The 72,089-nt window shown below is 31.5% G+C and overlaps 1 protein-coding gene and 2 long non-coding RNA genes across 4 annotated transcripts; all 3 read left to right on the plus strand.

Annotated features, from left to right (window-relative positions):
• Positions 1-5,221: 5,221 nt before the first annotated feature.
• On the plus strand, positions 5,222-5,980 carry LOC136272493 (uncharacterized). The gene is made up of 3 exons (XR_010710500.1): positions 5,222-5,561; positions 5,704-5,765; positions 5,846-5,980. It is a non-coding gene; the product is annotated as an uncharacterized lncRNA (long non-coding RNA).
• Positions 5,981-26,155: 20,175 nt separating this feature from the next.
• LOC117683767 (uncharacterized) lies at positions 26,156-28,036 on the plus strand. Its single transcript, XR_010709992.1, has 3 exons — positions 26,156-26,287; positions 27,002-27,070; positions 27,688-28,036. It is a non-coding gene; the product is annotated as an uncharacterized lncRNA (long non-coding RNA).
• A 23,893-nt stretch (positions 28,037-51,929) lies between these two features.
• On the plus strand, positions 51,930-59,425 carry LOC105328668 (protein draper). Of its 2 annotated transcripts, XM_034453207.2 has the most exons (9): positions 51,930-52,055; positions 52,158-52,219; positions 52,305-52,467; positions 52,569-52,633; positions 52,735-52,897; positions 52,987-53,048; positions 53,194-53,331; positions 54,251-54,388; positions 58,865-59,425. In XM_034453207.2, the coding sequence occupies exons 1-9, from the start codon at positions 51,973-51,975 to the stop codon at positions 59,071-59,073; spliced, it is 1,083 nt and encodes a 360-aa protein (XP_034309098.2). In that variant the 5' UTR covers positions 51,930-51,972; the 3' UTR covers positions 59,074-59,425. The 2 variants fall into 2 exon arrangements, with proteins under 2 accessions (XP_034309098.2, XP_011427946.3); XM_011429644.3 differs by lacking the exon at positions 54,251-54,388.
• The last annotated feature ends 12,664 nt before the right edge of the window (positions 59,426-72,089 follow it).

Here is a 72,089-nt window from a genome sequence, read left to right on the forward strand (position 1 = left end):
TGGGTGGGGTGACTATATGAGTAAGAGAGTGATGAGAGAATTTGGTGAGTGAAAGGGACGAGAAAATGAGGTGAGTGGGTGGGAGAGGGAATGGAGAGAGAATGTGTTGAGTAATAGGATCGAGAGAAAGTGGTGAATGAGAAGGGGTGAGATAGTGAAGTAAGTGATGCAGTCAACTCAAGCATATTTTTTTTTACAACATACACCATCGCAAAGCATATCATTGGAATCTCATACGATTGCATTTGAATCTCATATCATAGCATACAATCTTATAAATTATCATTTGTCAAATCATACCATAGCATACTATTCAACATGATTTTAACTCGGTTTTAAATGCTTTTTTTTCTAAAAGATAAATGTTCACCTTGCAAATTAGATATAAGCTTTGGCTTCTTATCATTTTACTCCGAAATGTTAGGAACTCTTTTGTGTATTGAGGCGTTTTTGCTCCAGTCTTATAGCATACCAAAGCATAGCATACTATTCCATATCATTAAGTCCTTCATTTCAATTTCTCATTGCATAACTTACAAATCTCAAAGCATTGTTATGAAATATCATTGCATATCATTAAAATTGCACACCAAAGCATAACTACACATGAAATGACTGTAGGAGGTGAGTTGGATGAGTGAAATGGGGAGGGAGTTTGGAGAGAATAGGGTAAGGGCCGGGATCCAAAGTTGAGTGAGAGGAACGAGGAAGTGGGCTGAGTAATGGAAGGAAGAGAGTGGTAAGAGAATGTGTTGTGAAGGGGCGAGAAAGTTGATTTAGTGAATGGGAGAGGGAGATGGCCGGGAGACAGAGGTGAGCTAAATTGGGCAAGAGAATATTGTTGCAGAGAGGGGGTGAGTGGTGTGAGTGAGATCAGGATGGAGTGGACAGAAAATTGCGTTAGTAAGTCGGGAGACTAGGATATGAGAGAGGGGCGAGATTATTAATTGATAGATGGGGCGAGAGAGTGACGTAAGTAAGAGGTGATGAAAAGGTGTCAATTACGAGAGGCAAGAGAGTAGGAAGGATAAATGAAAGGTTTAGAATCAAAATAAATATTGTGAGTGAAATTGGCGAGAGAAAGCGGTGTGTGATTGGTGCGAAAGAGTAGGAGAGTGAGAGGGGCGAATGGGATGTATAAGAAAAGGAAGTAGTGGAAACGAGAGGCGTAAGTGAAGAAGAATGAGTTGAGTAATAAAGAGAGAGGGAAGTTGAGGAAAGAATGGAGTGAATGAGAGGTGCGAGAGTGAAGTGGGTGAAAGAAGCGAAAAGGTTGGTGAACGAAAAGGGATAGAATGGGGGAGGGAGAGTGAGGGGAAGCAGGTAAGGTGTGTTAAAGAGGCAGAAATGTGAAGTGGGAATTAAAAGAGAGTGCTCTGAGAGAGTGAGGTAAGAAATTTGAGTAAGAATTAAAGTAAAAGAGTAAAAGGATGGGTTGTGAAGATAGAATGAGTGGTAAAAAGAGAGGGAAGTCTTTTTTTTAGTTTTAGACTTACATATATGAAAGTGGTGGGGTGTGTGAGAGGGAGAGAGTTATGGAGGGGGGGGAGTGAGAACGTTGGTTGAAAAAGTGGAGTGAAAGGGTTAGAAAGGACTATGTGCGGTATGGTCTAATATCTGCCCCCTATTTCAACCAATTTTTAAATAGTATCGTATAAAAAAAAATCTTCAAAAATTATTGTATAGAGGATGCCTATAACTATAATAATGATTTTAGTCATCGTTGCTCTTTCGCTGTGTATCTATTACGTCACCTAAATAGCCCAATTCCCGCAAATTTGCAAACAAATGAAAATATTCTCATTTTTGCTCTATATTTTGCATTTGGAAGTATAGAGCGCAGGTCTGCTCAAGTGCGATTTTAACATATTTTTTTCTTCAGATAGTTATACACATTATACTAAAATATGGTACTTGAGCAAGCCTGCGCTCGATGTTTCCCAGTCGAAAAACCATCGGAAAACACCCATATTTTGCTACAAAACATCAATTTATCAAAATAATGCAATATTCATGACGTCATTTCTACATTATGACGTCACTGTGGTGATAACCTTTTACACCTTTATTTCCAATATGATTTTAACTATCTTTCACCTTATTTTACAGCTCTTTCTAAAAATTTGATTTTGGGGGGCAAAAATTGCATAAAACCGCACTTAGTCCTTTGGTGGGATGATGATAAAGAGAGTGGAGTAAGCGGATGAAGATGTAGAGTGTGGAATCAGACTGTGGAAATAAATAAAAAAGGAGACATTTTTAATCTTTGAATGACCATTAATAAAGCCTTATATGTGCATGCCCAATGCAAAATTCCTGATCGATTTCAAATTTTAAATAGTAACTTTATATTAAAATTTACGAAGCCACAACCTTGCTAATAAGAAGCAAACCATAAATGAATTGAAGATAAAATAACTTAAGTTTGAAACATAAATTGTTTTAGGTGACTGTCTATTTATTCATCAGTGAAATCTTTCATTTATATTTCGGCAAAATTGAACCGAAAGCCTGCCCATATAATAATTATTTATCAAGTGTCTCTATCTATAAAGTTAACTGATATTTGCAGACACTATCATGTTAGTCTATCAATTTCAGTTTAATTATTCACTGACAACAAGGATACATGTTCAGAAGACATTGCTTTATACAATTTCATTTTGTATTTCAAGAAATTAACAAACTGATGAATTTTCAGGGATATTCAGTAGATACAGATGAACAACATTAGTAAATTTTAGCGCTGTTTTGGTGGCTATTCACAATTATTTGCCTTCTGTTTCTACCTTCTAATGTAATGAGTAAGTAATTACTTGAAATGAAAAAAATGATTTACTCAATTAATATGACATCCAATAATAAATCGGCCATTGTTGTATAATTGAAGAAAAATCGTGCGTTGGATATAAGATGCATCCAGTTAAAGGAATCTGTGTTCGTAAGTGATCCGTCGAAATTATATGGATAACTTATTTCTTATCTATATGTAGAATTGACCAATAGCGCATGTAGTAACAATGCAGGTAATATTTTTATTTTTTGTTTAAATTTAACCTGCGAAATAGGATACTTTCGGAATAACTGTAGCTCTAAGTGCAAGGTGAAGTGTCTACGTGTATCTATTATTCATATGGGTGGATTAACATGCCTTCACTTCCTTAGTGTTTAGGACTAAATTGTTATCAGTAAGTTTGGGAAAAGGATACAAGTATCAAGGTCACACAGTGTTCTCTTCTTGATTGCAAACGTGTTTGAAACATGCCTGCTCCCGTGTAACTGTAGAATATTGTCTTATTAAATATCAATGTTGGTTAAAGCAAAATCGATATCAGTATTGCCATACCTTTACCATTTAATCACTTTATCCAAGGTTTATGCTATGTTATGCAACCTATTTCGCTAAAACTTATGAGTTTATAAATTATGAAATTTGGTTTCTGAAAATTTTAGCTTCCTCAAGAGGCCAGAACTACACGAGCTTCGACACCACAACATAACATTTTACAGTAAGGTCATCACTTACTGAAGGTGGTTATAATTCTGGTTTAAATTTATATGCACATGTATTATGTGCATGTTTCACAATCCGTTTAAAGTTCTACCTTTACATCTCGTGAAATACTTAAAAAAACTAAAAAAGTGTCTATTTTTTTGTGGAGAAGCATCTGGAGTAAAAATTGATTTAGCGCTCGGCATATACATTTGATTTTGCTGTACATCTTGCAAACATCGTTGATTAAAGATCTATATCAACTTTTAGAGTTAATCATCATTATAAATGCATTCTATAAAATGAATGGTGCAGAAACTCGGTCTTTACTGGTTTGAATATTTTTTGTTCCGAATAATAACTAGATTTCAGCTGTTGTTTTGACGTTTGTGTAAACTTTCGTCTTGCATAAATCCTGTTTTGGACCCATATTTCTTTATGGAGGGTATAAAGAAAACACAATCTTTACGTTATTTTCATCAAATAAATTGTGACAAAATATGAAACAATTCAAATAGAATGCATTTTTGGGGTTCAAACTGTCCTTTTCAATAGATACATTTGCTTATTCATTATCATATTTGTGCACAACTACTCCTTTCAAATCTCGCAAGATGTTAATATGAACTGCATATCTGACCTCATTGCTAAATAAATATCATTTCTTAAATAAAAATTCAAAAAGAATGTTTGCGAAGATGTGTTACAATGTAACACATTTTTTTTTTCACGGCCAAAAAGATCAGCATAACTTTAAATTCATAAAATGGAGCTCAAAGTTGTACGTTGCATGATCAGTTTTATTTTCTAAAATGTGTTACATGTCTGCTTCAAATGACTTTTATTTATTAAAGATGCCATTTATACTATTTTCCTAATATTAGCCGACATATTTTAATTAATTGAAAAATAATGTTATAATTGCATCGATATTAATAAGAAATCTTGTCACAATAAACAACTACATTTTGAAACACAATATGCAATGTGCTAGCTTAAGGATAAAAACGCCACTTATTTATTGTTATACATTGTGCATGACCAATTCAGTTCAATGCAAGAAAATCTAATTACAGGTTATTGCATGTCATTTAACATGCCATTAGAATTTCACATGGGATTGTGCAAAACATGGAAACATTCTTCTCGATCTTCACCGTGATAAACTCAGACTATTTCGATAATGCAGCCATAGTACACGATATTAATCAAAGATTGCTTAATTATGTACCCTAAATGCATACAGCATGATCTGATAAAACGCAACACCTTATAATATTATCAGAGACAGCTGCAAGTTGATTTATATGTATCAAAATAGATTCCATGAGTTTTTGTGTTGTATGAAACATTTGGAAAAAAGACGTTTTTATAGTATTTGGGGATTAGAATAAAAGTTTGCAGCAGTACTACACGTATTAGGTTGCACCGTAAGCAAAATGAAATCATCTCATTTTTCTTTCTTTCTTTGTAACAGAAACGAATAGTTGCTGAGATTAATTAGAACCCAGATCATCTGATTTTTAACACAATCACTGTACCGAAAGTGTTCACATGACAACGACTACTCTTCTCTTCTCGGGATGTCATTTTTCGTACTCCATAACTTCTGTGTGCTCTTCCTAATTAAAGTTTTGTCTTCAGAATAAACGATTAATTAAAATTAAAATTTTTCCGTACATTACTATTTTACTCGGTGATTTTTTTTTCTTCAAATTAATCAAAATTTTGCTCAAAGTCTGAAAACTAATATTATTTGATTAGAAAAAAATAGACTAGACAATGTTGTTATAATTAATGGAAAAAAGACACCTGTTCTAATTATGCATAACATATCTCACTTTCTCTGTTTAGATCGTTGATTTCAGTACATATTATTCAATTTGAAAGAGAGGACGGAAATATTAATTTATCATAAAATAAAAACATCATTTTTCTAACAGCAAAAAGAGAGACTACAGCTTTTGAATAATAAAGAAGAATTACATGTCCAAATGAATATTACAGTTATTTTGATAACAGTATGTTTTATGATAGACAATACGACTGAGACGGACATTTGTGGAGGGTAAGTATTTTAACTTTATGTTTATGAATAAACTCTTTTTTAAGATTTATCAATATAAGGAAAACAGTTGATAACGAAATGAAATTAAGTTATTGATATTCTAGAACGCAATAATCACGAAAGTAACCATATCATTTTGTAGCCAAAATGGGACTACGTGTTGTGTAGGGTATCAGTGGAACGACACGCTAGGAAAATGTTTACGTAAGTATGACATAGAAGTCAAGATTTAAATTAACATTGAGATCACCAACGTTATATAATATTTGTCTGATGTTCAACAGGTTGTAAAAAGGGCTTCACTGGTTTTAACTGCAGGACCCCCTGCCAGTTCCCAACAAACGGGTTGGACTGTCAGTCGATATGTTACTGCAGCAACGACCCATGTCATTTTGCGGATGGCTGCATCGGAACAACTATGATAGGTGAACTACGAACACATCATTCCTTATATTTAATAGCATGTCCGTTTTCCTTAATCAAGTCGATTATAGATTTAAAAATAAATGACTACTTATATATACTCTCAACGTTGATTTTAGAAATGTCACGAAACAATAGATAATCATGTTATAAACATTTGTGTAGATTATCAGGAATCCGTATACCCCATTATCATGTTTTATTGTCGTTTTACTGAGAGCAAGGAACAGGTAAAAAATAAAAACTGAAGAGAAAAAATAAAGATATACAGAAAAACATTTGATCTTGCATTTACTTTTTAGAAAACGACAGTTTGTATAGATTAACGTCTATAGACAGCCTTAATGATGAAATGGTGACTAACAGCCAGCCATCAAAGATGACGATTGCAACCATTGTTCTTGCGACAGTTGCTTTCAGCATTTTACTGGTGATTCTTTTTACCTATCGAGTGGAAAAACGTATTAGATTTATGAACCACCACTCACAATATGCATGATTCAAAGAATTCCAATAATCATTCCATAAATCATTAATATTTACTGTGCTCATTTTTAGCTCACCTGAGCCAAAGGCGCAAGTGAGCTTTTCTGATCACAATTTGTCCGTTGTCTGTCGTTGTCGTCGCCGTCGTAGTCGTTGTTGCCGTTGTTGTCGTCGTCGTCGTTGTTAACTTTTCAGGTTTCATCTTCTTCTCAAGAACCACTGGGCAGATTTCAACCAAATTTGGCACAAAGCACCAATAGATGAAGGTGATTCAAGTTTGTTCAAATGAAGGGTCACGCCCTCTTTAAAGGGGAGATAATTGAGAATTATTGAAAATTTGTTGGTATTTTTCAAAAATCTTCTTCTCAAAAACTATTCAGTCTGAAAAGCTTAAACTTGTGTGGAGGCATCTCAGATGTAGATTCAAGTTTGTTCAAGTTTGTTCAAATCATGGTCCCCGGAGGTAGGGAGGGGCCACAAGAGGCGGATCAAGTTTTACATAGAAATATATAAAGGACATCTTTAAAAATCTTCTCAAAAACCATCAGGCCAGAAAAGCTCAAATTAAAATGGGAGCATCCTCAGATTGTGTAGATTTACGTTTGTTCAAATCATGGTCCCCGGGAGTACGATGGGACCACAATTGGGGGTCAAGTTTTACATAAGAATATAAAGAGAAAATCTTTAAGAATCTTCTTCTCTAAAACTATTAGAGCAGAAAAGCCCGAATTTGAGTGGAAACATCCTCAGATAGGTTAGATTCAATTTTGTTCAAATCATGGTCCCCGGGGGTAGGGTGGGGCCACAATTTGGGGATAATTTTTAATACAGGAATATATAGAGAAAATCTTTTTAAAAATTTCTTTTAAAAACTATTTGGCCAAGAAAGCTCACATTAAAATAAAAGCATCCTCAGATAGTGTAGATTCAAGTTTGTTCAAATCATGGTCCCCGGGGGTAGGGTGGGGCCACAATTGGGGGTCAAGTTTTACATAGGAATATATTGAGAAAATCTTTAAAAATCTTCTTCTCAAAAAGTACCGGTATTAGGCCAGGAAAGCTCAAATTTGAGTGGAAGCATCCTCAAATTATGTAGATTTAAGTTTGTTCAAATCATAGTCCCTGGGGGTATGGTGAACCACAATGGGGGAATGGATTTTTTACACAAGAATATAAAGAGAACATCTTTAAAAATCATCTTCTCAAAAACTATAAGGCCAGAAAAGCTCAAATTAAAAAAAATGGAAGCATCCTCAGATTGTGTAAATTCAAGTTTGTTCAAATCATGGTCCCCGGGGGTAGGGTGGGGCCACAATTGGGGGATCAAATTTTACATAGAAATATATTGAGAAGATCTTTAAAAATCTTCTCAAAAACTGCCGGTATTAGGCCAGGAAAGCTCAAATTTGAGTGGAAGCATCCTCAGATAGTGTAGATTCAAGTTTGTTCAAATCATGGTCCTCGGGGGTAGGGTGGGACCACAATTTGGGGATACTTTTTTTATACAGGAATATATAGAGAAACTCTTTTTAATTCTTTTTTTAAAAAACTACTTTGCCAAGAAAGCTCAAATTGGCGTGTAAAAGCATCCTCAGATAATGTAGATTCAAGTTTGTTCAAATCATGGTCCCTGTGGGTAGGGCGGGGCCACAATTGGGGATAAATTTTAATATATAGAGAAAATCTTTAAAAATCTTCTTTTCAAAATTATTAGGCCAGGAAAGCCCAACTTTTGAGTGGATGCATCCCCATATCGTATAGATTCAAGTCCAGGGGTAGGGTGAGGCCACAATTGGGGATGAATTTTTACATAGGAATATATAGAGAAAATCATTAAACATCTTATTTTTAAAGACTTTTTGGCCAGAAAAACTTAAACTTGTGTAGAGGCATCCTCGGGTAATGTAAATTCAAGTTTACAAAATCACAGTCCCTAGTGGTAGGGCGGAGCCGTGATGGCATTTTGAATTTTTACATAGGAATATATAGAGAAAATCTTTAAAAATATTATGGGAAAGTGTTCGGTCAAAAACTCAGTACTTAGTGTGAAATCACAGGTTATGCAGATTTAAGTTTGATGAAACCATAATTCCCTAGAGAAAAGTGGGGCCTCGAAGTGGAGGGGGGGGGGGGTATATAGGAATAGAGAACAATCTTCTTACAGCTACAACAACAAAAGGGGCTTGGTATTTACCAAAAAGAAAGAGGTGGATAAAAATTAGCAGATTTTCATTTGTTTTAAGCAATATCTACTGTACTTAGTTGTCAAGATATTTTGATACTGTAATGCTAATTTGATCAGAATGAATGCAATTGTTGCTCAGGTGAGCGATGTGGCACATGGGCCTCTTGTTTTATATATTTTATAACTGCCCTATATTAAATTATCAAAAAAGTTAATCCCAACGAACCATGTTAAGTAAATTAGTCCCATCAAATTCAAAGAATTATGAACTATGTTGTAGACCTTTATAATGTTGATAGATTGATTGGTTGTTTTTATGGTATGTGTGATTACAACATCATAAAATTATATTTGTTATTATGTTGTTTTGGTTTTTATCATATTAGTTGCACATTTTATCTCTTGTTTATTCCTGTTTGTAGTGTAGTGATTAAAATATATTACAATCAAATTAATCTTTAATTATTTTTTTCACAATATGTAATGTATATGTATCTTATAAAGAATGTTGATTACATTATAGTAAGACCAACGTCAAAAACGTATCAATACGCATGAGGTTACGTTTGAATTTTATACAATTTGACGTCATTTTAAAGGTCAAATAACCTTTTTATGTACAATAAGGAGTAAAGTAATGAGTAATACAATAAACTCAAGCGTATCTTTTACAACATACACCATAGCATAGCTTATCTTTAAAATCTCATACGATTCGCTTCGCTGTTTATAAAGTGTAAACTGCCCCAAACCATTTGATACCGTATAAAACAAATAAATATTGAATTCATTCCTTAAATATTTGTAGGCAGAAACCTGTTTATCTTGTTTTTGTTTTATTGTCAGCTGTGTCAGAGAAGTAAAATTGCAAATGCATTTTAAAATTAACTGTTGGGATAAGAAAAAGTATATTTTTGGACATAGAACTGAGAGAACAGTCAGAAAAAGAATTATTTCCCCTTAGCATAAATAAAATGTATAAAAAATTGGAAATTTACGAATAAATTAAGCTGCGAAAATATCTTAAATAGTAATTTTAGTTACTAGTACTTCCATGTGATTCTATTCACATAAAATATATAAAACTATCTTTGACAAATTTTAAAGAATTCAAAGTTTTACAATAAAGTATGACATCACAGAACACTTGATCTACTTTAATTGAAAAAAAGAAATCAAAGTGGTGTTTAACAATCTAATCTACAAACCGTCAATCTCGATTGTGTGAGTTATTTTTTTCCCTCGTTTGTAACTTCTTAATAAACGACAAAAAGATCAGTTGGTGCATACCAGTTTTACAATGAGGTAAATAATTTACTTATGTTCTTTGTTATAATTATTTTTCAGCAACTTTTATATCAATTTTCAAAAATACTATCTCCGAAACTAATGTGGTTTTCCTTCAGAAAAATAAACAGTCTTACAATAAAAAATGTTTTCAATTAAAATTGTTTAAAATTAAAAAAAAAGTTTCCTGATTTTGAAAAGTAACATATTAAATCTAGAATCTCATAATGCTAGTATTTGGAAGGAACAAAGAAATATGAATAGTAAACCATGGTTTAAAACATGCACATTATTATTATGAATGTTTTATATGATGATTTGATAAACTCGTTTATACTGTAAAATAGTGCCAGCTGAAATGATATCCAAAGTTGATTTAAGCATTGTTATTGTCCTGTTACTGTGTTTGTCAGCATTATGCCATCTTCATCTAAAAAGATAGCTGGAAGGTAAGTCAAATGCATTTTAAAGGTTAACGTGAAACAAAATAACCATTGACAATAAATGAATTCAACATAGCATTGTTGTAGAATTGATGAAGGAACTATATGTTGTTTTTGGTACAAGTGGGACAATAATAGTGAGGAATGCGTACGCAGGTATTATACATGATATCGTGAACAAATTGAATTTTTGTCTTTTTAAATTTGAAAGGAGAATAAAAAACTATATGCATTAATTTCATGATGTAGCTTGTGTAGTGGGATATACAGGAGATAACTGCGACAACAAGTGCACTTTTCCTTCATACGGACATGACTGTCAAATGCCATGTGCTTGTCATTAAGAAGATTGCAATTTTGTCACTGACTGTGACCGATCTCTAGATGGTATTTTGCAACAATGGTGCATTCTTTAAATATGTATACAGTAAAACTCGGTTATAGCGAAGTCATAGGGACCGATGGATTAACTTCGTTATATCCGTAATTCGCTATATCCGTATAACGAATTCGTAATAGTAACTATAGCAAATTCACTATATACATGTATTCTTATACCAGACCATAATGTTTGCTATTTGAGGCTTAGAATAAAAATACATTACTTTGATACCTTTCATAATTGGATTGTAAGTCGAAAAAATTGTATGAAAATAGATCTGTCAAACTATTATGTAAAAGGGTAGTGCAAACTTTTTTAAACTGTAAAGAAATTTGTCATGAAGTGTTAAATTTCGTTATAATTCACCTCTACGGGACTCAACATCAGTTTGCTATATCTGTAAATTCGTTATATCCGAATTCGTTATATCCGTAAAAATTTGCAAAGATTTGTGAAGAATTTTACCGGGGACTCAAAAAGACTTCGCTATATCCGAGAATTCGCTATATACGAGTTCGTACTAAACGAGTTTTACTGTATAACGTAAATTGTCTGAATTCAGCAGATTCGATGATATATACTTAGCAAAGAATCATTAGTTATGCACAATGTTTCCTTTTTTCTTTAATCTGACTGCAAGCTGTGAATGTGGACTATTTTGCAACAATGAAGCAATTCTTTAAATATGTATATAACGTAAATTGTCTGAATTCAGCAGATTATGATATATACTTAGCAAAGAATCATTAGTTATGCACAATGTTTCCTTTTTCTTTAGTCTGACCGCAAGCTGTGAATGTGGACGATTTTCTGATAAGATATCAATCTTATCATTGAGTATTTATCAGTGAGTCAAATATTTCTCGTAGCGTAGTGGACAATGCACTCGCTCTTCACCGCTGCGACCCGAGTTCGATCCCCGTGATTGACAGAGGTCGTATGTGATAGGGTATGGCGGTCGCCCGCTTGGACACGTGGGTTCTCTCCGGGTACTCCGGCTTCTTCCCACACCAATGACCCCCTCGCACTAACATCCGTGCCAACGAGAGATATTAATATAAGTTGTAGAACTTGTTTATCAATCGTTGTAAAATAAATAAAGTTCAGTTTTTAAATATTTCTCCTTTAAAAGGAAAAAAGGTTACAATATAACTTTCACCCATTTATATTCACATGCTGCTTCCATATAATTATTCAACACAACTCAATATTGGTTATGAAATGGGACATTTTATTTGCCAAATGTAAACATGTACATGTGTATCAATACATGTTTCATGTTTTAATTTTGGTGTTTTTGGTACATGTATTTAGTTTCTTCAGTTAGCTACATCTACAAAAGTGTCTACGCAACAGCAAACAGTTTCATCGGAAATATTACCAATACAGAAGGTGGGGGAGATACTGGTTAAAATTGATCAATATCTACTACTTTTATTTCGGGCTTAAGTGTTTCTGACGAAATATAAGAAAAAAAGGAGTTAAATATACTAGGCCATTGTTACTAAAATTATAATGTAGGTCATGTAAATTAATTCAATGTATAAGGCTTTTTACGTTTAAAATATTATACATAAGTTATAGAAAAAATATCTTAAACAATACATTTCGCAAAACCAAAACAACACGAGTAGGTTAAGGCAACTCCGAGTTTAATGACCGTCGATATTATGATCAATTTTAAAAAGTTTGATTTGATGAAACCAGTGCTGAATATCAATATGAAGTGAATGTTTTCGGCATGATATTATTTTTCTACATCGGAATCGGGTCGATCTTTGAAGCTGCCGTGCCATGGTATCACGTGACAGTTAAAAATAAATAATTTTTTTAATTAACAAAAGATCAAAAAGTTTAACACTACCCCGAAATTCATTTGTATGTATGACAAAATATTTCGATCGGCAATTATTTCATGTTTATTAGTATCACTGCAGCTATAATCCTATTTTTAATCGTAATAAAAAAATAGTGTCATTATTTATAGGAAACCCCCTCGAACATACTACGTATCTTTATTTACATTAACGAAGCACAGGATTTTAGCAGCAATTTTCAAGTAGTTTAGGTCATATGCTTTGGATATATGCCAAATTTAACTTTCATAATATTCGGGATAGTGTTACACTTTTGCCTTTTTGTACACACTGACAGAGGAAAGGCCGGTCAAGCCACATAAATGTTTGTCTGCTTACTTATAACACTCGCTAATAGAACAAAATATCAATGCCCGTATTATCCTGATTAAAGTACCGATCAGACCCAAAATAACACAAGAGTAAAACCCAACTAAACCCCGGGTTTTCTTTTTGGGTTTACTTTGGGCTTACTTTTTTAAAATTTTGGTCCACTCGGGGTTTACTTTGGGTTTACTCGAGAACTGCTTTTGGAGTCAACTATACGCACTAAAGTGTGAAGCAGGCCTGTATTTTCTCTTATCATTCTACTGCCTGTGATTCCTGTCTCTTGTATATTTCGAATACACATGTAGCGTTTGCTTTCAGGGTATACCTCTGATCGGGGTTTATTCTCTGTGTCCACTCTGGGTTTACTTGGGGTTTACTCTGGGTCCACTATAGTAAACCCAGAGTAAACCCAGAAAGTAAACCCAGAAAGTAAACCCAGGGTTTAGTTGGGGTTTACTTTCTGTTAGGTTGGGTCTGATCGGTACTGTATATCCAAATTGATATTCATCTAAATCTTGTGTATCAGTATTAAATAAGTCTTATTTCGGCATTGTTTACACTGTTTTCCGATGATTTGTCTCCCGATATTGATCTTCTCTACAATATATGCATGTGACGTCAACAATGATAATTATAGCGAGCGCAGCTCGCTGGCGCGCAGCGCCGGAGCGAAGCGAGCTCTACCGGCAAAGCGTGTGTGAAAAGAAAATTCGGACTAGTTGAACATTCATTCAACGGATTTTTTTGGCGTCAGTAAATCGGACCAGTAATGCATTGTTTTAATCGTCCCAGTAGTTCTCTGTAATCATGGCAATTTTTATCAATTCACACTCTCACGACAATATAAAAACAATAACGATGTATACGACATACAGTCAGGGCTACCTCTAAAGTTCACCTCAGTACACTCTCAACCAAATATAATCGAGTGACGTCACAAAGGTTTACACATTGATCCGATAGATTTTTTCAGCGTCGGTAAATTTTGACCCACAATTCATAGTAACAATGGTTTCCAAACTCACGTTCTCGCGAGAATCAAAAGAAAAACTTTTGAGAAGCATAAAAAATGTGTAATTTTAAGAATATCATGCTTTTTTAAGTAAATAAAAAAGTATACTTCGCGTACTTTTATTTCTCAGGGGAGTTTTTAAAGAGTCAGGCGACACTTAACCAACGTCAGCTCTGACGTCACAATAAGCACTGATAAGGGGAAATTACTCTAATTGAAGTAATTGTAATCTGCTGAAATGACCAAAATCCTCTCAAAATCTTGCAAAGGCTAAGCTAAAGAACAGCTGGAAAATAAGGACATTTTTTCAAATACAGGAAACAGTTGTAAATTGCACTCATTTGGATGAATGCTCATATTTATTTTATTCACTACAATTACGGTAATTTCCTGGAACGTACACGTAGCATCGCCTTTTTTAAAATATGACATCATACTGCTTGTTGTGACGTCATAGCGAGCGCAGCGAGGCGGCGCGAAGCGCCGCTCGCGTAGCGAGCTCCATAGACAACGTGTACGAACGGAGGAAATTCGAGTTGAAATCTGCACATTGTTCAAAGAAAATTTTGTGGACCCGCGTGAAAACGTTCTACTATCCCAGTGATCCTTTGCAGTGCATAGCAACATGGCGGAACAGGAAGCGTTTCTAAGGAAAATTCTTACCTGTAAATCGCATACATCATTTTCATTTAACAATAAAAAATCCGTTTAAAACCATTAAAGTAAACAACACATATGCTTACGTAAAAAACTGTACCTATGACGTCATTTCCTTCCCCGAATTTGTCCGACAGTTTACGAAAACTGTCGAGCGCAAAAAGTTAACTATGACGTCACAGTGATCTCGCGTTTTATATCCCTGCGATACATTTAGAGGTGGATCAAGCATCTGTACTGAATGTAACGTGTAGGAAGTACTCAGTATATAGGGAGTCACCGTTAATACTGATACTGCGCTCGCTATTAACGGTGACTCTTTGGCTGATTAGTTTTGTTTTGATGATTTTTTTTTTGCTTAGTAAATACACATGCAAGTTCCATGCTAAATTTATTGTCATATTGATCTAATCATTGTATACGTTAGGTAGGTGACAAAAATTATTAAAAAAGAAAAGTCTAATCGTTATTAGATCTACGTGTAGCCACGTCATTTTGTAATGAATAAATAAAAGAAAAAAATTAAACTGTAAAAATATCTACATGTATTTGTTATAGTTGCATATGTGGTCAAACCTTTCAATAATATTGGAGATCACACACTAAAAAGAGGGGGAGGGCACATATGTCTACAACGCTTATATAGCGTACAAAAATTAAAAAGATTAAAAACAAAATTGATGTCACACAGGAAAAAATTAAAACACCGGTAACAACAAGGAACAAAATGAGAAATAACACAGACACACAATTTATTGATTTTAATGATCATTATTAAAAGGTAAAGTAGAGATAAAAAATAAAAAAAAACCGGCTTTGTGTTTATCAAAATATTTTAATAGGTCTGTTTAACATTTTATTAATGCTCAGTGGTATTTTTTTGTGTAAGTGTATAAGCCTAGGAAGGGACCATTGGAATAAAAGTTTGATATCTTCCGGTTCCTTGCGGTGGTAAAAGTTTTCGAGACAAAGCCAAATTTTTTTTGGTTTGGTTAAGTCCACGGGTTGCATTTAACAATGATGACATATGTGTGGCTCCTTCTGCGCTCGCCCCAACGGTCACACCGTAAAACATATTATCGATCAGAGGGATTTTTACCCAGTCGATCGCTGAGAGTTGCATTATCATACCGGCGAAACCGCGTTATCATACACTTTGCTGATAAAATACGATACTTCCGGCTCTGATTCATTAACAATGTTCGATACTTGTATGCACATCTATCCATGATATGGATATGAGATTTTCAGGTTAGATCGTAAAAAAACGTAATATGCTAAACGTGTATAAAGGTGTATAGGGAAACATTGACAAATGCGACTGCTTATTCAGTAGCATAAATATATCACCAACAAATAACAAGGAACATTTATATACAGCTGGTTTGAACAATAGGAACTTCTTTAATGAGATATTTCTAAGATAAAAGCCTTAAAGAATAGAAGAAAGTTCAAAACAAACAATGTATTGCCAGACTGCATATAAATAAAAGAGTGTTGATTTGATATGTTTAATTTGTACTTACGCTGAAATGCCATTCACAATTATTGTGATTGCTTAAATTAATTAAATCCAATTTTGTATTCACGTAACAGATTCGTATCTGCATTTGACATTGAAAATAAAATAACGTCAAATAGGCTTATAACACAGAGATCATAATCTATACTCACTGCAAACTAAGTTTTGTTTGGTTTCCGTTCAAATGTATTTTTAATTGGCGCTTTATGATATATATTCTTTGAAATATTTAAGACCAAATTCTTTTCGAGTTGAACAGTTATGTTTTGAATTTGCCGAGATGCAGTCAAAGATCATAAATGTACAAATAATAGTAACATCTGCATTCATCTGTTAACTATGTGCCGAACTTTTATTCATCTACACAAGGACTTACATAGTTCTGACATCCATTTATTTTCTAGGATTTTCAATTGATGTTTAAACATCTAGCAGGAACAAGTTCTTCTTGTAAACATTGAATATTGTACCTAATATCAAACCAAATACAAACTTCACATCCTAATTTAATTTATTCCCGAATTTCAGGAACAAGGAAGGAATTTTTGTAATAAACAAAATATGTTTCTAAACTTTTAATCAAATAGTTAGTTTTAACGGACAACAATGAATAATACAGAGATTTTATTCTATCTATGTGTGCTAATCCTTCGGAATTTTGAAGTTATATATTCGACACTTTGTGGGAAGTAAGTGACCTTTCCACTTAACATATAATGTATAAATTTTTCAATTTTGAATGCAATAAAAATACTCTATAAATATTTCACTGTAATAGTATAAATGGAACCTCTTGCTGTTCTGGATACTATTGGGACGATATACAAAAGCGTTGTATACGTAAGTACTGCAGCTACGTACGTAAATATTATTAACAATTATTTATCTTCCACAAAGCAACACATCTTTGCATTTCATTTCATAAATTTAGCCTGTAAGGTTGGTTATTTTGGACTAAACTGTCACACCAAGTGTGTCTACCCATCATATGGTAACGACTGTCAGTCAACATGCAATTGTGAAGATACATACTGTGACCATGTTAAAGGCTGTACAAATTTAACAGGAGCAAACATCTGTAAAGGGTATGTTTTGTTTATATTTTACATTTAATAAAAATCAATGCTAATGATGATGAAACAATATATTTATTTAGACCTTAACGAAAAAATATGTATCCAAAAAGTCATTACATGTATATAACATAAAATAGTATGATTTAGAATATATATTTATTAATTATGAATAGGTACAAAAAAAATATTTGTATATTTATCAAATACAAACAATAACGGATATTTGATTTATTGTTGAAGATACTCATGCTAATAAATTTTTAGACACAATTTGCGTGTATTATTGCTTGAAATGATATTCTTATGTTCATGATTTTACTTAAGGCAAGCAGGAGCTAAAATTTGTTGCATTGGATTTAAGTGGAATAAGGAGGAGACGACATGCATACGTAAATATGTTTAAGTTAACTATTCATTTTAACATAGTATAACAACAAATGTCCATTTCTAATAAATTTCAAATAATATTCAATGTTTTCCTCTATCAAATAACTTCAGCTTGTGACAAGGGGTATACTGGACATAACTGTGATGATATGTGCCATTTCCCTGCTTATGGTGTGGATTGTCAGTCAATGTGTAACTGTACAGCGACACAATGCGATCCTGTCGATGGTTGTAAAGGACATTCATCAAAATATGGTAACATTTTAAAACGACCCATAGAACATGACTAGTAGTCAAAGCTTATTTAGCCTACATATTCAGAGACACATAATCAATTACGTGTCAAAACGTAACACCAAATGATGTGAACATATTCAAAAGATATACTTATTGAAATGCGACAATGGGGGTAAATACTCCTGTTTCATAGATAATCGGATATTATATTTGATAACTGAATGCAGGAAAATATTTGACTCGGTCTATTTTCGAAGCTTTTGCCCTCGTTGTCAAGGGTCAAATTAAAGACTTGGCGAATTCCAATGTCTCAAAATTTCTCTTTTTAATCTCATTTATGTTGGGCGAATTAACGACAGTGTTAATCCGTTCGCAAGTAAAGAATGACGAAAATAGATTGGGCGAATATACATGTAACAGTGTATACAGTATATCAACTTATCAAAATGTCACACAATTAATATGAGACACTTATACAATGTAACGTCAACTTTAGGAAAATAGTAGAAACACGTTTAATAAAAGATGACAGAAAACAAAATACACATTTTGCAAACTCGCAACAAAAAACTGTAATAATCTTTAACGAAAATATTCAATTATGATCATACTATGAAATATCGTTTAAGGTATTCAGTGTATAGCGACCATATTTTGCCTCTTGCTTATAAATGAATGCTCTGATTATTTTAATCAAAAAAGCAATTTGCAGGTGTTATCAAACTAAAATTTAAAAAAAAAACGTTAATTCGGTTTATCAAAGCTAATAATTGCCATTTTTTATGAGTCACAACTGTTGGGGATTTTTTGTTCGTGCTTTAGCCGTCGTTAACTTCCATTTTTGGGTATTACATGTAGCTTAAACTACGATGTCACGAACGTCCTGCAGATATGGAATTTTTCAGCTTACCAGTAGCTCTCACCTGAACGTTTACCTTGTTTATGTATTTACATTAAGTCTGAATGAATAAAGTTTATTTTACCCAAGTAATGCGTTACTTAGAGTCGTCTATGTTAAATTCAAAGTGCAATTAATTGTACATTATCAAAGAAAAAAAATGCCTGATACAGAAGATAGATGGTGAAGAAAATTAAATTTTAAAATTAAGAATTTAAAATTTAAATTCAGATTTTGAAATTAAAGAAACAGCTAGACTGTGAGCTTTAGACGTTAATTGGCGATAACGCTTGTAATTATGACAGGTACATAAAACAAGCCGATAAGGTCAATCGTGTCTCTTTTCTTGAAAAGAACATTTTGTTGATTTTTTTTACATTAACCCTTGGACAAGATGTTTACTTGTTTAAATTGTCAATACAAATTGAACTATTTAAAATTTGAATGAAGCATCCACATGGTTAAGAAAAAAAGACAATTCTACAAATTTGTTTATCAAATCCAGGGACGTATATACTAACGGGATAGGCAACTTCGACATTTGCCATGTTTACTTCCCAAACTATCACGCGAGCCATGACATGTTTTTAAAACTCTGTTTTATCCAAGTAAAATATGTCGTATTTTATGAGATTATTTATTTCCTCTTGTTAAAAGGAATATCCTTTTCATACATTTTTTAATCATATGTAGTTAACTAATTTAGATATTAAGGAAATAAACATTAATTTTTACGTACTCTCGGAAAAGGTGCAAAGTGGGTCTTGGGGTTTTGAAAACTCTGTCGTAATTAGGATCAGATAAGGGTTATAAAGTACAAATAACAATCATAGAATAATTTCAAGATAGTTTTCAAAGGTTTTATAACGAATTACATGTATCAGATAACATCATAGATATATGACGTTAAAAATGACCTAGGAAATCACGTCCCGCTAGTATATGTATATACGTCCCTGTCAAATCTGAAATAAGATGACTCAGAACAGGATCGCACATTTTCTTTCTTTACCTAATTACCTACCATTGTTTTTTTATTTGTATAGAAACGCAGATGCGAGATAGCCCCACAAAAGCTGTTAACACAGAAGTTTTATCGACGAATAGAAAGCAGTCAATGTTAATGATGGGAATCGGTGTTCTTGCAGCAGTTGCTTTGTTCATCGTTCTTGCTATATTCTTTACCTACCGACTGGAAAACACCAATAAAGAGAACGACTCCAATATTTACTATAGCATCAAATAATGACTATTTTCGGAAAATTATTTTGCTATGCAAATGATATGTGTCATTTAGTTTTTCGCTTCTGTCCTTCGTCGTCTTGTTGCTAATACATAAACATTCATGTTTTATTGAAATTTTTAAAGTAGATTGATATTGGTTGACTTATTAATCAAGTTTACTGTTTATTGTACCATGATTAATAAAAAACAAATGATATAATATGATATTATGCTTCTTTCATTGCATACTCAGGTAATGCCGTTCAAGCAAGTTTATGTCAAGAGAAATAACGATGCAATAAAACTTGGTGTACCATCACACATCTTTACATTTTTCAATATTCAGTTAAAACCTTTAACACATCTTTAATTAACAATGTTTTTAATAAATGTTTATAAAATTTATACTTTTTTTTGTACATGATATCAAGACACGCATTATTATCGTTTGAATTATTCATTTTGAAAGTTGATAGGTTTGCTTCTAACAAACATGTTCAATGCAACAACTCTTCCTCAGATATTCTTTATTTTTTCAGCAGTCATTAATGAGTAAAAAATGCCAGCATTGAATACACATCTAAATATGATTCATCAAATCAGACTTTACCTTTTTTATAACAAGATGAAGAAATCTGTTCAAATCATTTAGATTTGAATTCAAATCAAAATCAGTACGTCACAAAATGCTTAACTTCATCTGTGACAGAAGATTACACCAGGACTGAGAAAAAAATATAATGTTCACTCAATGAGTCAAACACCTAAATCGAGCTGCATCCCCAATTTATATCTAAAATGAAAGAGAACACAATGCAAAAGAATATACATTTGATTTTATTAGCGCTTAACAGTTGTAAACGTTGATGTGTGTCACCAGTATAATTCTATCTCCAAAGAAGAAGAGCGTGTTCGACGTTGATAAAATTAATCGATCTTGGAAAAAAAGACGAAACTACATGTAGTATTTTAAGATTTATTAAGAGTTTTGTCCAAAGGCGGATCAAAAAATGTTCTCCATTGCTAAACGCGTTTAATAAAAGCTGAGCTCGGACAATGAGAGCTTTATTGGTCTATTTTGTCAAAACTATGTGTACCATATGATGGTAACAATATAGAATTGCTTAACAACGCTAATACAGCTAATACAGGTATTGAATGCACAGACACAATTTACTCAGAGCTGATTACATACAAAACCCTAGGCTTTTAAAAAAAGTTTTATAATATTGTTGTTGTTCCTCACACGGAAAGAAATTTAAAGACCAATTTATTAATTTTGCCCGTTAAAATACATGGTTTTTACTAAAAATGTGTAATATTTTCTTACATAGTGTGATTTAAATCACAATCAGCTTATTATTATAAACAACCAACATTTTTAGTTATTGATAGAACACATATTCAAACATAAATAATTTTAATAATGTAGAAACCAATTTTTATCTTAATCCTATTATAAGTGTTGTTGAAACATTCACTAATGGATCCGATCCGGTGAATACAGGAAACATGTAAAAAAAAAAATGTGTACATGCTTTGAAAAATAACCAAGCAAATAGTTATAACACAATTGTATATTTGTATATTAATTTCACTTTATTATATCAAACAATTCTACTCTCTCTGGGAACAAGGAAAACGATCAGGAATTATAATATTTTGTTTACAATTGTTTCCTAAAAGTTAGCAATCTTGGCTATTTTCAAAACATTTCGTCCGTAAAATATGCAGCATATACTTTTTAATTAAGCCTGTGAAATGGGATATACTGTGATGAACTGTGTCAACAAGTGTCCTTTTCCTACACATGGTCCCGAGTGCCAGCTTATATGTACTTGTGAAGAAAAATATTGATTTTTTCAACAGCTGTATCAGAATTTTTTACGGATTAATTAATATATGCATGAACATGTTTACATTTATTTATCCAGTATTCCTCTGCACATTCTTATTCATTAGCAATTGTTTATTCAATTCGCTTTATCAAGTATAAGGAGAAAACATGTTTATCGTGTTGATAACACGCATTTCATTCAAGATTCTAAATAAGTTTGAAAAAAAATGCTACATGTTGTATTTTGGAACTATCTTCGACATGTGGTGTCCTTTTACAAATTCCAATTAGTATAACACGTTGTAACTTTTTAAGAGTTTTTGGGGGAAAATATATATAATCCTTTTATTCAGATTAATTTTTTGATTCAAAATTCGTTTAATCCAAACCAAAAAATTAAAAAAAATCAACATGACCCATGTTCTTAAATAAGGGATTTCTGATCCACACAGAGCGGATCAAAAACTCTTGACTTGGGAAGATAAACTTGACCCTGCTATGTTACCTACAAATACACATCTTACGAACTTGCAATCATTTTAGCAATACATAAAATATTCAGAAATAGAAATATTTCTTTATTTTTAAATTTTAAATTTGGATTTCATAACTTTTCAAGTCTACAAAAATCAAGCACTACGAGAGTGTGGGTTTTAGAACCGCAGGTTTCAACGGTAATGTCACAATCAATGACAATGATTCTTGTTTTGAAGGCATGCAGTACATATTTCACGAGCATATCAAAGTTAATTCCTCACTTGCATAATACCAATATCAAACAAAAAAAGTTCTAGCTCCAAAAGGTATGCTCTTATCGGACTTAAACAAATTAAAACATTGTTTCAGAAATTTTTAAAGCGGTGAATTTAATATTTAACTGTCCATCTTCTATTTCAATATATATGCCCAATATAATAATAACAGTTCTGTTACTTTGAACAACATTTTTTTCTCTTGTTTGTTTCTAAGCATGTTTTAATAGGGTATATTCTAGATTTAAAAAAAATCAATTATCATTTATTTGATTTATATTGTTGAAGAGAAAAACACAGCTGAACATAGTCTACATTACGAAGTTCAAAATCGATATTGCTGTATCCAGTCTCCGAAGTAAACGTTTTACATGCCACATTAATATTTCATGCGCTAAAGCAATGTTAGGATTCGGCCTTCAAATCACTACATTATTTTAATGGACTGCTAGGAATACAATTATTCTAACATATGATTTATCGATACACAAAAATATAAAACTTTGTATTTGATATCCCTTACATTTGGTTCAATTTTTCTAAATAAAAATCCGATTGATTTTCGGCTTACTGCTCAATTAGTTTCTTTAATCATTATTGTTAAAATATAGTAAATATACTAAATAATTGACAGGAGTATCCGTGTATATATCAAAAAGACTATACAAAATTGTGTAGGTATAACAACTATATTGTATATGTTTATTGGGGCATTTACATAAAGGCAAAGTTTGTATAAAAAGCAAAATGAATGAACCATAACTAGCTGGTTTTGAAACATAAAGAAAACGGTGTATAAGTTGAAGGTTTATTAAATTCATTATTAATAGTTTTCCATCATACTGTGGTATGTCACGCTTTTAATTAAAGGAAGTGAACATGAACAAATTAATCAAATTTTGAAAGCCCTTTGAAACTTAAAAATGAGGTATGTTACCTTTTTGTTTATTTCTATCATGAGATGTTATCAATTAAACACTCTCAGTGAAAGGTTTATGGAGGTAATCCATTTTTCCCCAGCATGCATCTGTTCTCTGACGTAGATAAACCACATTGCTGCTGGTGACTAGTCCAATGTTAGAATTGGACCAGTGTTGAGTTGATAAAAGTTACAAAGAAAAATTATGCCTGGATGGGAAGCAAAACTTTTTACTGTCATGAGCATAAGTGGACAAGGATTTTGTACATTTCTATAAATGATCCTTAGGTAACTATATATGATTTGTGCAAAAAAATGAATAAATAATTTGTAAAATATGAGACCATCGCATTCCAGATGTTTGTACGCAGATGTGGCAGTCAGGGTTTACATAATTAAAATGCTGTTTGTAGATTTAAAAAAATATATATAAAAATGTAATTTCATTTTCTTTGTAGGGTTTCTTACCGTTACTTTTTATTTAATGCTCTAGAAATCTTTTTGCTTTGTTTTTATAAAAATATAAATATTAGATAAGATCTTGATGATACGTATACCGAATCGGTTTATGCTGTCAGATGAATAACAGAACTAAGACACTTTTTAAAGATAAGGATGCTAAGCAATGCACCTTGTGTGCTCATTTATGTAGCACACATAATGTTCAAACTCATAACAGCACATCAAGAAATTCCCGAGTGCAAGAAAAACTAGGTCACAATAACACTGATCCAGGCCAGGCACATTCCATTCTATAGTGACATGTCACATTAACTGCTGGTGGGAATGCATCATTCTGAGATCCGAAATCTTCCTCCATAAACCCTGTTTCCAAATGACAACTATTTACATTCATTTCAAGTTTCAATTCACATTTTGATGATTGCATTTTATCTCTGTTACTAAACGTGTGTAAAAATGCAATGTGTCTCACTGACGCCAGCATCGGTGCTGCCCTCTCTTAGATGCTTAGAGATAACCCAGCAGGGAGGTAATGATTTTAACAATATGGCAGCGCTCATGGATTGTAAGAATTAGTCATTCTAAGTGGTATATCTTCTTACTGAGGAAAGCTGTGTCTAAATGGTTTTCAGGTATCATTATACACATCAAACAGACAAATTTAAGCCCTTGATATTGTTTTCATGCTCACCTCCTTTAAGTAATTGTTTCTGTCTTTTAAAATCATATCAACGTTGGATAGAGGAGATAATGACATACATTACAAGATGGGCAATGCCGCATAGAGAAAACATAATAAAAAATGTTAGATGCATGTAATTATTGGCATATATTGTAATAGTGGCTGTTAATATCATTAATATATCCTATATACTCACCATCTAGGAAAATACCGAATACACAGTGCTGCTTCGTATATATACATTTTTTTTTTAAATTTGGAGAATTGTACATTTATACACGTGAACGCTTTTTGATAAATATGTATATTTATACAATGTTTGCATCTTAGTAAGGAAAAATCGTGTGACCGTTAAATGTGACTATTGAACCAACAGTTGCATTTTCTTCCATTTTTGACTACAGTTTACCTGTACCAGTTTGTTTAAATTTTCACTAAAGTGTACTTAGCATTTTGTTTCCATGGGTAACAACTTTACTAGTGTGTGACCAGTTCTCGCCGAGTACCATTTCTCGCCAGTACATTGTGACGTCACTTTGTCAACACAAAATATTATATACGAAAAATGACGTCACAATGTATTTGCGAGAAATGGTACTTGGCGAGAACTGGTCGCACACCAGTAAGATTTAAACACTAAGTTAAATTCTATGATATCAAATTCTGCAAATATGGATCCACAACCGGAAACTTCATCAGCAAACACCATCATACATTAAAATTTCACACGGTAACATCCAAAACAAGGAAGCATCTATTTTGATCCAGACTTTGATCATGAAAAGTACGATAATGCAGCCATAATCGAAGATTATCATCAAGGAGTGAACATTTGTGTAACCTGAATGCATACACCATGATCTGATATTACCAAACAATCACTTATTTAGATCTTGACATTGCTAATGTCGATTTTCATAGTGCAACCAATATCAAAGATAATAATCAAGGAGTGTATAGCTGTTTAACCTTTATATGCTCAACTTTTACACAACTTAATACTCCTTTGAATTGATTATTATTATTAAATGTTTCATAATCTATGATAATTATCGCGGGTTACACCTTTGTTTATCATGAGTAAATACAATATTCTCCGATTAAACTAAACAAAATAAAATACTAATAATATCAGAAACGTCAGTGAGTTGACATATATTTTATGAACGAATCAATGTGCATTCATAAAACAGAACAATGGATTTTAAAGTTAAGTGTAGCACTGTTTTTGTCTTGTTCATCAACATTTTGCCGTCTGTATTTTGCAACATATGTGGAAAGTAGGTACCTAGATAATATTCATTTTAAAAGTTCATTATTTTAAAACACAACCAATTTTCGTATTTAACTAGATATTTTTTATACATCATTGTAGAGTCGTTGGTGGAAGTATAATATGTTGTGTTGGCTATCGGTGGGACAACACTAAGAATGAATGCATACGTGAGTGACACTTTTTTTTTGATAAACTAAAGCAATGCTTTTCCTCATGTGTACATTTTTGAAATATGTTTTATTTATTTCAAAACAGCCTGTGCGGTAGGATTTAAAGGAAACAACTGTGGAACACAATGCACTTATCCTACATATGGACAGGACTGTCAGATGATTTGTTCTTGTGGCAAAAAAGACTGTGACTTTGTCACTGGGTGTAGGCGGTCTTTAAAAGGTATATAGCACATTTCCATGGAATTTAACCATGCAATTGATTTATTATTAACTCCTTCATTGCAAATCATTTCAGGAGGTTAGGTAAACACCAACTTACCTATAAGATCTACCTATTAACATTTTAAAATATAATTTGGTCGGTTAAAAACTGTTATTTTGTAATTAAAAAATCAATAAATTTTATCTTTTAAATTTGAGTATATCTTTATACAAAGCTTTTTTGTAAACGAGATTAAGAGGGTCGTTGATCGTGGTTCGATATAAAGAAAACTTGAAAAACTCAATTTTTTGAGCTGAAATATTTGGATTTTCCGCTAATTGATAACAGTTTATGACCAAAAAATATCATATGTAAAAATTTAAGTCAACACATTTGAGGACTACCTAGCTTCCTTCAGACAGTCAATCGGCCTTGAAATGACAGCGAGAATATATGTGTCTCGATTGAATACACAACCAAAGGTTTCTCTTCTTAAGTATTAAAAAAATGGTTGCATTATTAAATCAAAAATGTGTCAAATTTTCAAAAAGAAAAAAAAACCAAAATTAATATAATCTAAGTTTACACAGATGCTACATCTATTTATAAGCTTATCATAATACCGACATTTCAGTACTAGCCATGTTATGAGGAGTTTTTATTTACAAAATCTAAACACTCTTAAAAAGTTTTAGTTTTGGTTTCTAAACAATTTTTTTTGGTTTTCTTCAGCCAGCAACAACTTCACGAGTATTGAAGTCACAACAGTTAGTTTCTACAAAAATTCCACAAAAACAAAAGGTGGCGTTGAATAAGGTTTTTTTTAAGCATTTAGTGTCATAATATATCTATATTAAAGTTTATATCTGTCTTTTCTACGAGGTGCTACCGTGCAATACAAATTATAATGAACTAAAATGTGTTTATATCTTTAGTTTTTTAAAAGTTTGTATTAAAACATAGAGTTGTAACACATCTGCATGTAAACATAAGATATTTATCTTGATATAAGATAAATCTTGTTAAATAACTTTGAGAAACGTTTGCTTACATGTATAAAATAATACTTAAATCTGAATTGTTTGGCAAACATATGACCAGAAACCAACAGAATGTTATACCTATCTAGAAATAGTGTGTGGTAATGGGGATACTGTTTTTGTTTGATATCAATAATACTGTATAGTACAAATATCGTTAAATGTGTGACCTACTTCTTTTGATATTGAACATATACTTTTAAAGTGTATATTAAGTAAATGTAAATGACTTTAAGTTTTCTTGAAATGAGTTGCTAGCATTATCTTTTATGAATAATTCAACATTTCAAAGCAAAAGTCTTAGTAAACTTTTTGATTCTCGATTTATTTTGTCTAAACCATACATTCTACTATGCGATATGTTTATTTATTTTATAGATATTACCAACACCGTTTCGGGTTTAGTCGATGATTATGCAAAATCCAAGAAGTGCAATTCCACGCAAACAAATATAAACGAATCGTCTGACCTTATACATGCAACTATTGGACTAGCTATAGTGGCAGTACTGATAATTGTTATTTATCTTTACACTCATCTACTTGAAAGATATTGAATACGCAGTTTTATGGCCGAGTTTTTCAATATGATTCGATAAATAGAGTTACAGTCTATGTCCATGTTGAATTATTATTTAAGATTGTTTCTTTTTGTTTTGTGAGTGAATATCAAGTTGTTGAAATTCAAATCCTTTATTCCTCTTGATTGATTTTTCTGTAACGATTTATTGTCGATAAAAAAGAGTCTTGCATAACTGCATTTAACTCCTCAAAGTTATTCTGGTATTTCTAGCAGAATAAAGAGAAAGTGTTTCAAACTAAGCTTTGTTTTTTGTTCTTGTGCTTGTTTGCTTGTTTGGTTTTTTTTCATGTTCGTGTTAAGTGTAAATCATAATGAATATCAATAACAATAGGTATAAATCATAAGGAAAATAATAATAATGATAATGATAATAAAAATAATAATACTAATTAATTAAGAATTAATAAATAAAAAAAAATAAAAAGCAAACATATATGATCTACTTCTTTTTTACAAGTATGTTGTATACGGACCGAAATAGTTATGCGACTGTGATCGGTTTCAGTTCTTTTAAACATTGAACCGAAAACACGCTCAAGACATAATTGTGTATAAACAAGTACATGCTCCATAATTATAATTATGTTATTAGCATACAAAGTAAGCACCAAACTTATCGATTGTGAAAAGCGGAGGGGGGGGGGATCTATCATTTTTTTTTAATTTAAAGCAGTCATTAACCTTCACGCCGTGTATTGTGGGAAGGGGACAACCAATGGCATGTTCCACGAATTACAGCTTTTATTTATATAATAAGTTTATTTATAATTTTAGAAACTATCCAACCAATAAAACACGGAGTACGTTTAAAAAAATCACTTTTCCATATTCTAAAAGCATCTTGTTTGATGTAAATATTATTCAAAGAAAACGAAATGGAAAAAAAACACATTCTAATAACATCTTTTAATTAGGTTTCTATTTAAAATGCTCAAAAAGATAATGATGAAAAATAACAGCATACGATTCTAACAATTCCGTAATTTGCGAACTATCAGTCATTGCAGATACAAATGTCACCTATGCTTTGGCCAATTTTATGACTTGGCCTGTACACAATAAAGACAAACTCAGTATATTTCAATTTTTTTTATTTAAAAGATCCAAATACTTTGAAAGAAATCATCGTTTTTTATTCATTTAATCATATACCCTAAAATATCAATCGCGTTTTTATATTTATGAACTCGCAAGGTATAATACACTACTCAAAGTAAAATATCAAATTTCAATTCCAGTGCAAACATTTAACATGCAAACAACAGAGATCATTTGAAATTGGCCAAGCTTTTAAATATATCTGTTTTTGAAATCCACTTCCAGTTTCTGAAAAACAGAACACATTTCTAATGAGATCTATACAGAAATCTTAATAATAATGACCGAAGTTAAATACAGCCTAAAACTGGTCATGACCATCAATCCGTTTTAAATACAAATGTAGCTAAATCCATACTATGTGCTCGTGCGATGACAGACTAAGCTTTATTTGAATAATTTAAAAAGATTCAACGCTTCAAAAAGAAAAAAAAATCTGATAATTGATAGTTAAAACTATTTGCGTTTTAAACTTTTTACAACCAATAAAAATTCAAAATTGATAATCATTTTGCAAAATTCGAGAGAATAATATACCAAAATATGTGCAAATCATAACAAGGCCATAATTAATAGTGTGGGTTGTTCAGATTTAAATGTTCTAACCCCGGCCTAATCCATAATTTGATAAAACATTTAACCAAAATGCATTTACAAATATAGATACATGATATACACATCCTTTATTAGCAATATTTAAGTATATACTTGTACAATTAACTTTATGGCATAGCTAGTTGAGCCAAAATAAAGACACGAAATCATATAAATATATGTACCTTTACTTTTGTTTCTATTACGCCATGCACCATTTCCATCCAAATATATCTCATGTGCATATTTTTCTCTGTTTTCAGATTCGTTATGTGATCAATCAAAGCCTGGAATGTTTGGTCGTCACACAAGCACGTCTCTCTTTAAAATACATACTATCTTATAACAAATGAAATCCTGTATCCATAAGAAGTAGTGATATGTACTATAAGCTTGTTTGAAATCAGTTAAAATGGAAGAAAGAATTAACAAATTGCACTTACAAAGAAGTTATGAGGGAGAGGCATCTCTGTATTTCCCTTACACTGCGACTAAGCGTTTCATGTATTTGCTCTAACAAAAAATAAAGACAAGTTTACCTAAAACAAAATACTATATTGATATATAAAGAGTGTTATTTATGACCGGTCTTGGACAATCACAGTTGTGTCCGTATGCGGCATCTGACAAGTTTTCCTAAAGTCACAAAATAATTACAGTTACCTGTCTTACTTGTATATAAATTCAAATCAAAAGTTCATTTTGCCTCTAATAGGAACGTTTATTTATGCCTTGCTATTTAGGAAGTCATCAAAACTGTGGTTTGTAATATATTTATCATGTTTATTGCATTTAATGCTTTTACATAACATAAACAAGAAATTAACCAAGATATTACCAGACGAACATTCCAAATTGTTTTCTTGTTTAAAAATGTATTTGCAGGAAGAGATTAATATCGGTTTAAAGCATTGTAATGTGTTATACCTGCACATCCTCTATATTGCAATTATCCGGTTTCGTCCGTCCGTCTTTCTGTCATGTTAATTTTTTTCCTACCGCTTTGTCTTTTCTGCTGGAGACTTATCATCTCTAAGAATATGATTTTGGGTATTATGTTGATGCATTATTAGGTGTTGAAAATTTCACTTTAATTATTTATGCAATTAATTAGTTGTAAACAAAATGATGTGTGTTGTTTTGTTTTTTGCCGAAAACCCCAACCTAGTTTCCAGAGGTCTTACATTTTACACAGCATCCAAATCAAACATAATATTGACATATTATGTTTTATTTTAACTACATTTTGCATCTTGGACTATGATTGTAGGTTTCCCGTTGATGTGTTATTGAGTCTGGGGTATTTCACTTTAAATCTGAGGGTCAATAGGTAGCAAATAATGACGTTTTCGTAGATACAAAAAAAACATGGTACCCAAAACTCCTCGTTCCTTTTTCAAAATAGCCAAATAATCCCTCGGAATATGAGGAAGGGTATTAAAAATATATTGTAAATGGGTAATTGCGACGTCATAAATAGTGCAATTTCCCTTCATTTTCATCAAACTGAGCAGAAGACACCAATTTCATATTCAAAACTGTATACGTTTATTTTTTTCAAGATTTAAACAACTTTTGAATTTAAAGCCTTAGGGAAATATTAAAATAAACTGTACCCTCTTCTTTGTAGTACAGGTAGATTTATATCTATCTATACTACTATATTTAAATAATAGACTCGAATTTTTGGGCTTTAATACCGAGAAATCGGAAGAGTACTATCATTTTTCTTATATATTTTAAACATTATTGGCACTTGAAATTTACCAATTTGGTTTTATTTTTTCCCAATCAAGCTTCGCTAATTAATAATCAAGGAATTTTTTTTAAAAAATCCGGAAATCACATGGATTTTTCGGATTTTACAATTTTGCGCATGCGCATTACATTCACGCTAAATCATGGAAGGTTCTTTAGTTTTTGTTTCCACAATATCACATTTGCATGGATAAACTCAGAAACGATATTACAAATACGTGTAAATTTTCATTGAAAATATGTCATATATTTATTCTGTTCATCAAAGGGAATACGCTAACTCAGTTCATTTAATATGAAAAATCCCGATAGTTTCGAATGTCAACTCAAAGCGAGTGAAACATATTGCTGGAGAAAGTGTTGAATTCTCCATTAATATGATTTATAATTTTAGATGAAAAGTATTAACAGCCTCAAAAGGTTTATTATGAATAGTTTTCAATGCAGCTTCATTAATTTTCTCCAAAATCGTTTCGGGGCGATTCTGCAATTTTTGGCTACATAACGGGTATATGGGAGGCATTTTAACTGTGGTATAGCCCTGTCTCGAGACACAGTTAGATAATTTTAACTAAGCAGAGTGTAGTGAAATTAATAGCATTATTGTAGGCTTAAAGCTTTATTATGTAAATGGCAACAATATGGTGTGTCGATGTATCTATTTCGTAAATGTCCGATATTATATACAATGGTCAACCCGTGCACGCACGGGTCAAAGTCTAGTTAGATATTGAAATGGTATCAGTTCTAGCATTTGGGAGACAGATGCATGTATATAAGAGTCTGGTGCCTACAATTGCGATACCTCATTCAAATAGCGACCACACAAAGGCCACGCGTAATAAGAGACAAAAGGACAAAAAGCATAAGAGAGGACTTTGTTATGCACTTGTACTGCCCCAACTTAAAATTCAGTTCAAGACCATATTACCCTCTTTCATAAACAAATATTTTATGGAGGGGTGAGGCAATAGTAGGATTTGGGTGAAATGGGAAACATTAGTAATGTGAGACTTTTATAAATTTAGGACATCCATAGGTTCTTTTCCCAAGAATAAAAAATTTAAATTTTCCGAATTGCATTTAAATTTTGAAATTTGCGATAAAAGAAAAAGAATAATGCTACCTTTTCTATCTTTGACTACGGTCTAAAACATATCCAACCTCCAATAAAGCAATACTATTTTTGAATGGACATTCAAGGAATATTATTTAACAAAAAGCTAATATTGATATCACATTCATGGAAATAATTCAAATCAAAACCGTTGTAAATACATCAAAGACTGTATAAGTATGTTGAATTACTTTGACAAAATACAAATGTTTCTAGAAATTCAGTTCAAGACCATATTGCTCCTTTGATAAACAAACATTATATGGAAGGGTGTTCAAATAGTAGGTTAAAGGGAATGTGGGAAACATTTATGATGTCAAACTTCTTTTAAATTTTAAATATTTATGGGTTTTATTCCAAAGAACAAACTATGAAATTTTCAGACAAAAAATTGCATTAAAAGTTTGAAATTTGCAATAAAAGAAAAAAAAAATAATGCTACCTTTTCTATTTTGACTACTCGTTAAAACATATCCAACCTCCAATAAAGCAATACTATTTTTGAATGGACATTCAAGGAAAATTATTTAACAAAAAGCTTATATTGATATCACATTCATAGAAATTATTTCCAAAAAAAATCGTTTTCAATACATCAAAAAATGTATTAGTATGTTGAATTACTTTGACGAAATACAAGTTTTAAGTATTTAAAAGTCATGCTAACTTTAAATCCTACCTTCTGCTGTTCTTTCCATTATTTTCACGTTGTGAATGGAATTCATTTACCCTAACTGAATCTAATAATATGCAGAAGTCACGTGGTAATTGCGTATTAGTTATGATGTATTCAAGAACTAGAGTCATCTCTTATAACGATTATGTAAAACTATTTATTTACATCTAAAATATAAACAATCAGACAGTTGGGCCGTTGTATTTTTATAAATTGAGTTTGTATATTTATCTGAGTGTTTTTCATTTATATCAATTCTTACGAAAAAAAAAATTCTCAATATAAATTAATATACTTTTTGTTCAATAAAATATGTAATATATTATAAACCTTTAATCAGGCAGTCATGTCTGTTGCACAATGTTTGCAACCATCAAATGTTAAAAGAGGAGTAGGGATCTTCGCCCTAGATGTAGGGAAGAACAATTATAGCAGCGGCCGTTTGCTAAAAATAACCCTACATGCCTCAAAAAGTCACTAATCAATGAGAAAAATGAAAGTTTACACTTGAGAATGTTGTGAGATTTAATATCATTTGTGATTGAAAAAATGCACTTGTTATTCCTTAATTAAACTATAAAAGTACTTTGAATTTATTTATTGTGGTCGACTGTGTAGAAAAATACATGAAATACCAATGTAAGAATAGGCTATTACAAATATAATAATCTATTAAGTTTAAATTTCACGACTCTGTGGTAACAGTTGGTAACAACTGGACCTTTAATTTATATGAAGAAGTTAGAAATGAAAAATTGTTAAAGAACGACACCCGATTTAGGGCGAAAGACAATAGACGACGAATACTGATCGATCAAAACCCAAAATGAATATTACAGAGGCCGCATTTAATCTTTTTACGAGTTGAATTCAATAAATAATGTCACTAATCAGATTGCATTAATACAGGGTTCAAAGACTTTGAGGTTTTTTTTTCACGTATAATTTGGTTGATGTTTTATTTATGGCAGTTTATATGATCAAATACTCCTTTGATAAGCTGATATCTAATCCCTAGACACTGTATTAAAATACGACTGGAAAGTCATCATCCAATAAGGCTGATATTAGAGGCTACTGTTAAAATAGTAAAGACTCCAACTTAATTTTCAAAGAAGTGTGATGTGTATGGAAACAAGTGTATGTCATTGAGACAAATTTAAAGGTTGGTCACCGAATTCAAAATGATCTAACAGACCTTAAGGATAAGCATCGCCCTGAAGCACCTCGTGTGGCTTCAACAGATGCAATACTTCCAAAAAAAACCTGATATCATTTTTAATGATGGTTGATTAACCATTAACAAGTATCAAATTTAGTATGTATTTTATCGAGGACAGTATTTATCATTCTATAGAAATATTTTTGCCTCCTATTTATTTCATGAATAAAATACTGTATTATAATATTTTTTTCAGTATAATTTTATGAAACTACGTTAAGATGACGACTTAATGACCAGTAAATGCTAATTATGTATCACCATTTATTTACTTTTTGATGTAAATTACACGACTTCTACGTGCAATTAGTGTAGCGTATAAATTCCACACATTACCAAACTCCTATGATCTTTTAATTTCTGTGGTCGGTTCACACAGTCTATGACCTTATTAATTGTGATTTCAGTTTTAAAAGTAGACATTTTAAAAAAGGTCGCTAATTATATCAGAAATGTCTACGTTTTGATCTAAAGTACTGTGTTAGAAAAGAAAAACAGACGAAATAAATATTTTAAAAAGAGAAAAAATAATCACTCTGATTTTTTAAAAGTTTGCTTTAGCTTATAAAAATATTTATGATTTCTTTAATCTAAAAGAAAAATTGATAGTATTTGGAAAAAAGTATAAGACTTCGTATATGCTACATATACTGATTTAGAAACAATTTAACTTATAAATCAATATATTTGATTACCGTTTTCTGAATGTACATATACTGCAGTGGATATGACAAAGGATTAAGCGTGAGAGATTGGTGTTCATGTAAAAAAAAAAGTTAGTTTCTTTTTACTCGAAATTGGTCAATGATTTTTCCTTTCCATTGTACATTTTGATTTCTTTTTCAAAATAATGTTTGTCTTTTCATTATTTTAACTTCAAAGTGCATATATTACTTTTTACCCAAAGTAAAACAGGAAAAAAAAAAGAATGTGATATAGTAAATCAAGTCTTCAGAATAATAATTCCTTTCGTATTGCACGCCCAACAGACCAGGATATATTTTGACCTTCATGTTCTATTTAACTACAAATTACGGAGCTGGCCTCCTTTTCTGTTGGTGACTAAAATGTGTCATTATGTGGTCAACGATAATAGTGATGATAAACCAATGAAATATGGAGACGGTAGAAACAGAATAATGAGAAACAGTGTTAACCATTTCCTAATTGAACTTCCTCAAAACATCGAATCTCACTTTGACATAAGACTTTTTTTAGATTTAACTAAACGCCTTTAATAATACAACAACAATATTGTTAAAAAATTTTAAGAAGATTACGGTTTTTTTTTAATTTGTTACATACAACATAAATATATAAATACAGCTCTTTGAATAGCTCATGTAATGTTTACTTCTACAGACCATTTTGTGGGACTTGCGTACATGTAAGAAACACAACGAACAATTCGCAGCTCACTTTACAACGTTTGTTACGTTTCCCTATGATGTATCATGTTGAAGATAAAAGGGTCATAAAAATGAGAACCGGTTAAAAATAAACTATTATACTTTGCGGATAAAAAAAACCCCGATAGTTATGTAATATGAGTTAAAGCAACGATTCATGACTTTTAACAAACAAGTTTTAAACAGAGCTTCAAGATCAAACGACTTGATATTATTCTTTTAAATAAATACGAAAAAAATATTCAAGTAAAAAAAACAACATTAAAAATACACAATATTACAGTGTCTAATGGCATATCGTTACGCTTTAAATGTTTTGTGTAATTAATGAATGATATATTTTTCGAATAAACAATGTTCAGAAAGTGTGGACATTACTTTAATCCCTATTTTAACAACAGGAAAGACATTTTTGGAGTTCTATAATCGAAATTTCAATATACACCTGTAACTTGTTACTCCAAACCGTTTATTGCCCAATACTTATGCATATGCGGGTTTTTTCTGCTTAATGGTAATATGATTCAAAAGTTTGCATACATGTATTTGCTAAAAGTGTTGTGCATATTTAAAAAAAAATGGTCGGCCAAATATCAGGTACAAGCTAATTGCCGTTACAGTCGCTGCTTTAATTACTTATTGCTTATTTTAGACTGCATTTTTCATCTGTTCGGCTTGAAGAATTTGTGTCATACAAAAGCGTTTAATAAACACAGAACAATGTGGTACAAACCTGAACTACTTATCAACATTTTTAGAAAGTTTATTAAAGGAACATCTTTTAGTAATTACTATATTCTTTAAAAGTATATAATGTCATCAAGACATGTTATGTGATATTTTTGAACCCAAATGGGATAATACAATAGTAACAAATCTATTCATATAATGTTCAGTCTTAGCAACAGAAATTAGTAAGGTAATTACACTTAATATACATTTAAACATTAAATACACTAAAGGCGTGCAATAATAGAGCGGCAAATTTCTGTGTTGATAACATCATACTTTTGTTATGTATTGCATTATATCTGTATGAAAACCATACAATTTGGGTTCGGGTGTACTGGCTAGGTGGTTAAAAAAGTTACATGACAAAAGCAGATATATTCGTATTAAAGAGGTTATCAACATATCTTAGTATTGAAAGGAAATAATTGTATATGAATTCACAATTAAATATACGGATAGCTTGAACTTTCTGTGTATTGTACATGTATAAAAAGTGTACATGTAAACAATGCATATATTTTGTGAATTTTGGGGCAATTCAAATTGAAACTTAAAAACCTCCTTTTAAAAAAAAAATGGTTAAATATGGTATTTGAAAATTCTAAACAGGTGATGGTATTTTAGATTTTATGAACTTCAATCAAAACCATTAACGAAATATGCCCCATACCACCTTAATAAATTGCATCATACCTAAAAAAATTTTCGCCGTTTAAAAGGAGGTACTGTATATTTAACTTTAAATATTCAATATAAAATGAGAACGGCATGTGTGTAGGATTTAATGGCTGATGATAATGTATGTACATGTAAAATTACATTTGGTGTTAGTTGTCTTGTTACCTTATCTACTAAAATATGCTTAAATTATTATGTTCTCATATGTTTGCATATTTATGCATACTTCATGTAAAACCATCTCTCTCTCTCTCTCTCTCTCTCTCTCTCTCTCTCTCTCTCTCTCTCTCTCTCTCTCTCTCTCTCTCTCTCTCTCTCTCGCAAGCTTTCTCTCTGTATATTGGTTTTAAGAAAATACTAATGGTTAATATAACAGTAATTCTATTTTTGTCTGCTGAAATTCATAAAAGTCAAAACTAAAACCACACAAACATTTCAATAAACAAATATAATACATTTGCACTTTTAAATAGGTATTCTTACCTAAAAAAATACAATTAATATGAAAGTTTACATACCCCGATAACGAGATACAAAATTCACAAAGAGTGTTTCAGAATAATAAATATTGTTTGCAGATTATTATTTCGTAATAGAATATCTCAAAAATTGTTTCATTTATACGATTGCATATTTTCAGAACTAAAATTATATTATTAATAACTTGTATTCTTATGACACGTGTACGACCATTTAATGACTCTTAGGATTAATATATGAGCATTAATTGCTCTTTATGAATATATTACCTACTTCCACGTGTATTTTGGGGCTACAAAATCCAAAAGACATAAATTTAAACTAACAAAACATACTTTTGTTTAAGGTTCACCGTTAAATTGTGTTAATTATGGTTTCCAGTCGGCTACTACAGAATGATATATTTGTTTACGATTTGATGCTAATTAGATAAGATAAGTATCTTGTAAAATAATTTGATGCATTAACTTTTTAATAAATTACAAAATAACAATCTCAAAAATTGGATTTGAAATAAATAAGATATAGTTGTCTGTTTATTTGTTATATTATGCCAGTCTGTTGAATAAATGACCAGGTGGTTTAGCAGTTTATGAGTATATTTATAAGAGTGTTTAGTTGCATACTACAATTATATTCATATATTTACATTTTCAACTGTCTTTGTCTGTGATAACATTACAAATCAATTTTGAACCCTAAAACCGAATAACATCAAATATATATGAGTGACACAAAATGGGCGTGTCTTATAGCAAAACCGAAAAACGGTATTGGCTGCACGGCGCGCGTAGTAATACATTGCATGTGCTAAATAAAAAAAGTAGTGGTTTTGAAATGTTTTCTTTTCGCACACAAAATGAATGAAAATTAAAATGAGCATGTAAAGGTTACCATTCAAAATAAAATTTATAGAAAAAAATCTTCATATGCAATTTAAATATTTTATATAAACGGCTCGTCTGCTGATGAATAGATTTCTTATAATGATCGTCTGCTGATCACTTCATTTTTTATTTCGATCGAATGCAGCCACCATGAACGACGATATATCAGATGCGGTAAAATATGGCGATTTTGAAGTATTTAGTGGGTATTTAGTGGGGATAATTATGAAGCCCTCCTGCCAGAATTAAAATTAGAAGGTTTTGATTCTATCCGAAATGGTCGTTTCGGACTTCGATATAACATTAACCCAACAGGCATTTGCCGATTTGAAAAAATCCGATGATCCCGGGTTGCCAGCCCAAGAAACACCAACAAGTACTCGTTTTGCCAAGCTTTCCGACGACGAAATTAAAGGATTTCAGGAACTCACACAATCAAAGGCTACAAAACAAAGCACCAAATGGGGTTTAAAGATTCTTACAGGTACGCTTCTTTTTTTTTAAAAAAGTGAATATTAGTAAGCAGCAATCAAACGCAAACAAAAACATCCCATATTATGCAGTTACAGTTTTTTCTCAAATAACTGTCAAAACATGGATATCATTGTGCGTTTTCTATTACAGATTGGCATATTGAAACGTTTGGAGTCCCTCTAGATCTGGCTGAGATTTGCGAGGAGGATCTGGCGAAAAAACTCAGTCGCTTTTACTGTGAAGCAAAACCCCTAAACCCGAAAAAGGAGCATACCTCCGAATATCATAAAAATACCATGAAAGCAATCAGAGCCGCCACAAACAGGCATTTATCCGACATCGGTCGAAATATAGACATTGTAAACGATAAAGCATTCAAAACTGCAAATAAAAGTTTGACCGGTCTCATGAAGCATAGAATGGTCACTGGAACTTCTCGCCCTACAACTCATAAGGAGATCATTCACAAATCAAATTTACAGAAAATTTCTGCTTACCTGGAGAGTGCATATTCTTCTCCAGTCAATCTGCGACTTGCAATGTGGTACATCATCGCGATACATTTTGTGTCTCGTGGTCTTAAATTCCATCATCAGCTTCGGGTAGATTCCTTCGATTTCAAAGTTGACGAACAAGGCTCCATATATGCTTGTTTGAAGCATGAAACAAAACAAAAAAACTATCAAGGTGGCATTGACAAACTTGAAGCACTGAACGACAAAAGAATGTACGAAACTGGAAACGAAACTTGTCCTGTGAAGATGTTCTTCTTGTCTAAAACGGACCCAAATGCGTCTCATCTTTTCAATAAAGTGTTAAAGATGCCATTTCTTACCCGAAAGATTGCAACATATGGTACACAGCCGATCCCATGAAAAAGCGATCATATGTTAATTTCCTTCCGGATATTTGCAAGGCCGCCGGGTGCAAACGTTACACAGCTCACTGTCTAAGAGCAACAGCAATTCAGGCCATGAACGACGCTGGATTTGAAGCAAGACACATCATGTACTTCTCCGGGCATCGCAACGAAGCTTCCATACGTAGCTATACTCGTGAACTGTCTTCTACCCCCCAAAAAAGTGCGAGTGCAACTTTATCTACAATAACCACCGCAAGTGTCAAAATAAATGATCCATCTGAAGATTCATGTGTAATTTCCGGCCAACAATCACAGAATCTTCAAATCGTTCCCTATAATTCTGAAAATTCCAACTTACCTGTACAAAATGAACTTAATTGTTCCACCATGTCCGACTCGAGCATTAAATCTGGAGTTTTGAATAACTCCCGCTTTGAGAACTGTTCCATTACCATCAAGTACAATCTCGACTGAGGTGTAGATCGACCGCCTTACCGCGCAGGAGGAAAGTACCTTCCGCTATCACGAAATAAACACTCTAGTTATTTACTATTTTGCAACTACACACATTTTTTTTAAAAATCAAATGATATTTGATTTGATATTTTGTTGTATCGACTTAATAAATTTGCAAATTTGACTCTTCAATACATGTCTGTGAGTTTTCATGTACAACACACGTGTGATGCAAGTGTCAAATGACGTATTCCTGGGGCGCCAGTGGGGTTTGCATAATTATACGAATTAAAACAACGGTAAACATGTTATAATTATTAGATCTTTAATCGTGCACATTAGAAATAATATAAATATAAGTAATAAGGAATCATTCTTTGAATATTATGAGGTGATAATTTCGGTCGGAGCGTGGTCAAATCTATCATAAAGCCCTTCGGGCTTTATTTGATTTGACCACGCCCCGACCGAAATTATCACCTCATAATACTCAAAGAATGATTCCTTATTCCTTATATATTTTAAAATCATTTTTGCTACATGGAATTGAAAAGTGCAATGCAATAATGTCAGTCACCAAAATATATTTATCGTTTGGAAAAGTTCAAGAGCCGGGATGTTAAGGAAGCATATGGAACATAGAATTCTAGCAGCGGTTTTGATAAAACTGAGATGTTTTGCCTTCACTTGGTATGGTTATTTTATTTTAGAAACCGCGGGTAGTGTTGTTCTATCACATTTATGTTAAGGAATATACGTAAGCTATTTATAGTTACCACTTGATAATGCACCAATGTGGCAGTAATGTACTACCCGATTTATTGCACTGACATCTATTTTAAAGGATGATACTAAGTTTTGGATCTTATTCGAAATAGTTATTTAATTTCATAATTTTGAATATAACAGTCAAAATAAGACGCTAAATTGCCCAATATGCTTCCCCAACACCACTGCGAGGCGTCAGCAGTCAGCAAATAAAAGGACTATAACAGTGACACCAGTTTACAATGTACTTAATTAACGTTATTTTATGAGTTGACAAAACGTTTCGACATTAATTAATACATAAATTAATAATACGTTTAGTCCACAAATTAAATGCTATGCTAATTTCAACACGTTAAATAAATTGTAATGTTAGATACATGTAAATGAATTGAAACCCAATGTAGGACATTATTGTAATTACAAAATGTACGTGCAATATTCATGCGGTTATTTATCAAAATCAGTCAGCCTAGCCTTTGACAAATTAGAATTAAATTATGCCATATTGGTATCGAGGTATTTTATCGGTCATTCAGATTCACTCTGTTTTCTCATAATGATATCATAATAAGAAATTCCGAAGCTTTGAGCTAATATATTATTCCTCTACCTACATTCAAAAAAATTAGGTATTTGGAAAACACAAATTTATAACAACGTTAAGAAAATAATGAACAATATTATTTCACTTAATATTAAGGATATGTGAACCTGACAAAAACAAGTTCATTGCGCAACGCGAACTGTCGTCTGGCGATGACCGGTCGTATTTCCACAGCGATTTGCTTAATTTAAGGTTTAAAACAATGATATAATGTGTGTAAGTTTATGAACTTGCATAAAATATCATTTATATCAACATTTATATCAAAAGGTTTTGATTTTTTAATCATTTACAAACCTAAAGTTAATGACATACTTTCGCCGATTTCCGGTAATTTCCCAAATCTCGATATAAACAACAAGTCGGAATGACAAAAACTGATGGATATGAATAGTCATAAAAAGGGAGTAAAAAAAGGACGAGACCATACACCAATTCTCTGTGATCTAAACCTGCCATTTGCAAGCAGTAAGCATGGTAGGTATCATGACATGTGCTATTGCATATTATGTTAACTTTACAGATTATATTATGCTCGTATATAATCAACGTGAAAACAATATCGCCTAGCTTATATGCAGAATAGCTACACAATGATATTTATTTGTTCAAACATAAAAATCATTAATTGTTAGTTCAGTTATTGTTTACAATTAAAATAATCACAATTTTAGTTCGAATTTTCTCAGATGAAATTAACCATGATAAATGGTAAGGTTAATCAGGCGCGTATATACCCAGGTAATAGTGTAGAGGGCCCTGAGCTAACTCTAGCATATGACAAGCTTATTTACTAGCATTTACTCACAAAATGATTTTAGTGTAACACTTTCATGCACATTAGCTTGAACAGAATATTTGTAAGGAAATAGGTTACAATGTATATGTTTGTATTGATGATATTTTTTGGCACATATCATAGCATGAATAATTAATTTTTTAATTATTATCAGTAACTGATAATGTTGATTCTCTGTACTGTGAAAGCATTTGAACAACTGACTGATATTCACCCTCTTTATTGAACTTTAAAAATCAAAGTACAGTTGAACGAAACATTAGTATATTTTAGTTTATCGGTTGATAGAATTGCTCACATCATATTTAGATTTCATGTGATGTGTTCATTATTGTTACAAATTCTTATTTTTTCCCATTATTTTCAAATCATGAAAACATAAGATTTCTAAATACACACAGTCATATAAGATTTGAAATTTAAATGTTCAAGATTGGAATAAAATGTTGACAAATTTCACCTGATATCAAATTTTTATATAGAATAATCCATTTATATAAGGTTCTGTCTGTCTATGTTGCATATACTTTCATAACATGCCCATATTAATTTTATTTTACTACATGTAGCTTCTTAAAATCATTTTTTTTTTCATATGAGTCCTTCTTATAATTATGTTATAATTAATAGTACCAGTAATATCATTTTGTTTTTTTTAATACAGACTTTTCACCTCCAAGAGATGAGAAAATCACTGGTATGTGTTGACGAGTTTATTCCTAATACAAGACACAATGCGGAAAAATAAAAGACTAATGTAAAGAACTAAAACCATGAATGATGAAGAGAAGTGCTATTAATCATATTGATTTTAATACGTTCATCCTGATAAAGCCTTTCCCGATTGATGACTTGGAGCATTTATTTATTAATTTAAGGATGACAATATTTATTTGCACATTTATGATATAATATTAAGACAATTAATAAGCAACACAACATATCCTGAAACATGAAGCTGAACCAAACCAGTGATAATCTACCATCAATGATTCATTACATTACTTAGATTTGAAAACCATTTCTGAAACTCCAAAAGTCATGAATAATTGTTCTTTTAAAAAATTACGGTATATATTATGATACATGCATATGCTATAAGAAATGCAATTGATAAAAATCAAAAGTTGTTTATACTGACCAAGTGCAGTGATGGAAGTTTGTAATGGCTATATACTGCTACCTGTTCACGTGGAGTAACTTGATTTTTAAAATGTATGTCTTATGTCTATAATTATGTTTAATTCTATGATTGCATAGTATATCAAATCATCATTTCTGTCTATTGGTGTCTGTCTGTCCATCCATTTATCTGTCTTAAGTCTGTTTTATTTTATAACCCTGATGAGGTAACTGGTGTAGATCAAGTTGAGATCATCATTAAGACACTTATATACAACAAGCCTCACAAAAATGTTAAAAATGTTAGTCCTCTTAAATGACAGAGTTTTTGAATGAATGGTTGAGTAAAATGTTTATTTTAAATATTTTTTGAAATGATTTTTGTGAATAAGAATGTTTGTTGTTATATATACCGGTATAAATACCTTATCTATATTTTTATCATTTTTACATGAAAAAAAAAATATACATATCCTAGTTAGGCCACTCCAATTTAATTTCTTGCTCGTCGGACATTAAGAGGAAAAGGGTACGAGAGGGCGAGCGAAAAAATAATATGATTAGGATTTTTTGTAGGCTACATTTTTAGGCGGTATATAATGATATGATTTGTAAAGTTTTTTTTAAACATGAGTGTGCAGGATCCAATGAAATGAAAATTAAATTGGTGTGGCCTTCCACATTTTGTACTTTTAAGTTCAAATTGAGGCTGACCCATTGTAATATATTACCCTGCATAATCATTTTGATAAAGTCTAAATCATACATTATAAATAGCATCAAGACCAATATGGGGACCAAGGAAGGGCTCAAAGTTCAAAGTTCAGCATATATAGGAACTATAGGATTGCATCTCAGAATCTGTAGTGTTTTCCAGTCTGGATCAGATGATTTAATTTAAAGAAATATCATAATTAAGTATCAGATTTTATTTTATACCTGTAATCATGTTAATTTCCAATACCCATTTTAATGCAATACCTTACAAATCATACAAAACTTTTAAAGATTGATAGAGGAAAATAAAATTAATTACAGTCAATATATGATTTTTATGAAACCTGTTATTTATTTGGTTTGATAATTTTTTAAAAGCTTTCAGCAATGGCTTAATAAAAATTGTGTGTTTTAAAGTTTTTATGTATGTTTTTCTTTTTTTTTTGGTTTACAGAGACCAGATTTTCTTGATTATATCAGATGCTCAACTTATGGCTCTCAGTTTGTTAATTACCATGAAAATAAACTCTTTAATATACATTGAAAGTAAAAAAAAAACTGTCAAATTAAAGAATCCTCTTATCTTTATATGTTTGGTTTTTAGAAATACAATCATTTTTAGCAGTTTTGACTTTCATGAAGCGCGCAAAGTGATTTTGTGTGAAAGTCAGATCAGAGTAAATGCGGATTTTCAGCCTATTTAATTCAATTACTAATAGTATTTGCAACACAACTCCATTAATTTTTTTCTATAAGAACTTATGCAGGTTCATAGTATAACTAGTTGAAAGAAATTTCCATTTAAAACTGAATTAAAACTGAATTATACGTCTTTTCTAGTAGGGTTTGTAGCATCTATTGTAAGAGAGGTCAGAGGAAATTCAGACGTTTTTATCTTTTTTTTCTTATTCAACAACATACCAATTAGATATTATTAATCTGTTGCTTTTTACCATTTCTTCAAAGTAACATTTTAAAAGTTAAGAGTATAATTATAAGTGATAGTATTTTTTGCAATTTTTCTAGCCCTGGTCACGTCAAAAAATGTCACTTTTTAGTGGTCAGAGGAAATTCAAACTAAAATAGCGGATTAAATAAAAGAAATTCCAATAATCCATTTTCAGATAAATAAAGTATTTTATAAACCTTTTTAATATTTTGGCAAGAAAAGTTTTGTAGTTAATTGTAAATATGTCTTTAATGACATTTTTAATTTGCATTTAAGTTTTTCTTTCTTATTCTAATTTTTTGAACATGGGTAAGTTTGAAAGTCGTTGCCATGGAAACGAACTCATTTACATATGCTTAAAATGTCGTTTTTGACAAATGCGAATCGATTAGAGTCTGTTTTAACAATTTTTTCAATTATTCAATTAGTTTCATGTCAGTTTCACGTATCCTTAACCTCATAAATTGTTTGAAGACACTGACAGTTCCTTGAAAAAAAAAGTTGTATGATGTCTATTATATTGGCGAGGAAGAGAAAATCTGAAATGAAACATACACTTACATAATGTACATTTATTAAAACTATTCAAGAATAAGTATACGCAATCAAGTTTTATTTTTACATAATAGCAATTGTCCAAAGCAATTAGGTATGCATTGTTAATGTTATGTATACGTAGTTGCAGGTTAAAAAAACAGCTTGTCACTCTTTCCGAAAAATAATGTTTATGATCTCGTTTTTCTTTTTATAGTTTGACAGTCAGATTTACATTTTATATCCGGATCAAAAAACAAAAAAGGACCAAAAAACAAAACAAAAACAAAACCACTGCAGCGGACACAATAAAAGTCCAGCTTTCAATTTGGAATTTGGTTTTTTTTTTTTGAATAACCGTTCTTACTCCTTCAAAATTGTCACATGCGACAACACATGCAACAACATTAAAATCGACATAACTCAACTATCTGAAATTAAAAAATAGTGACAGCTTTCAAGATATCAAACATTTCTTTAAATATATGCTTGCTTTTAATTACCCCTCCACTAATAAATACTAAAGTCGGGGACGATACAATTATATATGATCAATTTGAAACTGTCAGGCAAATAAGGTATCTAATGAAGCTCGCAGGTTTACTGCTTGTGAAAAAGCCTACCCTTAAAATTTGTCCACGTGATCCATAGGTTTCAAAGTTTTATTTTTATAATTTTTTTGAGATTCGTTTGCGCGGTAGTAGTGTTATCGTGTTTCACACAGCGTCGCTGAAAAATAATCAATGTGTGATTTTGCTAAACAACTTTAAAGATTTCAAAGATTTCAAAGAACCTAATATTTTCATTATGACGTTAGCCGTACGTCATCATTTTCTTACGTCTGAGACCAAAAAAAAAAGGATTAAACATTTTCATTGTTATCGAATGCACAAATGCAATTAATATAAGCTTAAGGTTGTAAATAGAAGAAAAATGACTATTTTTCTTTTCATGAAACTATGAGTCAATCAATGCAAAAATAATTATCATACAACAATTGACATAATAATTTTGTAATCATATAAATAAATGAGCTTAAGCCAAACGAACATAAATAGGTAGATCTGTAGTTGAAAATACGAAAGTTTTAATTGTAATAATTGTAGAAGAAGCGAAGTTATTGCATACAGTTAAATACATTTACTTGTCTAAACATGATTTTAAATGAAAGAGTTCAAATGCACATACCTTATAGAACAAAATGTGACGATGTGTGTTAACTATCTAAATTTTCAGCACAAATTGATAATTATCAATGTTTGTATAAATTGCATTTCATTTTTAAAAAAAAATTATTTTTATGTTTCTAATGATCATTTGTCATTTATTTAAGGTAGCTTGCGAGTTAACTGCTAGTGAGAAAACCTACCCTGAACATTTTTCCGCGTGATCGATAGGTTTCAGAGTTTTATTTCTAAAATTATTTGAGATTCGTCTACATGGTTATAATGTTATCGTGATCCAAAAACAGTGTCGCTGATAAAATCATGCAACGCCATTTTAATGAAATATATAGTAAAATGTATATCTTAATAGAAAACTGCATTTCAAAACCATGCTCCAAACTTAAAAACTATCTAGACGAACTTAATTTTAGTCAACACAAAACACAAAAGAGACAATTTTGAATCAATTCAGAAAAAAAAAATCATCAATATGTTTTCTCGGCCAATTTTACGCAAAAAAACTTTAAAGATTTAAAAGATTTTACAAAAACCTATATTTTCATCGCGACGTTAGCCCGACTTCATCAATTTCTTTCGTCAGAGAACCAAAAATAAAAATTCACTGGTTGACAAGACTAGCTTATTAACATATCTAAGAACATGCAAATCTAATTAACATTATTATGAATGTTTTTGAATGCACAAATGCAATTAATGTAAGATTGTGAAAAGAAGAAACATGGCTACTCTTTTTTTAATGATACTCAATTAGTCAATCACTCAATGCAAAAATAATAGCCATACAACTATTGACATATTAATAAGTTTGTAATCATAAACGATAAATAGCTAACCCCCCCCCCCCCAAAAAAAAAATGATAGTAAGACCGGTGTTTGAAAAAACAGATTAAATTTATAATTTTAAACGAGCGAAGTTAATGCATACGGTTCAATTTATTCACAATGTACGTGTCTAAACATGATTTTTGATGAAAGAGTTCCAACGAACACTCATACCTAAATGCGACAATATATGTCACGTCTTTAAAATTTTAGCACTTGATAATCATAAATGTTCGTTTAAACTGTAATTTAGCTTTCTGAAATTTTTCATTTTATGTCTAAAGATCATTTGTTATCCTTTAAAAGTATTTGAATATGCTATGACGAACAACTATTTACGTCGAATCGTATTGTTGCGTCAGCAAACCTGCGGGCTACGTTAAGGTTTACTTTGTGGTCGCGCCGACCAAAGAGTACGGGAAATGTTAACTATGACATCACACAAAACAACACGTCGTTAAAAATTCTAACAAATAAAGTTATTTCCAATTGTTATGGGTACGAAAACATTAAACTACATATTAGAAATTACGTATACATGCAACTTTGTCGTCAATGCATAGATCTCCTAAAGATTAATATATGAGGCAATATACATCGTTTTGATCATGACTGGAACTAACACGTGAAATTGACATGGTTTTAAAACTTTTTATGGTTTGAAGTTGTACTTTCATGTTCAGTGCGAGACATATAGGTATTTCTGATCTAATATTTTACTGATGACGTTCGTGGTATATTAAAGAATAATGTCCGCGGCATCTCTTTGATCTCGGCAATAACTGTAGTAGAATTATCATTTAAGATAGTCTATCCATAACTAAGGCAATTTTAACAATTTTGATTGATCTATACCACGTCAAATATATTGTTTTATTTTAAAGTTATTATGTGGCTGACACAAACCAAACTTGGGAGTATGTATGTAGTCAATTAAGTGATCTTTTTGCACTTAAATTTTTTTTAAAGAGTTGTCTGTTCATTTGGACATTTTTAAAAAATCATTTTCTGAAAATATGTATAGTTAATTATGAATTATTTTAGCATATTCGAAGAAAGGGAAAGCTATTGCAACTTTTTACCAAGAGAAGTCTGAGAAAATCACTTTGGTTGTTGGAAAACTATACTGGTACTGTAACAGTTATCGGCTAAGACCAGTTATCGGCTAAACTGAGAGTTCGGGTTTATAGCACGGGACAATCCAAGATTTTTCAATTCAGTCGTCTTTTTCGAATAAAGAAAAGTAGGTTTGCTTGAAAACTTTCTTGAATATGTTTCATACATGAGCTTAAACAGTCATTGTTTACCGCTGATTTTACATCTTTGCACTTTCAGCAGTGGGGAAAATGACGTAATAAGTTAAAAATACAATATTACCTCTTTGTGATACGTTATTATATCCCTTCTTTGACTTGACATATAATATCAATACATATAACATGTATAAACAAAAGGAATTCTTTACTTCCTGAGAGATTCGTAGCGCAGTTGAACGCCTGGTTGCACAATTATGTAATGAATAGTGTACGATTTGGTGAATTACCGTATAATAATAAACGAATAATTTTATGAGTTTTGTTTATAATGTATCACAACCCCGACTACTTTAGTCTGACCCCACAAGGGACATAATTCAAATTTCATTTATAGCAGAGTATAAAATCAACATTTACAGGGATTTTACTATGTTATTATCACGAAGCCGATAACTGGTACAGTAGATCGTAAAAACTCGGCAAATTCGGGCCCTGATAAAAATCACAAAACAAGATGTTTGCGGTTCTAAAAAATGATATAAACAAAAAGATTGATAAATAAGGAGTTCATTATTAAAAAGTATGGCAATTTTTTACCAAAAATATCAAGAAATAAGAAAATACGAAAAGAAAACATTAAATTTTAGCCGATAACTGGTACAGTGCCAGTATAGACTGGATTAAGCTTTTAAAAATTATTTCAAAGCATAAATTCTACAATGTGGACACAAATCAGAACGAATCAGTATGGAAAGAGGTTGTAGACAGGTTGATATTGTCCCATATTTCTTCCTGCTTTGTGCAGAAATGTAATATATTCTTCTAAAACAAAACAATAATAATAGAGGTGTTTTTGTTAATGATGAAGAACATCAGCTTTCACAATATGCAGACGACAGTTTGTTATTTTTTGACGGCTAACCAAATTCTTCTTCTTCCTTTTTTTGTTGCTCTTGATAACTTAGATAAGTTTTTCAAAATGTTCTGGTTTAAAGGGTAAATTGCTCAAAATCAAAAATGATTTGCATTGGCTCAAATAAAGTCTCAAAACAGGTCTACCTTTGCATTAGATGGAAACGGGACTGGGGTTCAACAAAATTTTATTTTGCTTGAGATTCATCTTTCAGTAAAATTAGAAAACATTACAAAAATGAATTATGATTACTCTGTCGTAAATCAAAACTGATTCAACAAAGCAAAACAAACGAATACTCACACCAATTGGCCGGGATAGAATAAAATTAATTGTTAAAACTCTCATTTTGCCAACATTGAATCAGTAATTTCTCTTCTCTCACCAAAATGTGAAATCATGTTTTTTAGGCTCATTTTGTATGAAAATCAACATGTGATAAAGTAAAAAAGTATTTCTTAATTCCATAACTAGGGGCTTAAAAATGGTTTTTGTGTTTGTTTTGCTAAATTTTGGCTTGGATATATACATAACAATATCATCAATATTGGTTTAGATGAGACAACATTATATTGGAACAACAAAGTAACAAATTTTATTACATTATGTTGTTAACAGTATTTTTTTCATTCATTTTGTTCTTTCATATTCTTTTAAACAGTAGTATATTTTTTAAGAACAAAATATTACATTGAAAGCTATGTAGCAATACGCAATTCAATATTGTCAATATCTGATAACCTATTGTCTCTTCGGAAAAATATTTCTGAACAAAATTAGTAGTAAAATGTTTTTTGCGATATCAAGAGCAGTTATCGTTTTTCTCATTTTTTTTAATATACTTTTCACTTACTGATGTGAATGTGTGCACATGTATGAATTGATGGTAAAAGGGAAAAGATATTAATGCACTGCATGTATGCTAGAAAAAAAATAATGTAATCAAGTATTATCCTATCAACAAATCAATCTCGCGAGAAGAATCGCTCTAATTTAATGTTACATGTGCGTGTACAAATGTTTTTTCAATGAACGGAAAGACAGATATCCGATATGTTTAATAAAACACCGTGTTTGCACATTTGATCTAAGAATGATAACTGCTAATTTCATAAAACAATTACATGTAATTTCGGAATTGAGTTATTTTTATGTACAAAAGCGGTGTAACATGAATGAGTGACGCTCCAAAAACGATATAAGATGATTGAAGTACGCGCCAAAAATATAAAAAAAAAGATACGAAAACTAAAAAGAACGAACGTGTGAAATGACTTCCGGCTAATCTTACATGTGTTGTTTCCAACATGAGTACTACTGTGAGCTTATCAAGTGATATTTGGCACGTTAGTTTACGTACACTTATACTATAGACATATTTTGTGTGATTTGTAATACTAGCTCTATAGATAATAAAAACTAACTAAAATAACTAAACTAAAGATATCTCATCAAAGTTAAAACTCCTTTATGCGTAGTAGAAGAATTCGGCAAACATCGGCACTAAAATACATGTAAATAAGAGTTTCATCAAATTTAAAATTGGAAAGCAGCTTTGGATATCTCAATGACTTGATACATGTAACTATAACTTTTGTTAAAGTCCCGGCCCCCAAGCTCGAGATTCCGATGTTTACCTGTAAATATCTCATATATTTACTGTTTTGAAACGAAAAGTGTTTGGGGACTGGCACTTTATCATGATAAACAATGATATGACATGAAACAGTTACCAATCATAAATGGACAGAAAACACCAATCTTGTGTTTATTTTTAATTTCATGGAATAAACTCTACAAAAATAAAATCATCATGAATGCACTTATGTATCAGGAACACGATGTATATTCACAATGAATTTCCTTCCATGTTCACGGAAGAAGGAAGAAAAATTGTGAATAACCAAAATTCAGATTTAATCATTACTTATCATTGATTTATGTTAAGTAAAAAGAAAACAAAATGAACAATAATGTGGCTTTATGCTATTTATTTCTGGCATTGCTTTGGAAATTTAAAGTGATATATGCAACACTTTGTGCAAAGTAGGTGGTCAAACTACTCAAGATGATATATTTGACGACTCAATTATTGTCGATTTCAAAATTTCTAAATAAATGATCTTGTTAATTATATCGATATTGCAGTGGAAATGGAACATCTTGCTGTGCTGGGTACCAGTGGGATCAAGTGCAAAAGAGTTGTTTACGTAAGTTTTATAGTAAATGTAAACACGCACATTTTGACAAAGTCTCGAACGTTTGAATTTTGGTCCTATATTTTGACTTATTTAGCGTGTAAATTGGGTTACACTGGAGCAAACTGTGACACCAAATGCTTCTATCCTTCCTACGGAATAGACTGTCAGTCAATTTGTAACTGTAGAGAACTTTTCTGTGATCACAAGAGCGGCTGTAGAAATTTAACAAACGGATATTTTCAGAATATCTGTAAAGGGTACGTAATTGTTTTGCTTCCTTTTACACTGAATATTCTTCAGAAAAATAGCACATGTATGCACAAATACACATACAATAGTTTATATTTTATCTCTGAAGAAAAAACGGAGGGACTGTTTGTTGTCAGGGATACAAGCTGAATAGAGAGAAGACAGAGTGTGAACGTACGTATAGAAGAAGTGTTTTACCCTATTATTTGTTTTAAATTTAATACAAAATACAATGTACATGTATAATTTGAATACTATTAAACATCTATATGTAGCCTGTGAAAAAGGGTACACAGGAGAAAACTGTGAGAACGCTTGTCCTTTCCCTACATATAGTCTGGACTGTCAGTCAATATGTAACTGTTCAGAACTCTTCTGTGATCATGTAAACGGCTGTGGAAATTCAACAGAAAAAAGTTTTCAGAACACCTGCAATGGGTATGTATTTCTTTTTCATTGAATATTCTTCAGAGAAATAGCACATATGCAAAATTGCACATTTAAATGTTGATATTTTATATCTGAAGAAAAAACGGAACTGTTTGTTGTTACGGATACAAGCTGAATAGTGAGAGGACGGAATGTGTGCGTACGTATTGTTATGATCTTCTACATGTACAGTATGCTTTACCTATTGTTTACAATATCACGAATCGTTTGTTGACGTTAATTCCAAAAAGCATGTATTATTCTAATAATATTTAACATTTATCGAATTTTCAAATATTATGTAGCATGTGAAGAGGGGTACACGGGACAAAACTGTGAGATTGTTTGTCCTTTCCCTTCGTATGGTCTAGACTGTCAGTCAATATGTAACTGTGCAGAAACAACCTGTGATCATGTGAATGGGTGCAGAGGATATTCATCAGGTATATATTGTTATAATTTTATGTCTCAATATGCAGTATTTCTAGTTCTATCAATGATATGCAAAGGTTATTGAACTGTTATCGAACACTAATAATTAGCGTCGGATGCATAAGAAATATAACTTACGTACTTACTTACGTAAAATAAAATGTAACTTGATTTCAATATCAATATCGCAATCTCAGTGCCACTATGTTAGAATGTCCTTTATGCGCCCGGTAGAAAGTTCGGATTACGTATATTTGCTGGTAATGCTATTTGCATTCCTCCTAGTGCTTTTTATTGGAACAAATAAAGTCAAGTACTGGCAAATGCTGGTTAAACGCTTTTCAAGGCCACTGTAAGTATACATGCCAATTTCAAACATATTCCAATATTCTGGTTCGTTTTTTTTATTCATATTTCTCCATATCATCATTTGTTATAGATAGCTACCTACAACTCTAATATAATTGTCTTTAGACAATCTTTTTACAAGACATGAAAGCATAATTTGTTGTTCGTAACTGGGGTACTCTAAACTTTAAATGAATAGTCTTATGCGTAACACCAATCGTGTCATTTTGTGAGTAACGGCACTTTATCAAATGCCTGCTTAGACATTCATTGGTGGAGATTTTCCATGACAGCCCATTGTTTTGGGATCCATGAGACAAAACTTTAGTTTTAAAAGATTCTTGTTCAGAATGTCCATACCTAATAAGTGCATACTTACGTGTACTTAGTAAGTTACTTTGCTGTATATATATAGCTTAACAACGTTTGGGAATACATTTGTACGAAACCATATCAATTTTTACGTACGTAGAGTTTGGTTGTTCTACACTATTCAATATCATACATGTATATCATTTGGTCAATTTAATTCTCAAACCATAAAAAATGCCACTTAACACTTTCTAATCTTTATTTATCTAGCTTGTGATAAGGGATTCAAAGGACAAAGCTGTGACGTCATTTGCCCATACCCTTTTCACGGTATGGACTGTGAGTCAATATGTAACTGTACAGAGACAAACTGTGATCATGTGAATGGCTGCATGGAACTTTCAACAGGTATTTGCATTTGAAAAATTGGTCAGAATTTTATTGAAAGAGAGATACACTCTATTTTATATTAATTACACATGTATTAACTACCATAGGCTAGTTAAAATCACCGTCAAATTTGTATTTGAGAAATATTTACCATACTCCATTGGAAATAAATATATACGTTACCATTCACAAGTTACCCTATATCCGTTCTGTTTTTTGAACCGTCAATATTTCTGCATGTTCTGACTTTCGATAACCTTTGAATTCGAGCGCATTTGTTTCCACAAAACCTCCATCAAAAATTACATACTTTATTAAATTAGATTATATATTTGAGATGACAAACAACTGTTGTTCAAAATTCGTCGTATGATCATGTCTATAGAAAGAGTAAAAAAAAACACAGCAATAAACTAGACGAATATAGACAATTGTTTTCTATTTACTATTTCATTACAATATTTCAAAAGAAATAGCGAATTTAATGATTAAGCTTTTGATACAGTTACAGTATGGTCAAGGCGGATCCCGTATTTCCCGCGCACCCCGCGGTCCAAATTGCAACGCGGTTTAAAACAGATGTCTCAGGTAAAACAGCGTACCCCCGCGGTAGAGTTGTCCAGCAAATCAACACCGCCGCTGTCTTAACGATAAATTACAGGTGAACAAAAGTATCGGACTGAAACGCGAGTTATCTCCCTAGACTTAAAAAATATTTATTAGATACACGCCACTTCATGTACATCATTTTATTAAATGGAATTATCTAAGACAACATACGATATATATTTTTAAAATGTTAATTTTATAAAAAGTGTGTTTAAAATCAATCATTTAGATACCCGACGATGTATTTTTACAATCAATTCAAATTGACATAGCCTATTCAAAAATTGATAAGAATGCTTGGCAGTCGGATTAGCATTTTTTTTTCTTTTATTCAGTCTTATTAAATTGTGAAGAAGTATTGAAAGTGTTTTATTGAATGTACTGCATACCGGGTAAATTAAATTGATGAAATGCTTTTGCCGATGTATGTCCGTGCGATCGAGTTTCAACAAACTTTCAACCAGTTTGCAATCGTATTATAGAAAACAATAGGTACACATTTACAGGTATTGGTCAAATTTGTATTTGTTGTGTATTTTATGTTCTTAATCAACTTGTTCATGGACAAGGTTTTCTGTACGAGTGATATAATACACGATCTAAAAGACTGTTACGTATCATATAAGAATATTTGCAAAGCAGTTTATGGCAATTTAAGGTTGCGAGAATATTTTTCAGGTTGACATCAGAGTTAGATTGATGATATTAAAATAAATAATTAGTCTTGTTCTCTTATTTTAACCTGAAGAGAACCAAAAAAAAAAAAAAAAAAACAACAGGATGTGATATCTAGATTTCAACATATCGTTTCACACCATTGTTTGTTCGGTGGGTTGGTGGCCCCTGAAGGAAGATATTTAGTTTGTTTGTTGACGGTTACGAAAAACGTTATTTGCAGCTGATACTATAGAACATCGATGAATTAACCGCGATGGTGTAACGCGGAAAGAATTCAATAACCACGGGTGGAGCGCGGTTAAATACGAGATCTGCGTTGACGGTACTGTATATATGTACGTGTACATGTGGTTCCTTTTCTTTGGTTCTCTGATATGTTATATGGACTTTGCTTTATCTGATGACGTCACATTTGTCTGAAAAGAGTTGTTTTATTATATGTTTCTTTTCCTGTATACTGTACCAAAAATACATTGTAAAAAAACCTGTCACATTTGCTTTTTAAAGCGCTAAGCATAGCTGCAGCGCTTTTTTGTCGCCAGATTTCTAATCCTACTTCCACTTTCGTTTTCGCATTTCCGAAATACCGCCACCTACTGGCGGATGCTAGAGAAGTCGTACTCAGGAGAACTCTGATACATTTGACTGCTTTCCATATCTTATTAAAAGTGTTAATTATTGTAAAAACATCTAGCCAAATCTCTTTCAAACAATGCAATCTCCTGAGTGTTATTTGGTACCGGTGATTTGATTAAAATTCTTCATCGGCATGGAGCAATAGACCCTCGTTTACGCATAATATGTCGACGTCATGTAATACGTTACAGTTATGAACACCATGTCTTATATACAAATGCAGACTTTTTATACAAAATATTTCGATTAACACCTTTTTTCACGATAATTTGAGCTGTTTTTAATCAATTTTATTTTTAGGCTTCGATTTCTGTATGCAATATTTCCCAAATTATTTTCTATCATTTTGCATTGATATGCAATTTAATGATGATCCAACATATGATTTGAAAAAAAAAATTATAAAAAAATGTAACTGTTGAGTTACTTGAAATACTACAGTAAATATATGTAATAATCGTTATAAAGTGACACCTCGTTTAATTTGCGTAGACGACGCTTCATCGTGTGCAACTATGATTTTATTGCTAATTTAACATTTTTCATCCAATCGGCAGAGCTCGTATGTATTGCAGGTGTCACTACAGTATTAAAGTTCAAGCGCAGATCAAAACAAAAAAAATCCGAGGGGGGGGGGGGGGGTTCCGACGGTTATTTAGTTTGCCGGGGAGGGGATGGGGGTCCGAGGCATATTTTTGGTAATTCTATAATTTAATTTAAAGAAATTTGAATTCTACAGTGGGGTCCGGCCCCCCCCCCCCCCCCCCCCCCACTGATCCGCGCATGGAGTTTGCTATATATCCCTAACATAAATGCGCATATCTAGATACAAGTTATAAATTCAAAACAAACTTCTGGGAAAATCCTCTTGATATCTTTTTAAACAAAACTTTTTTTACAATTTAGTAGCAAAAACACATGTGCATCAATCAAAGCGCGAGAGTTTGTTACGTCGAAGTTAAGCGTGTGCTTGAAAAGCACAAGACCACAAGTCAAGAACTTTTCATCAATCCTCCCCTAAAAAAAACCCAACACGCTTAAGAAATTCAAATGATCTTGCATTATTACAAAACTTGGGTAGTCAGACACCTGACACATGTTTTTTCATTACATTACAACCCTTGTCGCAGGCGGAAACGGCCCAGTTCTAAGGTAAATCCCTCAGCCCTATTTTCACGCGAACCTTCGGTGAAATACTGTTGTGACATCTGAATCGGCGTCCATGACAACACCCTTTAAATTAAACTTGTTGAAACACGCTACTTTTTACGTATGATGAGATGTGAGGTAGATACTTCATTAAATTCAATGATATACCCTAAAATATACCACAGAAGAGACTGTCTAGTTGATACTTAATTGGTTAGAAGGGACTTTATTTTGTAAAATATTAAATTTTCTAACATCCAGTAATGTTAATGCATTAATGGTCTTTGCATGGGGTATTGTAACAGAAGGCTGGAAATATTGTTACCAAAGCTAAAATTTAGAAGAATAAGTCAGTGGCATTTCCTGCAAGGCAGATCTGTAATGCGATCAGTATTTTCTTTAGTTACTTTAGTCAAAACTTTATTGCTTTTTATTTTGCAATCGGTATCGTAATTTGTACTGTATTTTTTATTGTTCGTCATTCTTTTGGTTTGCAAGTTGTCAGATGTAGTAACAAAAAGATGATGAAAATTAGCAAATAAACATAAATAAATATTAATCATAGTCTGATTTTTGTTATTTGCGACAATCTTATTTCACTTTATTTTCTTCACAAGAAGCATGTGCTGTGTAGCTCTGCTGAAAATTAGCAAAATCTACTTAAAACAAACAAGCAGTATTATTACAAAATAACAACAAATTTTCTCGCTCTCCAGAAATTGCTTAAATTCTAAAATCAATCATGATCTTTGTAAACATGCTTTAAGGCAGATTAATTATAATTTGTAAATTGGAAACTTTGATTTACAGTCTAGTTGATGAAACATTTTATGCTTCAAAAATAAAGATACACTTACATTAATTGCATTACATTAAATGCTGTGGTTATGATTTTTTAAAAGTCATCAGCATTCTGTTTTCACTGTAACACGATAGCATGCATTAATCATTGAAAAGATTTATATATTCTATAACAAAGACATAATATCCGAATTCTATATCATTTCAGAATTCTGAGTACGTGAATTTTTACAATAACGAACAAACCCCGATTCAAATATGATTCTTTACATTTATTTTCATAACATTCGGTATAATTTAACACTTCCGTCCCGGCTTAGCGCTTTCCAGTACTTTCAGTACTTTGATTGAAATTTAGGGTTAATCCTTCTTATTTTCAATGTCCATTGTTTGTCGGAAAAGCTTATTTTTTGAATCGTGAAAAAATATCTACACATTAAAATTTTGAATTGCAACAACGCATTTGATATGTTTAATAAAAAAAGATTATAGCAGTTAGTCTTTTTTTCCTAATATGAGTTCCCAATGCATCATGCAATTAAAATATCATACAGTCGTCAAAAGCAAGTTGTTTTTAAATTTTGAAATATGATATATAGTTTCTTTTTTGTTTTCTTCTAGAAACACCCATGCCACAAAAATCCATGAAAACTGTTAACGAAGACGGTTTCCAAAAACTGTCAGCGAACAGAAAGCAGCCACTGCTAATGATTGGAATCGGTGTTCTTGCAGCAGTGGGTTTATTCGTAGCTCTTGCTATATTCTATACCTACCGACTGGAAAACTCCAATAAAGAAATCGATTCCAATATTTACTATAGCATTAAATAGTGGAATCATTATTAGAATGTTTTTGCTAAGTATATAATGCTATCACCGTGTGAAATGTACCCCTTGGATATGACACCTTTTCCCCTATGTCTGACGTTGAGTGACTTTGATCTGGACACTCTAAATTGACATTCAGTTTATTCAAGTAATACGGTAATTGAAGTAACTCTGTACATTTACTTTTCCATTATTATCTATTGTTAGAAATATTTTGTTATCTATATGAAATTGTTGGCCATGTTTAATTATTCGGCAGTTGGAGAGCGACAGTCAAGGCGCTCGTACCACCAACTCCCGACCTCGCGGAATAGTGTTATAAGTTTGTGGAATTTTGATAAATGTAAAACGAATACCGATCGACTTATACATTTTCCGAGGGTCATAATACGCTCACTTCTGGCCTTTGAATTTTATTGCTGATACATGTCCTTCTTAATCTCTAGAAATTTTCCTTAATATCCAGATGTATTCAGTTTTTTAACGTTGATCCTGGTTTTCAAGATTTGATGTTAATTTCTTCTTTGATTCACATGTATCCACTTTTGTAAATAGCAACTCAAGGAAGCAGAAAAATATAATTTTTGGAAAATCGAACTACCGATAATATCATACATTTTTAATTTGATTGTACACATCAGTATTATATAATAGCACACGTGCTGTCTGTGAGTAAATGTTTGAGATCAAAAAGTAAAATAGTCATCTCGAATGATTTCCTATGGTTACATATAATTCAATTTTATCATTCTCATTTCATATGTTAGTAATTATACTCCGAAAAACCTTCAAGGGATAAGGTCACGATTTTTGTAAAAAAAAAAATATTTTTCGGAATGTAGTGTTTACCTTTATACATTTTAATTGGCAATGATCATTTTAGCGCCATTCGTTGAGTTATAAGCGGAGTTACAGTTACAATTCTTTGCTATATAAACAAAGCCTTTGTTTCATGTTAAATATTGGAGTGAAAATTCCAGTTTTAGGCCTAAAATGAATGTGTAGATTGTTATTAAGAGACAATGTCAGTAATCATTGAGCTTTGTCCATATTATAAGTGGAAAGTGTAAAAAATTATTTTTCCTTGATATTGTTATGTTGATTAATATAGGTAAGCGGTATTTTAGAAATGTGGTATTTTTGGCCACATGGTCATTGTTTCCATGGCAACAACCAAAAATAGACAAAAACACTAAAATACCAACAAATCATCAAATTTGTAAAAATAACAATGCATATCAACATAAAATTTTGTTAAATTTGAAAAAAAATTGATAACACTAAATTTTGCATTTATTTGGAAATCAGAATGTCAAAGTATTATTTCCCAAATTGCTTTTTTAACATTTTTCATTGTAAAATTTAGTGTATTTTTAAAAATTAATTTCTCTAAAAAGCAACCTGAATTTGTTTTGATTCTATATTAGATAAAAAATTCTTACATTGGTTTATAAGATTTATCAGTGAAAAACGGTAGTCAATGTGTATAAAAGAAATAACATTAAAAACAAAGTAACCAAACTTTGATTTTGAATATGTAATATTACCCCCCTTTATGGAACTCTTCTGCGGCGGAGGTTCAATTAAACTAACAGGAAGTGGAATCCAAACATGTTATCTGCTCAGTTGGTTGTAGTCTGCTTGAATTTGCAGAGGACTTACAGCAACTTGTAATGGTAGGTGATATTTTATAAATATGTCTGATCTATGCCAAAAATATTTAATGTAAAACATCTATATTGCTTCATAAACGGATAAAAAATTTGACTTTTTGATTGATTTTACAGGGAGTTGTGGTTGCTTGATGTTCGTTTAAAATTGCAGAGGAATGACATCTGATTTAACTTGTAAATGTAAGTGTTGTTCCATCAACATATGTGATTAGTTTAGAATAATTTCAATTAAATTGATAATTTCTAAAATAAAAATACACTCTTTACCAATTTTACAATGATTTTTAGAAAGAATTGGAATGACTCATAAACTTTGTCTTAATTGTTTTAATTGTCATCCGCTTGAAGTTGCAGAGAAATGACAGCATCTTTTGAAAATATGTGTATTTTTGTCAGTATGTTGGATGGATTTCAAATAAGGTACCAGTAATAATGTAAAGCATTCATAAATTAATGCAAATTTATATGGAAAATACATAACCCCCACCCCTATCTCCCCCCCCCCCCACTAAACATATAAAAAGACAAAATGTTTATTATATATTCTCTTTTAATGGGCAATTTTAATTTTCAATTTTTAATTCCAAATCAATTTAGCCTCCATGATGATAAGATTACACTATCATAGTTAGATTCTCGGATGTAGTACATGTATGTTTGTTTTGGAAATACATGAATGCTCAATATCAGTTCATTAATTAACAAGCTTTTATATTAATAAGATATCTTGTTCTCTTTTAGATGGAAATCAGTTTGTCGGTAGCTTAGCTTTTTCACACCGAATGATACCTGTGGATATACAAAAAGACCTGGCCAAGACATATTATTCCTATGACATGTTGTAATCTTTCCATAGATGCACACCTCCGACAGTTTTCAATTTGTAGGAGTATAAAATCATAATCAGAATTATTGAAAATAAGGGGAGGTTTCTTCAGTGAAGATGATGAAATACTTACCATCTGTCCAAAACACAGGTATGTGACATGTCTTACGAATGTATCATGTTTCATAATATGGTTATGAATATCAGACAATTAAATTCAAAGACTTGCAGAATTTAAATTAAACAGTAAACACCTTTATCAATAAGAACATGTGATTAGTTTTAAAAGAGTTGCTTGTAAATCTCTGAATTAACAGAAAAAATGACCCATAGAAATTTCCTTTGCTTAATAGTGAATTAGAATTTTCTCTCTATCATTTTCTCTCTATCTCAAAGCATCTAATTTAATTGTAGTAACTGTGCCTTCAGTTTGACAATGACAGACACTAGCTTGCAAATGACAAATTCATATGTTGTTTGCTTTGTTTTGTTTTTAATGTTTTGAATCAGGAAAAATAAGTACAGGTATGAATGGACTGAAGTGTACACTATTACTTGTACTTGTGAATTTAACTAAGGGCATTTCCTTATTTAATTGTCTCTCTGTCTTTCCTCACTTATCTTTCTCTTCTTTAATATTGATGTTGCAAGATATATCTGGGCATTACTGTGAATCAATCAATTATTACAATGCAGATAGAGGTAGATTCTTTTAGATCATCAAAAAGTTTGGCATACACTAGAAACTTAATCTACCAGCATTAAGTCTACAGATTCATACTAAGTCAAAAAATGTGAAATAAGAAATTGCAAAGTAAAATTTAAGATTTTGACCATATTTTTAAATATTGAGTGACAATTGTAAAACTGTCAGTGGAAAACAAATTGAGCATTAGTAGACATAACTGGGGATGTAGAATTTAAAAAAAACATGCCTGCCAGATTGATTATATCAAAAGTATGTGTCAAAACTTTTGATTGCATCATTACTTGACCATGCAGTGGGCATTTGTGAAAAAAAATTAGTTAAGTAATGATAAACACATTTACAAATGAGTTTTAACATCTTACTTAGATATGTTCTTGGTGTTGGATGGAGGTCAAGTAGGATGTGTTCCCTTGGATGGACATGTAATCATCAAAGCAAGAGCAATTCAAAAGGAACCATAACAAAAGAGCAGTCATTCTTCCTGAAGAAGTATTATGATTGTCTTATTAGAATTGGTTCAGGTTTGTCAATTATTTTGGTTATTATGGCATTGAGATTAAAAACACAGAATCTTTATTTCTCTCTCTCTCTCTCTATCTCTCTCTCTCTCTCTCTCTCTCTCTCTCTCTCTCTCTCTCTCTGTTGATAAATAAAGCCTAGGACCAGAATCTGTCAAAATATATTGGCCTGCAAAAAAATTTACTTGCCCCCATATATCCATATGTGTAACATTCAAAATTGATTACAAATTGTTTTAGACATTTGGCTTTTAAAATATTTACAAGTCCATCATACTTGTTAATTTTTTAATTTCACTGGCAGGAAAAAAAAAATTCCTGGCCGCAGTCTTCGGACCACTGAGTTTTTGTAATGACCGATGTTACAGTCCAAATTAAATAAATTCTTTACTGGGAGGGCTTTCAGCCATGTTGGCTCTTCAAACAGTTACACAAAATTAAACGTAGGTAATCAAATAATTGATTTGCTTTTTATTATCTCACCTGAGCTGAAAGCTCAAGTGAGCACTTCTGATTACTTTCTGATTACATCCATATGTCTGTCTGTCTTTCCATCCATCTGTAAACTTTTCACATTTTTGACTTCTCTCCAGAACCACTGGGTCAGTTTTAACCAAGGAATATAAGTAGAAAAAATCTTTTGAAAATACTTTTAAAAAGGGATTTGATGTTTTACATAGGAATATGTGAAGTAAATCTTAAAGATGTTTTTAAACAAGGTATACTCTTAATTGTTATTTTAGATATTTTGTTCTGATACCATGAAGTTAATTTGATGAGCTATTGTTGCTCAGATTAGTGATGTGGCTTCTGGGCCTCTTGTTTGAATTTGTTAGATGATATCAACATCATTTACTGTAATAGTTTTTCAACTTTTACAGGAGTGTGTTCTAATTGTAGAAAACATCTTGTAAAAAGGATGGAATCAGATAAGGAGAATACACAAGGGGAAAATGAAGTAGACACATATCCAGTTGGTTCTGCTGATGTTCTTCACAAAGGATGGGCTTTGAAGTCAAAATTTAATTTTCTTGAAAGTTTGAGATTGTAGAAAGCAGTGGTCATAAACTTGACCCAGAAGATGTAGCCTCCGAGATGAGAAGAGTGAGAAATGCAGAAGGAAAGCGCTTTTTCAGAATTGATGAGTTCCTTTCAGGAAATCAAGTTTCCAGCTATTTCTGCAGATTGGACTTTAAAAGGAGGAGGATTCCTGTTGTGATCAGATGGTTGGAGAAAAGGACCTAGAAGCTGAAAATGATTTGGACAATTTTAGAAGCTTGGCCACTTAAGTATTTCAATTAGAACTTCTGATTCACTATTTTTAGGCCACCCAAGTCACTCAGGTGACCTATTGCTATCTGTATTTGTCCGTCATCATTTGTTGTACATTGGTTGTAAACTTTTGAACATTTTTAGCTTCTTTTTTGAAACCACTGAACCAATTTAAACCAAAGTTAATATATGTACTAAAGTACATACCAGGTATATATTTATGATGAGGAAGAGTGCCTCTTCCAAAATTGGGAAGTTCATGGCCCTGGGTGAGGTGTTCTGGTGTTAGGGTGGGGCTCTAAATGCAGTAGTTCTTTGAAAATCTTCATCTTTGCTCCTGGGTATTAATCCGATGAAATAAGTATATAGTTATGATAAGGAAGAATGCCTCTTTCAAAGTTATGAATTTCATGGCCCCTGGATCAGGAGTTTTCTTGTAAGGACAGGGCTCTAATGATTATGTATAGGGTAGGGTGGTGTAATTTTTGCCCAATTATTTTTTTGTTCTTAAGATTTGTTCAATTATGTCACTGTATGTTATGCTATGACGTTTTAATAAAAAAAAAATTAGAATTTCGAGAGGTTTTTTGGATTAAACTATCCCGGAATAATAAAAATGATTTCATAAAAGCCCTATAATTACAATGCACATGAATATACATTGAAAGAGCCACACTGAAGGTACTCAGGTGACCAATAAGAACCATGGGCCACTTGTAAAATGTAGTATTGTTTGTGTGCTATGTGAACGCATCATGTATATTTTCAACTGAAACTCTTCACTTTGAACTGTTGAGGTTAGTCATTGTAGATGTCATAAACGGGGGTGACAATTTTGTTAAAAAAAATTAGGAAAAACAAATTTAGGCAATGAACAATTTTTATATACATGTATGACGTCCTTCTGTTAGAAGCAAGAAATGTTTAAATAACTTTTTATGTAACCAAGTCAAAACTTAACCTTAAACAAATTTGTATGGTTAAAATTGCATTTCTATTAAATTAGTAAGGTAAAGTATATTCTGCTGTTAATTTTGCTTAACAAGAAAACAAATTCAAACAATTGAAAAATTACCGCTATGTATAATGGTAATTTTCTGTTAAAAACACTGATTAAATCTATCAAAATTATAAAGTTTGTATCTCCGTCAAAGTGTGTCCTTCTCTCTCTCTCTCTCTCTCTCTCTCTCTCTCTCTCTCTCTCTCTCTCTCTCTCTCTATATATATATATATATATATATACACACACACACACAGATAAGTGTTGCCATACACATCCTTTTCATAATGTGTTTTTTATTATTTTGGTAAAGTTTTTATGAGTTTTAAAATTAAAACATTTCATTATTGTAACACATAAAGTGTGTGAAGGCTTATAAAACCTATCTCGAGTCTGATTTGTATGGCAAAAATGTGTTGCTAGGGAGAACATAATGTTACTATGGACATGATTTAGAAAAACTAAAGAGAATGGAAGTGATTGGAAAGAATTAAATAATGATGTTTTTAAAATATCAAATATAGATACGTACAGTCATTAAAAACATATTCTAGGTCTGATTTCTGTGTCAAAAAATGTGTTGCTATGGTTAAAATTATGTTGCTATGGAAATTATTTAATTGAATAAAAAGAAAAATATGATAATAAAATGTTCTTCTCATAATATTTAAAAAAAAAATAATATAAAAATAATCTACATACATGCAGTTAAATAAACGTAAATAAATTAATGACGTGATGTGTCAAATAGGTGTTGCTATGGACAAAATTGCGTTGCTATGGACCTAAAGCACAAAGAAAAAGCATTAAAAAGTAAAAACTTAACAATCAAGTCATATTGAATGTTTAGTTTATATTTACTTTTACTAAAACATAATTTTTATAGGCTATGTAGAGGGCCAACTGAAATAAAAATGGTGGAAAATTGCAAATATTTATCATTCTGCCAAAAAAATTAGGAAAACCAACTACCCAAATTTATTGCTTACGTACATAATATTGACTACTGTCATTATGTTGATATAATTTATTTTTGCAGAGGTCGTTGCTTTTAAAAAAAAAAGGGGTTTTAAATGTATTTTTTTTATGACAATACTGTATCTAGTAAAACATATCTTCTTCTGGTTGTCATAGCAACTATGATGTCATTTCATTGAATAATAATTCCATCCAAATTATATTATACAAATGACTGTCTTTTTAGGTAAACTATTGAAAAGGTATATTTTTAACTCTAAAATGGCCAATTTTGTATATTTAGATCTCTATTTTTCAAGGATTTTGTTCACTTATAGACAGTATGGAACAAAAACATTTGTTTTGTTGTCATGGAAACCAAGCCAAACAAAAATATCACTCAAAATTTCTTAAAAATGTGTTATTTGCTTCTCCTTTGATGACTTAGTATGGTTTTAAATGATTTTTAAAATTTTCACTTTCCATGCGAAGCTCAATGCTTACTGACATTGTCTCTTAAAACTGTTTATTAATGCTTGAAATCAGCTTGAAATAAGGTTTTTACTGGTATATTGAAATCATGTAAACAAAAAAGGCCACGCGCCTTGTTTACAAGACAAATGATTGTGAGCCATACATGTACCACTATTGCTGACTCTCAGATTTTATTTGATCTTTAACAATGCTTATCAAAAGCATTGCAATTAACAAAAACAAAATGTAGAATTTGACCAAAATAGTGACCATGCCCCTTTTAATATTATGCCATATTCAAAAATCTTTTTGATCAATGTTCTCTAGTCTCATCATAACGTAGGGCCAAGATGTTAAAGTATTTGAGTTTGTGTACATGCATTTTGAAAATGATCAATGAATTTTAATTTTCATTATGATGTACATACATGTATTAAGCGGTCCATGCAGAAGAAAATTTTCCGAATGACACGTCAAAGATTAAAGAAAAAGTTAACATTTAATTTAAAGAATCGTTAGTTTTCAATTATTGAATGTCAGGTCCTTCAGTAAACATTATTTTTTTAAAGACAATAACAAATTGTCAACCATCTCAAACATAGCGAAATACAAATTAAAAGCAAAGCAAACACGGAACTCTAAAAGGATAGACGTTGGATCAGGTGCCTTGGAGGAGTAAGCATTCCCTGCCGACAGGTCGCACCTGCCGTGTGCTCATTGCCATCTCGGGGTTGTTAAGGAAGCATATGCCATTGGGCAATTTAGCGTTTTAATTTGACTGTTATATTTAGAATCGTGAAATTAAAAAAAATGTTTGAATTAGATAAAAAAGAATAGTGTTATCCTTTAAAATAGATGTCAGTGCAATAACATCAGGTGGAACATTAATGCGACATTGGTACATTATCACGTGACAACTATAAATAGCTCACGTTTATTCCTTTACATAAAATGTGATAGAACAACACTACCCCGCGGTTTCTAAAATAAGATTAACATACCAAGTGAAGGAAAAACATCTAAATTTAATAAAAAACCGTTGCTAGCATTCTATGTTCTTCTTAATTAAATAGATATTTATCCGGCTCTCGTAAAACCTTTCCTACTTTTATAAAGTTTGCATGGAAAACGATCTGTTGCATCAAAACAATACAAAATATGGGATTCTAGCAGCACTTTTGAATTTAAGCATTGATCAAACTAACGATACTTGAAAATTTTTAAGTTCAATACATCCGGGGTAGTGTTGTTCTAGTAGGATTTTTATATCGTAAACAAAGACAGAGGAACGCCTCGCCGAGAAATAAAAGTAAATTTACATACCTTTTAGCGAATGACTGATAAAACTAACATCTCTCCCAGTATTCTTATGTTCAATTCTCAATAAATCACACTGCAATACTTTATTAGAGTTCTTAGATTAGTTATATTTTGAATATGCTTTCCGATCAAATCCACATGACATTCAACTTTCAGTCATAACGTCATCAATGTGTAAATCTGCATAATACGAACTAATTTCTGATCGTACGTTTCGTTGCTTAAATATTTGAATATTTACATGATAACTAAGATTTGTGATTTCACGGAATAATGTGTAACTCAGATTCAATACGCTTCCTCAACACCCCCGAAATGATCATTAAACCGTAGTCAGTCAGGTGTATAAATAATTAAAAATGGTCTAATAAGTATGAAAAACATCAGTCAGCATGTGTCTTAATGAAACATAGAACTTGCTGACAAGGTCATTGTATCGACCATAGAACTTGCGTAAAGATGATTCTACTGGGGTTATTTTTATGGTTTGGAAATCTGTGGCCTGGTATTCAAAAAATCTTCAATCGCAGACATTTTAAGAATTAAATAAAATTCTAAAATCCAAGTTCAAAAAATCAAATTTCTCATTCTCGTTTGTCTAAATAGCCGTATTCTTAATCCGTTTGGCTTATTTCCTTGTATCTCAAGGTTTTCAAAAGATACATAGGCTATTTATTATTGTTTGTAGAATGGACTCAAAAAGACTGTACAAATACTCGTAAGTGAAAAGTAAAATTGCGTCATTCGAATTGACTGATTTTGTTTCATGTGTAAGGAACAAGGAAGCAAATTTAATGAGATGTGCATTTATTTGATATACACTATATTCACCATTGATCTTATTAAGTCTGAGCAGGACATTTTGTTTAATATACAATGGAGCATGCATGGACTTAAATGTTCCCGTTTTTATGCAATACTTATTTTGATATTTGAGTGGGCATACACCTTGAACTGTGAGGGGTAAGTAGATGTATTTTTTTAAAATTCTTGTCTGATCGATCATTAAATGCGTGATGTATAAATATTTAACTGTTACATGCTTCAGTAAAAACGGAACATGCTGTTACATGTACCGATGGGACAGCGAACAGGAGAAATGTTTACGTAAGTGATTGAAAGCATTCTACATGACATTATATTATAAACACCAAATTTTATTAAATATACCCTTGTTAGATACGTATTTTACATGTTTTAGCCTGTGAACTTGGATATACTGGACACAACTGTGGAGCCATATGTCTGGTCCCATATTATGGATTGATGTGTCTTTTAAAATGCAATTGTTTTGACAAAGACTGTGATCATTTCATCAATACAGTAATTGCTAACTCATGTAACATATTAATGATTTGATTCAAATGTAATCAATTCTACTTATGATGAAAACTTTTAAGAGATTAAAAGTTTATATAAGAGTTGAAGATATGAAAAGTTTATAAGGTTATAGGTGGATGTATATTGTGGAAAAGGTCCCACCATGTTGACTGGTTTTACATGTATCGTATACAGAGATAATGCGTTTTCTGAAATAATGATTAATTTGATTCAAAGCTTGATATATTTTCACATTTTTACAAGTCGAACTTTTGTCTATGCACGGTGAAATTATCGGTAGATCCTACGCGGCGAGAAACACATACTATATTCATTTATGAAAGGAAGTGAACATGAAAAAATTTAAGGGTTTAGATTTGTCACTTTGATGCATAATAGGAAAACCATTTAGATTCAATCTTCCTCATTTAGAAAAACTACCATTAAAAATACTTAATTCTTGCATTCAATTGGCGCTGTCATATTGTTAAAATCATTACCTCCCTGCTGGGTTATCTCTAAGCATCCAAAAGAGGACAGGACTGATGCTGATATCAGTGAGACATATCACATCTTTTACACGCTTAGTCAGGTACATATGTGAATTGAAACTTAAAATTTAAGTATAAAGTTAAAATATAGGTAATGGAGGAAGATGTTGGATCTCAGAATGAGGCTCATACATGCAGCAAAAAACAGCACAATCATGTATAATTTTAACTAGAAGAAGGTGCACCTGCATCTGTGTTATTATTGTTTAATTTTCATGCATTCAATGACTTTCTATTATTAATTTGTTGTTGTGAGATTGAACATTATGCGTGCTACATAAATGAACTCACAAAGCGCATTGCTCAGCATCTTGAATTTATTTGTGATATCCTTCTGAGAGTACATGTAAACCGAACGGGAAAACGTATCAAGTTCTTATCTAAGAGATAAAAAAAATACATATTTCCAGTGCATAAAATATAAATAGTAAAAAAAACCACAAAAATGAAATAACCTTTTTTTATTTATAGTAAGTCTACAAACAATATGTTATTCGTGCAAACATCAAACACTGACTGCCATATCTCCGTACAGATATATAGAATCTAATGGTTTCATAGTTCAAATATTATCGATTTGTTATTAGTTGCAGAAATCATATACAGTCAAACTTTGTTATCTCGAACTAGATGAGACAGATTAAAAACTTCGAGATATCCGAGTATTCGAGATATCGAGGGTAAAATACTTAAAAAATAAGTTGTTGGGCCTTAAAAATCATTTCGACATGTCCATTGATTCAAGATATCAATGTTCGAGATATCGAAGTGCAACTGTATATTTACTTAAGGTCCATTTAAGAAATAAATTTAATCCTTGTCCTCTCCTTGCCATTTTGCTTCACATACAGGCTTATTATTTTATGTAATAGATTCAATAAAAATTGTATCAACATTGACCTAGTGACCAGCAGCAACGTGGCTTATCTTCGTCAGAGAACAGATACATACTGGGGGAAAATGATTACCCCCTTGAAGCGTTCACTGTTCAATTGATCAATTATCATAATAGAAATTAACAAAAGGTTACATGCCTCATAATTTAATTTTAAGAGATTAAAAAATTCCATTCCGCATCATTTATTTAAGTACTTTTGTTTTATAAATTTTAAACAGAATTGGTACTCGAAGATTACTCATTAATTAAGCTTAGCTGATTAATAATCAACGGATATTTAAAAAAAAAATCCGGAAGTATTCTGGACTTTTTGGATCTAACAATCTTACGCGTGCGCATTACATTTACTCTAATTCACGGGAGGCTCTTTAGTTTATGTTTCAACAATATCACATTTGCATGGATACACTAGAAAACGATAAATAGACCTTAATTACTGACAGTGTACTTTCAAATTCAGCGTATTTGTATATCGACACTTTCAATATGCTTGTTTAATCTTATTGTGTTTCCTAGACATTGATAAGTTCAAAAACACAGAGAGGAACACTACTACTATTCCATCTTGTAACCAAAATTGCAAAAGTGATCCACCGAGCACGAAACCATTAATGGTTGGAATCAATGGCATTTGTGATAATGCTGAATACGCTATATACACATCGACTGGAAGTTAGTCAGCGATCAAGAACTGGACAAGGGAATGATGTTTGAAGTCAGATAAGGGTTATCTCATTATTTCAATAATAAAATCAATGTCACTGCTCAATTTGCTTTTTTCAACAGTTGATATGTGAATCTACGAAAATTATGGAAATGATATATTTTGTCATGCTGATCATGTAATTCTTGTAATTGTCATTAATGCAACGTTTATCGTAAATGAGAAGACATGTTGTACTCGACTTAAATTATACTCAAACTGACCAGGAAAAAAAAACAAACTTGAATGTCGTTGATAAACGTCAAACCACAATGCATAGTCCTCTTGTCGAAAAAGTTGTAATATTGTTTATGTTTTAAGAATACGTAATACATGTATAGATTATTGTGTCTGAACTTTCTTATAACCCCAATTTTGACAATTTGATAACGTCTTTGAATTTCATAGCTAACGTTTAATTGAAAATTTCATTATATAGATCTAGATTAATACAAATTTAAAAAAAAATATCTTTCTTTCGCCAACCGATTTTACACCATCGAGACTAAAACACTCCAGGTTAAAATATATCGGGAGATAATATAAAAAAGCGACCAAAATCACTTATGCTAGCAAAACGCATAATATTATCGCTACTCTAATTATTTATACTTTGTTGAATAATTCATCAAAGTTAATTTTTATTTAACAATCGTAAAATGTATGAGGATAATTCCAGAACAAATATCATTCAATCTACTTTGGTTAAAATTCGTGTAGACATCTTACTGAAACCACACCGACACGTTAAATATCAGTGAACCGTAGAGTGAAATAAAGGGTAAGTCAGCGATTTCA

This window comes from Magallana gigas, chromosome 10, assembly GCF_963853765.1.
Source record: "Magallana gigas chromosome 10, xbMagGiga1.1, whole genome shotgun sequence".
NCBI lineage: Eukaryota > Metazoa > Mollusca > Bivalvia > Ostreida > Ostreidae > Magallana > Magallana gigas.

Bases quoted from the DNA above. Each gene is read 5' to 3' on its own strand.
- LOC105328668 (XM_034453207.2), top strand. From the start codon at position 51,973: ATGAACAATAATGTGGCTTTATGCTATTTATTTCTGGCATTGCTTTGG. The intron at 52,468-52,568 runs GTACGTAATTGT...TTATCTCTGAAG, and splicing joins TTTCAGAATATCTGTAAAGG to AAAAAACGGAGGGACTGTTT. The intron at 53,332-54,250 runs GTATATATTGTT...TTATTTATCTAG, and splicing joins GTGCAGAGGATATTCATCAG to CTTGTGATAAGGGATTCAAA.